At 35.4% G+C, this 72,089-nt stretch overlaps 1 protein-coding gene and 1 long non-coding RNA gene across 4 annotated transcripts; one reads left to right on the forward strand and one right to left on the reverse strand.

Annotated features, from left to right (window-relative positions):
• The first annotated feature begins 28,883 nt into the window (after positions 1–28,883).
• On the forward strand, positions 28,884–35,603 carry LOC105233149 (chitinase-like protein Idgf4). Its single transcript, XM_011215123.3, has 3 exons — positions 28,884–29,171; positions 34,167–34,727; positions 34,789–35,603. The coding sequence occupies exons 1-3, from the start codon at positions 29,060–29,062 to the stop codon at positions 35,433–35,435; spliced, it is 1,320 nt and encodes a 439-aa protein (XP_011213425.2). The 5' UTR covers positions 28,884–29,059; the 3' UTR covers positions 35,436–35,603.
• Positions 35,604–60,998: 25,395 nt separating this feature from the next.
• Positions 60,999–62,745, reverse strand: LOC125778282 (uncharacterized). Of its 3 annotated transcripts, XR_007422600.1 has the most exons (3): positions 62,020–62,745; positions 61,832–61,925; positions 60,999–61,737 (listed from the first exon to the last, which is right to left on the reverse strand). It is a non-coding gene; the product is annotated as an uncharacterized LOC125778282 (long non-coding RNA). The 3 variants fall into 3 exon arrangements; XR_007422599.1 differs by lacking the exon at positions 61,832–61,925 and having other exon boundaries at positions 61,927–62,745; XR_007422598.1 differs by having other exon boundaries at positions 61,832–62,745.
• Between the last annotated feature and the right edge of the window lie 9,344 nt (positions 62,746–72,089).

Consider the following 72,089-nt stretch of genomic DNA (forward strand, 5'->3'; position numbering starts at 1 on the left):
TAACATTAGCTTATCATTCACGACTGCTACGCACCATTATAAAATAAAACAACAACAAAAATATCGGAACACATACTGCCTGGACGATTTCCCTCTAAATATAATCAAAATCGGACCAAAACTTTTCAATGGCCTCGAAATTCGAATATGACAACCTCATATCCTATTGCTGACTTTGACATTGCTTTCCAACAAGCCCCTGACTGGCCCCATAATGAATTGCAGTATTAGACAACAACTTGTGGTCCTTACGCCCAATTATAAATTCATAAATTTTATTACATGCAAGCCTCATGTGAGTATATGTACCAAAATCTGAAAAGTTCATCAAACCAAATTTATTTAATTAACTTTGTTTTGTTTTTAATACCGCTTTGTCGGCGGTTGGAATTTTTGTTTGGCGCCAGCACTTAAATGGGGGAAAATAAACGAGTGAATGGGAGTGAAGCTCTACATTATTCGCACTTGTGCGCTTTGACAAGCAACAATAACACAATCATGAGTGTCATAAATGTGGGCGAAAATTAATGAAGAGCATAATAGTTATAAACTCCTTCGTGTGTCCGTATGTGCATATGTTATGAATGTGGAATCATTTATGTGGGTATTAGTCTGTGCACAACTCATTACTTCATTATGCTGGCTTTTGTGCAATTTTCATTTGTGTATTATGAGCAATTTAAGTTGAAACATAATGTCAATTACGCACAAATGACTTTATTAGATATTCCAAAGAATTATTAAACTAAACATATGGGAAGAGCATGAAAAATATTCACCACAAACGGTTGTGTAGACATATAAATTTTTGTTTATTATGAATTGCAAAGTCTGTTGCCAGTTTAATACTTTATATAAATATGGGCTTAAGCAGAAAAACGAGCATGCACATATAATGAGGCATTTATATAGTAACAGTAAAGCATTAGGAGAAAACTCGTAGTATATAACTCTACTTTGATGACTTATGGTAAATTAATTTTAATTTGCTTTAATTTATATTTCTATGAAATGGTAGAAGTATTTTATTTGACGTATATATGTGTATATTCTTCACGTGGTGTACTGGTTAGAGGTATGCTTTAGTAGCGTAGCATAGATGTATAGCATCTAAAACCATAAAATGCGGTCTACAATAGCAAACCTTCGAGCATTTGAGGCATAAAAAACGAATTTTAAGCTTAACACTAATTCGATTCTAGGTTTATCAAGTCACACCAATGCATGAATGTACGCTATAAATAGGAAAAGTGACTGCAAGAAGCGGCAAGCATTAGCTTTTTATAGTATGTTGAAGTATCGAAAACCGCAGTGTGGAACTTTAATCCGCTAAACCTAATATACTCCCAACTCATGGCTCTCACATGCATCTACCTTAATACGGTATTACTTAATACGAGAGAACAAGACATTTAAGTCTCCTTTATGAAGCAGATTGACTGATTCCTAATCTGTTGTAAGTAGTTTAGTTCCATCATAATAAAAGCTGACGCTTCGCTGTCACCTTTCCACTGTAAAGCTACTACCGAGTGTAGACTTTTACTTTTTTTTTAAACTCAGCGCACTGATAAACCAAACATGCTACTTATTGACCCTATATACGTCGGACAGTATGTGCTAAAGCCATGATGAAATTGAACAGATACCTTTTAAAGCATACATTCCCATTCAGTGTTTGGGTAAGGTGAAAATGCAGGTGGTGCCCACGAATACATACATACGTGGTATCTGTTTTTGGGTTCGTCGTCCTTTAAGGGAAGAGCCTGATTTAGAAGCTTCAAAAAATCGATAATTCTCTTTAAAAATTATCTAAGAATATGTCCCCAAAGTTATTGATTGGATTTTGAAATATTTTCGAAGCTAGAAGGGAAGTATGTAGGGACAGAGCTTCTAGCAGATATATGAGCGCTTGGTCAGAAAGCAAAAATTTGACGCGCGATTTCTCGGTTATTCATTTTTACGATTTTTCTTAATTGGCGGGCAGGATAGAAAAAAACTAAACCTCGTATGTAATTGGAGCAAAGTTTATTATCTTTGGCATTAAATTAACTTCCATTTAAACTAAAAAAAAACTAAGAAAAGTCAAGTTTGAACATATTTTCAAACAACATAAATTAAAATTTGTTTGGTCAAAAACCACTTATTTTTTCAATTTTTAAAAAATTTGTAAAATTTTACACTTTTTTTTAAATTTTCTTAGTTTAAGCAGAAGATAAATTATTAAAAAGTATGAATCTCTTTGAATTTTTTGATTCCGATAGAAATTGTGACTTGCATCCTGTCCGCCGGCCGACAAATGCACAACCTAGATGCATCAGGCAATTGCTTCCCAATGTTTAAATATATAACTATAAACCCTAGAAAGTTAATCAATTATTTCTTTCCCTCCCAAAAAAATTCTCAAAAAAATCGATTTTTTGAAGGCTTGAAAGCAGGTTACCCCCTATTGGAAGACATTTGGTTCTGTCCTCACTTTTCCTGTAGACGACTCGGATAGTATAATCGAGCGAATTCGTCTCTTAGATGTCAATGGGCAGCATGCTGGCTAATCTTCAGCAGCATCGTTTGATATCGGCCGAAAAGCACTTATGACTCGCATTGCAGAGAGCATATGTGCTGCAGTTAATTGGTCTAGAGTATTATTTTATATCTTTCGCCTATATCCCTTATTGGGATCGCACATAATATAACCGAATTAATGAAGGTTGCGATTAAGAATCGATAGCTGGAACGTACGCGTCTTTATAAAGCATTATATATTTTATTTGCTTTAACTGACCTGTACGTCAAGAGCTCCTTAAATTTTTAGTTTTGAGTTCAATATTGCTTCTAGATATTTCTGATGGGACTATGAAATGATCTCACATTAACCAACCACATTTTGCTCATTTGCATACCCGATTAATTTCAGTGTTTTTTGGTTGTTGCTCTTAGTACATTATTATATATCAATTACTATAGTAGTGGACTTATGAACGGGCTTTGCGGTACACCACTCGAAATAGAGTAGCTCTTAGTGCCTTCGCAGGTGTCGAATAACAATTTCTTGTTTCCGAAGTAGCTCGTTATAATATTAATGAGATATTGGAGACCGCATATTACGTGCATAACTTTCAATATATTTGACTATTTTGCTGAATTAAACGCATTTCTCCCTTTCAAAGTGATTATGGTGCAAAATATTTTTGTAGAATTTTTCCACCATTTGCCACTTACTGTATATTTCGCAGTATCGACGACTTCTATTAATACGTTAGAGTGGACCTACTTTTCATAAAGTCATATTGTCTTTCTCATATTCCACCAATAATGAACCTCTTTTTCATATTGTCTTTCTGATAATCCGCAGGAATCATTAGCTGACAATAATATATGTAAGGACTGCTTGGAAACTCTTTCAACCACAAGAATTTACAATTGGTTTCTGCTGAAAAATATTACTTTTCGGTTCGGCCGGTTCGCTCTAGTTCACAATAGACAATTCCGATATATATTTTGGAGATTTCAATTATTTTCTGTTTTGGAAGTATCTTTTACTAATCTCTTTTTCATGCATTGTTTTCTAAACATTTCACAGTTTATAGTGACTGCAGTCCCCAAGTAAACGTTTTCTGACACCACGAGAAAGTTCTTTGCTAAACCATATCTTCAGATGAGTATTAATTCTTAGCCTTACTCCCCTCAGTTATGATTTTAATTTATTGCCTTGAATTGTTAAATTTTATCTTTAAATATAGTATGTTTCATTACCCTCTAAAATACAATACAAATTTGTTGCGATTCCATCGAAAGTTTTTTAAATTCCATGGCTGATTGTGCATTAAGAAATTTAAAATACATTACCTAAACCAATCTATGTTGGAGCTTTGCAGCCTAGCGATGATACTCAAACAAAAGCACAACAAATAAACCACAACCACTATGTTGCTATGCAAGTCATTAAACAATAACGCTACTTTTCAAGCCAAATTACCAACCAGCAAACAAAGTGAAGTATCCACACCAGACAATCAAAAAACTTTGGCCTCCAATCAAACTACAAATGGTCAAACGCTCACAACTCAAAATGTGTTGATTACTAAAATAAGAACCAAAAACTTTTACTTAAGCAAATGGACCACAAAAAACATAGCACAGTGAAACAATGAGCGCTTTCATACAGCAATTTGCACCTCGCGTTAGAGTAGCATTCGAAGCGCGCGGGCGGTGGCTATTGTCGCACAAGTGCACGAACTTTAAACTTTGTCCACTGGTAGACCGTCGGTAATTTTTTTTTTGCACCCACTTTCGTTGGCGCTAATAAACAATAGAAAGTTTGCTTTTAGTTATTTGCCGACTAATGAAGAAATATACACTTTAGAGAGTTGAATTCAGTTGAATGAGTTGCTTTCAAAATACACAGCAATTTCGAGGGAAATTTATTAAAGCCGCAGCTAGTGGAAATTTATTAAATTTTCGGCAGTTAAGTGGTAGAACGTTTCTTAACTGTATGTATGTGGTGTTGGCTTTACGTACGTAAGCATTAGAAACGTACGTTACTCATACGTCATGCATGCCCACATATGTGCTGCTGCTATGGACAGTTCCATAAGTTCATATTTAGCGGCGAAGGAAACTAGTATTTCATGCACGTTCGATGTGCAAACAAATGCATACAAACATACACTACGTTGTGTGCATGTGTGTGTGTGTATGCGTAATGGTATTTTTATGTTGCATCACGTAGTGGTCATAAGTCATGTTCAGTTGTCTGCTGCAAGAGTCACACTGGCCAAAGAGGAGAAAAAAAAACGACAGTTTCCTCACTTAAGACAACTAGTCAGAAGTAAAGTAAAGAAAAAACTTGTGAGTAGTTCAATCAAAATAAATATAAAAACTGAAATCAGTGTGACGGTGTTGCCACAGGTTGAGTTATTGAAGGAGCGCCAGATTTTAACGATAATTTATTAACTATAATTTCGGGATCATAATGTCTAACAATAATAAGAATTTGTACTACGAGGTTACCTATTGGTCCAAATATTAGGTAATCGAAAAAGTCTTTTCGTATTTTGTCTATGGATTACGTTGGAAGTCGTATATCTCCAGTAAAAATGCCAAAAAGTGGTTGACCAAAATGATACATATTTGTTTATTTATTTATTAGTATAAATATAAAAAATAAATTAAAATTTGACTAGAAATACGAAAAGACTTATTCGACTACCCGATATATCGGTTAGCCAGCCAACACAAGTTCTGTTGAAGCATTTGACTACTTTGTCAAATAAAACTGGATTAGACTATATTCTGACTGATAAAGTGACTTTGATATATGGCTTGCTATACTCGCACATTCCTAACCAGACTTAAAACCGGGTATTCATTTCGTCTAGATATTATCTTGTCTTGCCAAGTTGTTTTAAAGGTGGAACTAGAAGCCTCAAATGATTAAAAATCAAATACATACTTCATCCAATCTCCAATACTAATGTGTCCAATATCCAATCCTAATGTAAATGTAACCAACATAATCAAAACACTTTTGAAAAGCTGAACACATCATATGTCTACAAACCTTCAATAATACTAGCACCTTGAGAGAGATCTCACATAAATTAAGCCGATATATAAACTCTTTTTTCTGATACTATTGCTTGAAGTATTGTTTTAAGCCGCATAATCCAGCCACAATATATAATTTCACCATGTGGCAGCACTATCTTCACGAAAGCAAAGCAAAAGCAAATAGTCAGTGCCATCACTTCAACTTGCAACGGATATTACAAGGTGTTGTATAAACATTGACTGTACATGTCCTTAAAGCGAAATTAGATTCACAACAATAAAAGAGGCGGAAGGCTAAATAATGCCATACAAAAAAACAATTGAATGAGTGAGCGGAAAGCTGAAGTAAATTTAGGGAAGTAAACTCAATGTTCGCCCGTCAGAGACAAGACAACAATGAGTATGGTTAAACTACCAGGCAAGAATGGCAAATAAAAACGATATTTCATCAGCATTGAAACTGTAGTTAAAGCATTATTTTCATTTTCTTTCTACAACTGCTGTTGGTTGATGATGCTGCTTTCACCGCCCACAACCCAATATAATTTTGATTTATTTACCACGTTTGAGTCGGTCACGCTCAAACCGTTCGGTTAATCAATGTTTAAGCAGAAACGAAGACAAGCAAACGGTCAAGTCAATAACGTAGAAAGGAAGTGAAGTATGTGCGTAAGTTAGAGAAAAATGGTGAAGTTGATACCTATGAGAACTGAGGCTTAGCCACTTAGCATGGCCGAATACTAAACGACAGCTTGGGCGTAACGCGTTGCTTTCTCTTGGAGATTAATAACCAGCACTTCTGTTACAACTACTACTACCACTAACCATGGTGTGGCAATTTTTGTATGTCCCTACAAACATTTAAGTGTCATATAGTTTTCTTAAAGATTTTCATACACTAGTTTTCCTTGCGATCTGATAACGCACACATATTTTTTGAGGTATACTTAAAATAAAGCCGGCAAAGACTTGGCACATTTTATGGTATATATGCATACGCGTATTTTATTAACATATACATATGTACATATGTGGGCATGTACTAAGGCATCTCTCTATAATTATTTTTTTTTATTTCCCTAACCTTATTGCCGTTAACATTTTTATACCATTCAGAACATGAAGTGAACAGGAGATACAACTATTTTTCTAATGACCAGAACCAGAATATATATAAATATATAAGTATATATGCATGTATCTACGGGATAGTCGAAAAAGTCTTTTCGTATATCTCCAGTGCTACCAATCACATTGTATCATACCATATAGTGTTGGAAAGGTGAGATTTTAAGCTTCATTAAACAAAAAAAATTTAGTTTGGGGAAGTTCAAAAAAACTTAAAGCTGTTCAGAAATGAGTGAAAACAATGAAGAAAACCGCTATGTTTTGAAATTTTTGTATAAAAAGAGAAGAATGAACCGAATTAACATTTGCGATTCTTTGCTTAAACGAAATGAAATCGGACCATTCCTGAAGCGGATGGTAACAGGAGACGAAAACTGGATCAAAAACGACAATAATGTCCGAAAAAGATCATGGTCCAAGCGTGGTGAAGCTCAATAAATGGTCACAAAGCCAGGATTGACGCCTCGAAAGTTTATGCTGAATTTTTGGTGGGATTGGAAAGGAATCATCCACTTTAAGCTGCTCCGACCTGGTCAAACGATTGATTCTACATATATTTTACTGTCAAAAACTGATGAACTTGAAGCAAGCAACCGAAAAAATAGTCAGAACTGATCAAAAGAAAGGGCTTCGTCTTCCATCAGGATAACGCTAGACCACCCACATTTTTGATGACTCGTCAAAAACTAGGAGAACTTGTCTTGGAAGTTTTGATGCATCTACCATATAGCGCTGACCTTGCACCATCTGTTTCGGTCCATGCAGAACTCCTTTAATGGAGTAAACTGGCTTCAAGACAAGCCTGTGTAAATTACTTGTCGCAGTTTTTCGTCGAGAAACCAGAAAAGTTTTGCACTGATGCATCAATGTCTCTAGCGATCGACCAAAATAACGGGTGATTTTTTTGAGGTTAGGATTTTCATGCATTAGTATTTGACAGATCACGTGGGATTTCAGACATGGTGTCAAAGAGAAAGATGCTCAGTATGCTTTGACATTTCATCATGAATAGACTTACTAACGAGCAACGCTTGCAAATCATTGAATTTTATTACCAAAATCAGTGTTCGGTTCGAAATGTGTTTCGCGCTTTAATTTTGTTCAGCGATGAGGCTCATTTCTGGTTGAATGGCTACGTAAATAAGCAAAATTGCCGCATTTGGGGTGAAGAGCAACCAGAAGCCGTTCAAGAACTGCCCATGCATCCCGAAAAATGCACTGTTTGGTGTGGTTTGTACGCTGGTGGAATCATTGGACCGTATTTTTTCAAAGATGCTGTTGGACGCAACGTTACGGTGAATGGCGATCGCTATCGTTCGATGCTAACAAACTTTTTGTTGCCAAAAATGGAAGGACTGAACTTGGTTGACATGTGGTTTCAACAAGATGGCGCTACATGCCACACAGCTCGCGATTCTATGGCCATTTTGAGGGAAAACTTCGGACAACAATTCATCTCAAGAAATGGACCCGTAAGTTGGCCACCAAGATCATGCGATTTAACGCCTTTAGACTATTTTTTGTGGGGCTACGTCAAGTCTAAAGTCTACAGAAATAAGCCAGCAACTATTCCAGCTTTGGAAGACAACATTTCCGAAGAAATTCGGGCTATTCCGGCCGAAATGCTCGAAAAAGTTGCCCAAAATTGGACTTTCCGAATGGACCACCTAAGACGCAGCCGCGGTCAACATTTAAATGAAATTATCTTCAAAAAGTAAATGTCATGAACCAATCTAACGTTTCAAATAAAGAACCGATGAGATTTTGCAAATTTTATGCGTTTTTTTTTAAAAAAAGTTATCAAGCTCTTAAAAAATCACCCTTTACTACATATTTCGTTCATTTCATTAATTAAAGTTCATTATAAATATAAAAAATAAATTGAAGTTTGATTAGAAATACGAAAAAACTTTTTCGACTACCCTAAATATGCATGTTCTTCGTCTCTCTGTTTGTTGAAAACTTAGAATTGTGGTTGGATGGTATTATAGCCTAAATTTCGGGCATTAATTTTTGCACAATCAGAATAAATTAATATTTTTATGATACTATTTTTATGAGTTTTTTGTTAATATTTCAAGAAGGAGAGAATTTTCAGAGGTAAAAGAAAAGTCACGATTTCAACTCGTCTAAACATCTCCATCAGTACAAATACTTAAAAACTGAAAAAACTCACAGAAAAAGAAATGTTTTTTTAATACTTAGCTCTTAAAATCTTATATTCGATATTTACTAAATTTTGTATAAATCTATAAAAAGTTCTAACAATCCTAAATTGCCATTACTATTTTATTTCATAGACGGTATAAAGCCAACAGCATAGTCGAAAACTACGATTTTCAAGGTTACACATCAATTCTGTGCAAACATAAGGCCTCAGGCATTAACGCGTACTGCGATTATTTTTGTCAGGCATATGCATTAGACCGCCGCCAACATCACACGAACACACTTCCGCATGCTGTCAATTACATTTCGTCACAAAACCGCCTTGCCCATTCCAAAGAGGAACTATGTCACCTCCATCCATTCTTATCTCGCCCATAAAATCCATAAAAACATGGGCGTGTAAAAACGAAACAAAATTCTCCACCAGCAAATCCAGCCGTACTTCACCAAAGCTTTAGCTTTATATCCTGCCAACCATTTGAATGGCAGTAGATGTCTTAGCCATCCATTTGTGGATGAATGAATTGATAAGATCTCGCGTTCAATTCCATTTGCACAACTTAGCATGGAAGTAAGATTGCCGGGAATTCATTTCTTAATTAACATTATACATTAATATTCATTTTGACCTTTGACACACCACACAATTTTGTGCTTCTTTTAACATTTAGCTTTGATGGCTGGGCTTGATGATTTGATATATGTACGAGTGTATCTAAGTGTCAAATATCAGTGTAATCAGAAAGCTTTTATGCCATATTACTTAAGCTTTTAAGGCAATTTAATATCACAAATAGGACACAGATTTTTCCTAAGCTGTTATCTGCTATAAAATTTTTAGTTTTTTTTTAATAAAATAAACAAAACAAAGAAGAGGGCGCTAAATTAGAAGATTAGTATTTGAAATAAGGCAAAGGTGAGAGCGATTGCCGTCCATATTCGATGTCTAGTTGCCCTATGCTAATGACAAAATGCCTTTTGCGATCACCTGCTTTGTTCTCTAAAGATAAGTAGTACATAATACCAAAATTGAGGCAAAAAGTGTTTGCTAGTAACTCTTGCGCTTCGACAGGCGCACCAAATTTCTGAGGGTAGTTTCAAACAAAACTCTACAATAAAATTCATTAGTTCCTCGAAGTGTACTAGAGTTAATTTCTCCAAGCATTTAGAGTTGATGTAAGCAGTCACTAAGCTCATTTAATTAAGATATCTCACAGATTTAAATCGATCTGTTGCTGTTGTTGTAACGGTGGTTACCTAAACCCCGTTTGGTCGAAAGGTCATCTAACCGTAGAAGCTGTTTCGAGGGGACCTGATCATACGGTTAAAGGAGTTAGAGAGTTGGCTCCAGTATACATGCAAAAATATGGGTTGTAATATATGGAGACTCTATGTCAGAGTTTTGACAGATGTGCGTGTTCCATTTATCTGATCCGAGTAATATAATAAGTTCCTGTAAATTTTTGTTACGAATACCTTAAAAAATAAAGCCTTTGCTCACACAAGTAAGCGACAAAGTGCTGCCCATACACACATCAAATCACCAAATCAGCTAGAGAAATTACAAAAGAGCTTAATGATGCTCATGTGAAAATATCGCAAAAACAGTTAAACGCATCTCTTCAGAAAAAAACCTAAAATGCTGCCGTCTTGCAAAGAGACCACAATTGGCCTATTGAACGAAAAATCAACCGGTAATATGTGCCAGTCTACATCAGAACTACAGACAGATGGATTGGAACATAGTAAAGATGAAAAGTTATGAACGACCCCCGAAAGTCACCCATTCAAAGTTACCCTGCTATTTAACACGATTTTCTCCTTAACGAAGATTATCTTTAGCGACGAATACCAGCTAAAAGCAGTGAAAGAAGTCATTCAGTTTGTGCGATGTAGAACGTTGTGAACGTTATGTTAAGAACTGCATTTAAAAAACGGTAAAACATCCCATCAGTGTAAAGATTCGGGACTGCATATCGGTGGAAAGTCCTGGACCAATTTATTTTGTTAAGGGAACGATTCGCGGGCAATACATCAATGTACTTCAACATGTTTTTGTACCATATGTATTTGGCAACATTGAACCCTCCAGCAGCTCAATATATATTTATGCACGATGCGTCGGCCTGTCACAACTACCGACTAGCGACTGGGTCCTTCACACCTTGGATGAGCATTTTACCCGATTTAAACCCCATCGAAAACTGTTGGGCGTCCCTTAAATCGAAGATGTATTCACCAAGATATCCCACAGTAGACGCCCAAATAATAAAAAAATGTAAATTTTTATAAATTTTATGAAGGAAGGATATTTTATAATAAATAAACATTCTTCAAAAAAAATTTCACTTTCTTATCCTAATAATTTTTGGTTTATTTGACTCAATGCAAGACTATATGCAAAATTTTCCTTGTTAGGTTGTGGGTTAGCGTAGCCAAAGATATGTATCGAGATTACAGTGATCACAGAGAAGGAAACCATTCTGTTCGATACACTAGGGCGAAGGGTGTAATCTGGTTTCATTGATTCATAGTATCGCATAATTTTTCTTAGGAGAATATTATTCCTCAATTTTGCTAAAACCTCTTATATACGGATCGATACATATACATTTTCTTTTAGCCTCCTGGTATCCAATTAAAGCCTTTTAATTTAATTGTTAATATAATAACCTATGATTATTCTCATTCAAGAAGTAAATTTTATTATTTTCGAATTTATTCAAGGTATCTAAATTTTATAAGAATTACGCAATAAATTTCAACATTTAGCCGAGTTTCTTGAAATGGTTCCCGGTTATTTTGAAATGTTGCAAAACCTTCTACATTAAATATTACTTTTATAAAACATGTTGCAAGAGTGTAAAAATATATGTTAGTTGCGAGTATATGTATACAAGCGCATGCGTTTGTTGGTGTAAGGCGTGAAGCTATTTTTAAACAAAAAGCTATATGACAATGCTCATGTATGTGTTTAATAGTTGAAGCAGTTAGTAGCTGATCTCACGCAAATTACTTAGCTTTTTTTGCAAACGCTCTGACGCTTTAGAACACTCATCTTTTATACTCACATACTTGTGCATATTCATATTTATTACAGCCCGCAATACTTGTACCCATGCAAATGAAATTCAATAACTATGAGTACCTGAGCGTGCAACTAGAAAAGTGAGACTCATGTACCACTATTGCAGAAGACGAGTACGAACTATTTCAGTTTATTGCCTTCGTGCGCTACCAAAGCCAACTACTACATATGGCAGCAGCCACAGTTAAAAACAAAGGTGGCAGCACGTTTGCAAGCTAGCAGGATATGTTTACGACACTTATGGGAGTACTCAAACGGAAAGAGTTACTGGGGACTTGCTGCTTGCCAACTACACACATGCAAACCGATATTCATGTAGTGGCTGCGTAAACGCATGCTTGCACTATTCACTGCCATTTGCTCGAAGTAATTGCTGTTGCTGCAAATGTGGCTTTTATCGTATAGCTCTGTTGTATACACTTGTTAGTAGTGTTTAGTAGTTAGTGCTACGTCATTGGGCACTTGTGGTAAAATACAAACAATGACACTAGCAATTGCTGAATCTACGCACCGGAGTCATTTATCTAATGGCATTGCTAACATGACTTTTCGAGTGTTCTAGTTTAATCATTTTAATTTTTACTTTTCATTTCTTTTATCCAAATGTCTTGCTTTCTGCTAACCTTTGGCTGGTGAATTTTATTAGAGGAGTTCTTTATAAAAATAATATAATTCGCAAAATTCAAATTAAATTGTTTAGTAGTGAAAAGGGAGAGTAGAAGATTAAGAATTTGAGAATTTTGAGAGCTCTCTATCAACTATAGCCACAGACTACCAGATAACTGTGGCGTCTTTTAAGTGGAAGTGTACTGCTTCAAAGTGCAGCCTCCTTCAGAGAGTTGAGCATTCACACCAAGCGACTATACTGGCTTTGAGTACGCTAACTGAGCATTCAGAACTAATCAAGGAGAGTATGACCTCATTAGCAAAAGGTTTGGTGTGGTTTGTGGACCAGTAGAATCATCGGTCTATATTTATTTAAAAATGCTGTTGGTGAAAACATAATCGTCAATGGCGAACGTTATCGCGCCACGATAACCGACTATTTAATGCCTGAAATTGAAGCTCATGATTTCGGCGATATTTGGTTTCGACAAGACAGCGCCACTTCCCACATATCGCATCAATCAATGGATTTATTGAGAGAACACTTTGGTAAGCAGATAATTTAACGTTTTGGACCGGTCGATTGGCCACCAAGATAGTGTGATCACACAGTGTTAGACCTTTTCCTGTGGGGATATGTAAAGTCTAAAGTCGATTCAGGCCTTGGAGTAAAACATCACTCGTGTCATTCACCAGTTACCAGTCTAAATATTCGAACGAGTTATCGAAAATTGGACTCTGAGTCGTAGCCGTGGTAAACATTTGAAAGAGATAATCTTCATAAAATAAATGCCAAAGAATGTTCTTTCCAATGAAAATAAACATTCTCCATCTCTTGAAATTTCAGTGTTTTTATAAAAAAAAAAGTATTTTATTAATTGACATAGTGTCTTAATTGAATTTATTTTTTAGAAAAAATGTAATAAATGATGAACAAAAACCATCAGTTAGGTTACTTTCCGTTCTCTTCACTATCTCCGTGCTCTTCACTGTCACGGTACTCTTCACTAATTTCCCAGTTTTTTAGAAACTTCAAGAAGTTCACATACTCTAAAACAGTTTTCTCCCAAAAATCCCTTTCTATACTGGTTAAACAATCCTCTGTCTGCACCTCTTCGTGAGAGTTAGTTTCTGTAACATCTTCGTTCTCTTCACCGTCTTCGTACACTTCACTCTCTTCCGAGTTTTTTATGAACTCCACGAGGTTCAAATTCTCTGAAAAAGTTTTCTCGAAATAATCCTTTTCGTTACTGCTTAAACCATCCTCTGTCTGCACTTCTTCTTGAGAGTTAGTTTCTGTAACTTCTCCGTACTCTTCACTGTCTCCGTGCTCTTCACTGCTTCCATAATTTGACTGTAAGCGGTATATTTCGCGACCGTCAACGATTGAGGCTAGAATGGTAAATACCAAAGCCACGACTATGATTTTCATGTTGATTAAAAGACGTGTTTGTGTTCTGAAATATGATTATCCACCCTTAAGATAAGGCCGCAAGTGCTGGGACTGGTAACAAGTTCAATACTGACTATGCAAATGCATTAGCTTTGCTTTTATAGAGCTTCTCGCACAATTACTTTCCATAAAACCACAGAATTCCGTGGAATTCTATTTCAAGATTTAAAACCCGAACAGCAAAATCCATATCTGAATCAACGTTTTTAATAATCGCACCGTTACTAACCTCACCAAACGAGTAAACGGAAATGCATAAAGTACTGTATCTCAGTCACCAAATATACCATTAAACTCAAAAATGGTTAATGGATCTCATAAGATATCAAAGTTATCTCAACCAAATAATTGAGACTATTTCTTTCAGATATTTTATTCAGCGTGTAAAATAGATAAGAAAATAAGTAAACTCTTTAAAGTATAGTGATAGAAGCCGCTGGAAAGTCTTTAATACGAATACAATATTTTTCCAGAAATATTGGCCAAGCGTTTTAAATATTTGGATGCAAACGATAGCTTCAATAATAATAGACATATTGATTAAGCTTTGTGTTCTTTGACACTCTGGATTGAAAAAGATCATATGCAAGCCCCGCCACAATTGATTTCATTCAACAAAACGTAAAGCTCTTGTATTCTCAAGCTTTTTAGGCTTAATCCAATACTGTTAATAGAGCTTTACGTCTCGAACGAACAAAACCAGAAATATTAACTTCAATTTAAATGAAGATACAGTAAACAAATTTTGCATGTAACAATTCCTAACCAATAAAAAAAAACCAAAAGTCTTACTATGTCTTGCCCACAAGGTGCTTAAAATCAGGGGCAACACGATTCTTTAATTTATTTACATATATATGTACTTATATTGTGTGCGCATTCCCACATATAATGCTATATAATGTAGAGCGGGATATGAATAAAACGAGAAATGAGCAAACAATTGAGCGTAAATTAATTTGATTGCATTCATTACCTTATGATAATCACTTGAAAGTAAAAAGTCAGTGAAAATTTAATAAAGTGAGAAATTATAGTATAATTGACCTTAATCTATCTGACTTGATTTTACTTGTATTATAAGTTATGGCACCAAAAAGTTCATATGTGATATACCAGGTGGGTTCCAAAGTAAACAGGACTTAAAAAAAAGCAGAACAAATGTTTTTTAGGCAAAATCAATTTATTTTATTCAAAATACTCTCATTCTGCTTCAATACAGTTTTATGCACGGCTCGTTGGCCGGTATGGCCGAACACGTCGAACACGGCGCACCAAACTCTTCAAAACTCCAAGGTTAAATACCGCATTAACGTTTTGGTCGAGTGGAACAAATTCTTTGTGGACAATACTCGGTGACCAACATTACTCTCAAACAGTTAAAATATACAATTATTATTTGCATAAATTTTTGGATTAATAAATTTAGAAGTTTTCTCAGAAAAAAATTTGGAAAATACGCTTTTTTTGGCCTTTGACCTGGGGTTAAGGTAATATCAACTGTCAGGTTTCCATTACGTTATGGTCAAAAAAATTAAGTTTAAAGTAGTTTGAAACTTCGAGCTCTGAAATTACTAAATTTTCGTAAGCGGTCCAATAAGTACACCGTGTGTTAGTCCGAGGATATTAGAACAATTTAAAATGATTAATAAAGCTCGGGGATCCAATGCTTGAATCGCGCTGTAGCATTTGGAAAGGTCTTATTCACCATATCCGGCAAGAGAAAACTCGCGAAGTGAAGAGGACCGAATTTGTCCACTCCTGAAATGCAGAAGAACCATGAAATAATGATATTTTTAATAAACTCAATTTCGAAATAAATACTCAAATAATCGATTTCCCAGACTATCTTTGAAAGACATAGAATACTCAATATCTCGAAAAATTGTTTTGGTCCAATCAACAACCTGTGCTGTACGGTATAAATGCAATATTGTTTTGAGTAGTACCTGTCCAAATGATTGCTCAACTTCTGCCTCATTTGAGCTCTTTACAACAAAATTGCACTTTAGAGCAATCCTGACTTTTCGATGACATAATTAAGTGTGTGTGTACGAATGTTGTTATGCTTTTCAGCTGTCAAATGTTTTCACGCTGATGACAAATGTAAATAATGGTGATTGCGGATATACCAAGCAAACAATCAGCAAACAATCATGGCAAACACAGCCAATCATATAATCAGTCTGCAGAAAAAAAACCTGATTTTATGTATGTGCGTACAGATGTTAGCACGTATGCATGTGTAATCGTTAAATAAACTGAAAAAAGCTCTTTAAAATGCAAATTAACGTATACAGTGGCATGCCACGCAAAATTGAAGAATGGTTTGATAAAGTAGAATTAAACTATTTGCACATAATTTGAAGCAATTATCCGCGTGCACACAATTATCACAAACGATTCGCTGAGCCCCCACACAAGCCTATGCATATAGCGGAGCGCGAGGATATTAAGTAGAAGCCCATTAGATATACTTATAAGGTGTGGTATATACACTAGGGCTGTAAGTCCCGGTAATTCGTACTCATATAATTGTTATAAAAATATAATAATTATTATTAGTAATTAGGAGATGGTGAACCCGATTGACCAACCGATGACTATGGAGCGAACTTTCCATTTCTTGACCATGAAGATGTTCAAATAGCTATTACCCGTCTGAAGAGCAACATTGGGCATGGCCCAATGGATTGCCGTTCAAGCTATTCAAATACGCAGGCGAAGAACTGATAAGGAGCATGCATAAGCTTCTTTGTCGAACATGGTCGCACGAAAGCATTCCCGACGATTGGAATTTAAGTGTGCTCTGCCCAATCGACAAAAAGGGAGTATCCACAATGTACGCCAGCTACCGTTGGACAAGCCTCCTCAACATCGCTTATAAGGTTATATCGGGCTTACTGTGTGAAAGATTAAAGATTACCGTCAACAAACTGATTGGACCTTATCAGTGTAGCTTTAGGCCTGGAAGATCAATAACTGACCAGATATTCACCATCTGGCAAATCTTGGAAGAGAGTCAACACACACCACCACTTCGTCGATTTCAAAGCTGCTTTTCACAGCACCAAAAGGAACTGGCTCTATGCCGCGATGTCTGAATTTGGTATCCCCGCAAAGCTAATACGTCTGTGTAAGCTTACTATGAACAACACCAAAAGCTCCGTCAGATCGGAAAGGACCTCTCCGAGCCGTTCGATACCAAACGAGGTTTCAGACAAGGCGATTCCCTAACGTGCGGTTTCTTCAATCTACTCCTGGATAAAATAATTCGAACTGCAGAGCTGAATAGAGAAGGTAAGATCTTCTACAAGAGTGTCCGACAGATGACGTCCGCTAATGATATTGATATTATTGGGCTCAACAACCGCGTTTTTAGTTCTGCCTTCTCTAGAATGGATAATGAAGTGAAGCAAATTGGTCTGGTAGTGAACAAGGGCAGGACGAAATATCTACTGACATCAAACAGTCGTGGCAATTGAGAAGTAAAGTCCTCCTGATGAACAAAGACCATATTATACATACAAGTTACTCATCATCCCTGTCCTGCTTTATAATGCAGAGACATGGACCATGACAACATCCGAAGAGTCAACGTTACGAGTTTTCGAGAGAAAGGTTTTGTGGAAGATTTATGGTCTTATGCGTATTCATTTCTGAGAGCATTCGATGCAGTACCCACAGAGAGAAGAGAGGAAGAGGATGACATCCACTCCGTTGGAAAGACCGGGTGGAGAAGGACTTGGCTACACTTGGAATCTGCAATTGGCGCAAAACAGACAAGAGAAAGAACAATTTAGTGGATATTATTCCTTCTTAAATCCCGAAATTGTTCAGCCATCGTAAATATCGAAAAAATTGGTATCTCTCAAATCTCTGAAAGCTGTGAAACTTCGCAACTAACAAAATCCAATTGTAAATCCAGTGCGACTTTGGTGCGTTAACCAGCCAATTGAGCTTTCTACACAGTAATTTGAGGTAACTAAAAACTCATTCACATACCATACATATACATCGCAGATATATAGTGTATCGATTCTCTAGCAATCGGTGTGTAAAATGATTGCGGAAACGAAACTATACAAAGGTAAGTATGTATGCAATTCGAGCGGCATTCGCCCCCAGTTTTGCCATTTATTGACTGCCGTATTGCGTGTTCGATATGGGCAGGTATCAATGCACCGCACACAAGCGAATAAATACAATCAAATATAGTATTATCTACGTACATACACACATACTACGTGTATGTATTGGTTGTGGCATGCCACATGCAAATAAAATTCACGCATATTTGCACTGATGCACGCAATATCGAATGCGCCTTGCTAACGCTTCAATGCGTTTTGGTTACGCTGTAGCATATGGAGGCGAAAAAACGGATTTTTTCAAAAGGAATTTGCCATTCAGTTAATAAAACGCAATGTTATGGTATATACATATATATATGTGGATATTCGTGCAATGCACGGATAATAAAGAATTCCCCTTTCACTTGCCATTCCATGAACTTGTAAGTTACCACCAAAACTATTTCTGTGTTGCTGCTGCTTTTGGTTTGCGCAAATTCCAGGAAATCCATATCTCCCTTTGTGCATACATGCATACTTATAAGGGTGCATGTGAATTCGATAATACTCGAGTATATTACTAAGGCGAAACACCATTATCTTAACTATTAGTTCATAAAGTAGCCATGATTCTTGGAAAATATTTTGTTGCGCATACCATTTCTGTAATGCATCGCTTTTTCCCACTCAAGGGCATTGCAAGCTTAGAAAAATGCAGCAAATATGCATTAAATTACGCAAGAAGGTAGAATTTTTTATAATACAGTACTTCCTATATATTAAAAATGCGTCTCCTGCATGACTAGAGGTCCTGGTGGAGAAATTGTTATGAAATAACTTGCGTAAATGCAGCGGCAGAATGAACTGCAAAGGATTGATTACGTGTCATAATACCATTGTAGTGTCATTGAATGTAGTGCTTAGGTCATATTCCCATTAACAAAAATATACACACACGGTGCATATTAAGATAATATTTCCTGTCGATCTAAATGACTAACAATATTAAAAGCTTTGCATTTGTTTAAAGTATTGTATTATACTATATACGAAATATCGAATTGGATATCTAAATATTAAGCATATTGGGGGCTAGGTGATCGTATGAAGAAACTAACGCTTTCCCACTAACTGATAGAGCCATCTCACTTCATCTTACATAACAAACGATAACAGTCATCCGAAGTGGTGTTCACGTGTTCTTACAACAGCATAATAACACTAGTTTAAAGTCATTTTTCGACCATGATGGTAGAGGCTATTGCCGGCTAGTTTTGGGTTGCTAAAACCGAAAATTATGGTAAAACCTTTCCAGCACGAATCATTTTTGATTATTTACTAAAATCACAAAAATAGCTGTACGTGAATGGAAATTTTTTAACTCAAATTCATAATCAGGACACCTCAAATACCCTATAGACCTCATGCATCATCATCATACATCAGTCATAAATTTTTCGTACAGATTTTTGTGAGTAGTGTAACTGAGGTGTTTCCTAACGAAATTACTTTTAGTTTATTTTTATATTTTTCTTAAATGGTAACCTTTAATACAGTGCATTTACAACTTTTTTGAACAGTTGTTTGTGTTCAGTCAAACTCATAAGCCCATGTCTAATCGGCAGCATTAAATCTAATGTTCTCCATGAATTTGGCATTAGAATTCGCACGATCAAGCAATAGATCTGCTTGAGGTATTTTATTTGAAAAGAACTCAGCTTTATCGGGACGAGTCGAGCAGAATGAGTTTCATACCCAAAATATCAACCAAAATCATTCGAACAGATCGCGAGGCATGTCGTGTTCTCTTGCCATCTCTCTAACATTTGTCTGACGATTTTCAAGCAACATATCCTTCACTTTTTTAATATTTTCATCACACCGCATCCAAAATTTAGTTAAATACATAAAATTTGTGAAAGTTCTGTATGTATTTTTATTCATTGTAAAAAATCGCAACGCGCTACTGAGGTGTTAAGTCGGCACGTCGTCAGCTGCTGTATGGTAGACAAGCTGGTTGGCATATCGCGCTCATAATTGGCATAGTAACAAATGACAGTTCTATTAACTTAGCAAAATATCTTTATCCTTTAGCTGGGGAATTTTATAATTTCCGGGTGCTTTTTGTCACAATATATATCATTTAGATACTAAAATACATAAGATTGAGTCGTGAAATTTCGTTTTATCTACAAAACTGTAACTTTTGTAGCAAATTTTTTATAAAAGGTAAAATTTTTCTAGAAACTGTTTCACAAATGGATATTTTGGAGGGAACAGTACCCAATAAATATAAAAATGCAACAGATCGACCAAGTAGTAATAAGACGGTAGAAAAAATGTACTATCTTTTAATTAATATTTTGAGAGATTTCAACAATTTAAACTATGAAAATGCAGTTCAAATGCGTAGGTCTTTAATTGAAAATAGTGATATTCACGTTTCTGTAGAAACCGTACGTAATACTTTAAAATTTGCCGACTTTCTATAAAAGGAAGGACAAAAGTAGGCATAAAGACTGGGCAACATGCGAATCTGACCGAAGCAGAGACGGTTGAACAAAAATCGTCGTGGCTGTAGCGCTTTCAGATAAAATTATTGAAACACAATTAAATGGTATAATTAGCGGGGATATAAAAGGCTTTTCGACGAAAAAATAAATGATTTCTTTATATATCCTGAACAGGGTATATTAAGTTTGCCACAAAGTTTGTAACACCCATAAGGAAGCGTCAAAGACCCTATAAAGTATATATAAAAATGATCATTATGTTGAGCTGAGTCGATTTAGCCATGTCCGTCTGTCTGTAAAAATACGAACTAGTCCCTCAGTTTTTAAGATATCGTTTTGAAATTTTGCAAACTTCATTTTCTCTTCACGAAGCTGCTCATTTGTCCTAACTGCCGATATCGGACCACTATAACATATAGCTGCCATACAAACTAAACATATAGTTACTAAAAGAAATGCACCTGTGAAGGGTATATTCACTTCGGTGCAGCCGAAGTTAACGTTTTTTTATACCCTGAATATGATATATTAAGTTTACAGCTATCGGAGGAAAACGTCAGAGACCTTGTGTTATATATCAGAGTATAAAGGTTTAACGTAACGAGCTGAGCCGAGTTAGCCTTGTCCTTTTTACCAGCTTCTTGCTTTCAAACTAGTTTGTTTTCAACCTAGTTTTCGGATGTAGTTATACATATAAATCCTATATGTCCTAGTGAAGACTTTACCTAGCTAAACAGTATATTATCTATTACTAGAAAGGACACTTTGGCCAAAATGAAATTGGTAATAGGGGCATATACACAGCTAGATACGTAAAATCTGAAATTCAATGCAAATAACCTTCGAAACAAAAATCAGGCTATTTAAGTTCAATGCTGTCTCTGTACTGTTTTATGGATATGAAACCTGGTTTGTACTTGTAACCGTCCACCTAGCAAATGCAATCTGGAACCCTTGGGCAACTATATAAAATTACAAAAAATGGAGATGGTTGGGTCATAAAATACAGACGCTACAGAAGTTTACCGACAAACTCTAGATTGGAACAAAAAAGTCGCATTGAACTCACGTGGAGGAGTTCCCTACAAAAAGAAAACGACAAGTGCGGAAAATCGTGGAGCAAACTAGAGATACTTGCAGAAAATAGGAACATATGGCTTTATTGAGGTCCTATGCAGCAGTGGGAGATACAGTAAATGATCATGATAAATAGTCACTATAAAAAATGTCCAGTAAACAGGAAAACAGAAGAAAACGTATTTTCTCCTTTAATTCCAATAATTTTAAGATATTATAATTATACATAAACAATTATATTATCTATTTGCGAGTATAATCGACGATTGCGACCTAAGTAATTCAATAAATTTTTCATGATTGTGAAAATGTTAAATTTGATTTATAGAACCTCTTTAATTAGCAAAATGTTAAACAAAACTGTTTTGCTCATTTTATTCGTATTTGAAATATTACCTTGGGTATAAAAAACATCCATACAAATATAACTGTGCAATTGAGCTTATCAATATTCCAATTATAATGAGCCTAAAATTATGCAAAACATATAATCAAAGACATTGCAGACAGCAATTCTCACGCATCGATGGAGTTATATGCGCCAACACATTCGTATAATATATGGTACATATGTATATATCTATATTTCAACCAGATTTTGCCTTTACCAATATATTTATTTTAACCACTTTAAGAATCAAAACTTAAAATTAAATTTTTCACAAACAAACCTTTTATCGAATTAGCAAAAATTTAGTCAAGTAAGTCCGGACGAAAGTTCTCAGCTTTCTATAAGACAAGCAAACATAAACCACTTTACATCTAGTCAATACTACAAACAAAACTAGTCTGAGGCATTTGTTACGAGTTGTTATCCTTCGAGGTACCAATTACCAGACAATATATATAGTAAGCAACATATGGTTCAATTACAGAGAAAAATCAGTAACCGATTAATAATCCCTTAAAATATGGTTCAATAATTGGTATTAATGTGGTGTTTTTCAATTTGCAGTTCAGCTATGAAAAAGTATGCTTAATTGTTAGCTTTTTCCTTCACCATTTCTTATTTGGCTATTTTGCGAAATACAATACATTTTTATGCACCACAATTAAATCTAATTGACTCTAATCATTAAACAATGTTTATTAAATATTTTTTATGCATATTCGAAACAGATTTATCATTATCAAGTTCATTAAATGATTTTCTATATTAAATAATTTTTAATGATATAAAACAGATTTTCCATTTTCCGCCATAAGCTAACTGTGCTGTGTGGCATAATTATATTATAAATGTATTTAATGCCAAATGCAAAGCCAATAATACCAATACAAGCATTTTTACACAAATTGTGGTTGTTTTAATTAATCCCATAAACCATTTATAGATAATTTTATTTCTCTATTACTATTTACATACAAATGCGCATACCTATACATACATATACATACATATATACACATATAATTATCATCACTTGTGTACCTGAAAGCAGTGTATTCCACAGGGCTTAATTACTTTGTTCGCGACTGTTTATAAATCAAAAGCTAAACTCCCTTTGGAATATAAAGTTTACTCGACGTATACTGTATAAGGTCACTTTTCTCATAACACGATTTATTCGTATTCAGATAAAATTTCGAAAAATTAGCTGAGTTGTATTTATTCACAATTTCTTTAGACTAATCCAATTCAATAAACTTTTTCTGGCTTGATTTGTTCATTACTTTATAACTTCAAATTTAGGGTCATCAGATAATGATATATCTTACATAATGAAAAACTGATATGAAAGCAATAGCATCATTATCGATCTCCCTCAATAGTCTTTCTTACCGTTATTTACATATTTTCACTATTGTTGCTACACAATAAGCTCTAAACACATAAAAAATGCTTTGGAAACACAAAACCCAAAAATTAGTTCGCTATATTCTGACAGGACATTAGATTTTCTTCAAAAAAAGCTCTTAAAATATTTTAATCAGGTAGCATTTTTAATCCCTATTAAAAATATTTGTGGTAATAATTATAAATATACGTTATTGTTTAAAAGAATAGAATAACACATAAGTATAAGTATTTACTATAAACACCTGCAACAAATTTACCGTAATAAAAAAATTATCGCGTTTTAATTACAATAAGTATGTACATACTTTTTTTTTAGCATATTCCATATCTATACTTTACTCGGAACAGACTATATTTAAATATAGCTTTCCATTCGTCCTTCATCTTGCTTGCCCTTAAAATAACAGATAGCTGTCTTCTCTCTCAGCGCCTAAATATGAAACATCACGAATATAACGGACAATAAAAGGGCTACAAAAGTATTGTGACATTCTTTATTCCTGTGAAAACACATTCGATGGCATTATGTATGACTACCACGGGCTCGCTTGCAGAAGTCCAGACGCTGAACCCAATTTTCGACGGTTTTCAAGCATAAATCGGCCGATATTGCTACAATTTCACGTTCGATATTCGTACGAAGTTCATCAATCGTCGCTGGCTTGTTGGCACAGACCACAGACTCGACGTAGCCCCTCAGGGAATAGTTTAACGGCGCCAAATCGCACGACCAAAGCGGCCAGTGGACTGAGCCATTTCGTGAGATAACAGTTCACCAAACTTGGTTTGCAATAATTCGTTTGTGACATTCGCTGTGTGGCTTGTGGCGCCGTCCTGTTGGATCCACATATTGTCCAAGTCTGTATCATCCAATTCGAGTCAAAAATATTCGATTATCATTGGGCGATAGCGATTCCCATTCACAGTAACGCACCGATCTTGATCATCACGGAAGAAGTATGGTCCAATGGCGCCGCCAGCCCATAAACCGCACCAAAACGTAATTTTTTGGGTATGAAATGGTGACTCGTGGAGTGTGGATTGCTGCCTGACCAATTATGCATATTTTACTTATTGATGAAACTATTCAGTCAGAAACGTGCCTCATAGCTGAAAATGATTTCCGGATTCATTTCAAGTTGTTGCTCAGCCCAATTCACGAAAATTTGACGATTCTGGTGGTCAAGCATTTCGTAATGTGCCTGTGGATTCAAATTTTCCTACTAGACATTTGTTGATCTAACAAGACGATTATGACGACCATAAACAGGGCGTAGCGCTCTTAATTCCGAATTTCGTTATTTTCATATCTTCGACTCGCTGTTGGATCGTATAGCTTTCCATGATGAAATGGCGAACCTTACTGAAGAAAAATGTCAAAAAAGAGAAAAAAATGGCGTCCCTATTGAAAAATCTGATATTTTGATCCTGATTAGAAGTGGTTAGTTAATGTCGCACGGAATTCTGAACTATTAAAAAACTAGCTTTCTAATACTCTACATCGATTCTCCAATGGTTAAGGTTATTAAATGTCAACATGAGTTCAGAAGTCTTTGGTCTAGCAATGGAAGATTTTTAAAAATGAAAATATGTTTTTTATCTTCACCTAGTGTTATATAATTGTTATTACCGTGTGATAAATTAATCATAACCAAAAAATGAAAAACAAAAAAGAAGAACACAAGAAACGCTTTGCCCTCTTAAGATCGCCGAGAGTCGCTATGGTACTCGTTCTCACTTTGACAATTTTGAGCGATTAGCATAAGAAGACACATAAAGCGATTTGTGAGAGGAAGTAGCGCCGTCTTTTTGCATTTCTTCTCGCTAGCACTTTGACAATTTTGAGCGATTAGCATAAGAAGACACATTAACCGATTTATGGATAGAAGACGCTATCTTATAGCAACACTTCTCGCTCCAACTTGGACATTAGCCTAAAACAAGTTAGAGATTTCAGTTTACGATGCGGCCTCTTCGTGTGTTCATAGGCTTTTCAGTCCATGTATTGAATTTATTAATTTATTGAAATACTTAATTTTAATTAACAAAATCACGTCTTTTAATTATTTCTACATATTGTAGACTTATGTTTATGGAATCGAAACTTTTTCCCTAAAACTTCTTCGAAATTTGTGCATAAAAATCAACCCTGCTCAATATATATAGTCAAATACATACGTAGAGTATCTATTAAAATATGTATAAATGTATGTGTAAATCTAATATAGAAATTTATGACAATTATTGAAAAATAACCTCATGAATATAGATATTCCTGAATTCAAATTATTGATCATTCGCTTCATAACACACACGTTTGCACTTTTGTTTGGAAAATTATGTATATAACGATGATAACTGTGTGCAATTTAAATATAAAACCACCATATACAGCTGAACTATACGAATGTAAAATTATATCAAAACAAATTGAAACTGAGATACTTACATACATATGTATGTATGTGCATACCTACATTCTTTGCGGTAGCCTCGGTATTTACATATTTGTTAATTACTACAATATACATATGTACACATGTAATAACTTTTTACAAGTAAATGATGACTCATTTACTCTATAAAGAACAGATCGAATACATTATAATTGAATCAAATTAAAAAAACTGAACCCACACCCATTTAATACTGATCCAAAGTCGACGTTTTATTAATTAAGTTATGAATATTGACACATAAGCTACCTAAGATGTACACAAAAACAAACGAGCCTAAATTCCAAAAAGAGAAAATCACAGTGGATATATTTGTACGCAGAAGATACTGCTAATCACTAAACGAATATTTTCTTACCTCTTGCTCTGGATAAGCAATCATAAATCAAGTCAGTGAAATATACATATTGTTTATAACAAGAAAGTGACTAACTGTATTAGTATAAACATTCATACCAACAAAAGCAAAGCAATCATGATAAATACTCTCGTTTTAGGGTAGTGCAAACTAAGTGACTTGGGAGAGCACCAGCTCATTGTCAGCTGATCGTTAAAAGGTAAACATATAAAAAAAAACGCTAAATTGAAAATCTCATACCCCTCACAAAGTCGCATACGTGAAATTAATTAAAGATTAAAAGGTTAGGTTATCGTCATCTAAAATACAAAATAATATAACATCACTTTCATAAGTTTACAGGAGAAGGAAAAACAATATAATAGAAACCACTCATAATGAAACAAAATTTCAGTTTTGGTTAAATAATGATTATATATTATTTATATCTGACACCGGAAGCTGAACTTATACTATGTAATATGGCGTAGTGAATCGTAAGCAATAAAAACTCAATTTTGGCATTTTAGGTGACGATTTGTATATTCACCTTTAAACACCCAGTTCAACAACTGAAATCGAAATAAATCGCTAGTCAGTCCTTATTCTGGTCTATTCTTATCCAGCTAACATTATCTTTGCCAGTGAGAAACAACATTAATTTTTACCGACCGTTATTGTTAATGGTATTAACATAGTCTGAAAGTAAAGTATGTATATTCATATTAATAAATTAAATATACGTACAAAGGTATGAACGTTCACGTAAATAAGCGTTTACCGGAAAAATATCGGCACAAATAAAAGCAAAATAATATCACTTTACGTGCTTGAAAATCAGTGTGCGAAATGATGACATCAACAATGAGACATCAGCTGTGAGAAACAATTGCTTTAACAGTCACTGTCATATAATTAGCTGCACCCAGCTAATAAACAGCAAACAAACTATCACAAAGGATTTCTTTTAAGGTTTCGCCGGGTTAAATATTGGATAAAAAATCGAAAAACAATGTTGCATTAAATAAAAAAAAAAAATATTTTTTAAATATTACAATTTTATTCAAATTTCAGATATATGTATATCTAGTACTTAGTTATTCCGGATAATTTTTGTTTTCGGAAGACCAAATTCGGAAGCTTTAGTTATTAAAAGGAAAACGTAATTGAAGTGGTATGTAAACTATATGTAATTGGTGGACTAATTCTTGCCGTCCAAATTATACACCTGAAATATAAAAAGTGACGTTAGGGTGAGAGTTGGCCCGAACCGAACATTATTCTCATTACTTTCCACATATTTTGAATTCGAACAGTATTTCAGTTGACTAAATAAATCCCTTTACTTCCTAAAGAAATGAACTGGAGTTCATTAAACGAAAAAAATTCGGAAAATTTACAAGAAGTCTTTAAATTGAATATTATCATCGATTATAGCGAGTCAATTATTTTCATTAAGGGGTTAGATAGGTTTGCGGTTTCAAAATATCGATTTATTTATTATCCTATTAAATTCTACAACATTTTTAGAATATTATCCTTAATTTTCAAGTTGATCCGAGTAATAGTTTCGGAGGTACAGCCTAGAGAACTTGTACGCTCTAGGCTAGCTAGCTTAGAACGTCGTCTTTAAACGCGTTTTTCTCAAAACTGTGTTTTTGAAGTCGGTTGGCAAGATTACTCGCGAACTACTCAACCGATCTTTATGAACTTTTACTCAAGTCTTTGAGATACAATTCTTAAAGACTTACAGCTATTTGAAAAACAAAAAACTGTCGCGAAACTTTCACTGAAATGTTCATGTTTTTGTAAAAATGTCTGCCAAAAATCCAAATTACCGTTTTTTTCCTTCGTCCAAGTTCTAAGTTGATATTTCAACCTATTCTTCCTTTTAGATGATCTTGTAAGAAGTTATCCTGCCAACGCGGGCAGTTTGTAGCAATAAATAAATCTATTAGAATATTTTTTTTTTTATGTGAGAAAAAATTGTTGAAAAAATGCTGTTTTTTACCCGAGGAAACCCATGTAACCCCTTAAGTCGTAAGTAAATAAGGTACTTATAGTAACTTAAATTCAAAATACATACCAAACAGTACCGGAAACACTTATTTATTTATATATTCGTTCTATGAAGACTACCTATAATTTCTGATTTCGACCGAACATTTTGATCTATTTCAAAACATATGAAACCGATATACATTATCATCTCTCTAGCAGAAAATAGGCTTGTCGTCGGTACAGCAAATAAACTTTCTAAAGCAATTATCCGATAGTTAAAATATTTATAATCACTCAGCGCTGAGTTCATGCTTAAGTGCTCTGACCACAAATAAAAAAAAATTGTATATACTTGTATGTAAAGCAAATAAATAAATAATATAGCTGTGTGATCGATTTTCGATCTCGTTTTCAACACAAGTTGACTCAACTGATGCTCCAAGTCACATCTTATCTCGTTACTTATTTAGACACATGTACATAAGTATGTTTGTATGCTGTATATTTGTGTATAATCACTTGCGTACTTATCTGGTTTTGTTATTGTTTTCGGCGTTTGATTTGCTGTGACGCCTAAGTCGGCTACCGCTCGCCACTGAAGCAATCGGCCGAACCGCGAATCGAGTGGCAGTTCGCGACGGCGCGCCGGCTTTAACTTAAACCAACTTCTCGAATCAGTTGGCAGTTTAAGTTTTACTTTGGAGGCGAGTAGTTCATAACATTTGAGTTGTTTTAAAGGCATAAAAAAAAAAAATTTTTTTCACACTTTATTAATTGTATTTTGTGTAAGTTTCGTAAATTTTTGACAAAATGAAATTTGTCATTTTGCTAGCGCTATCGCTGGCTGTGTTGGCTAGTGCTCAGCATGCGAGCAACTCACATCTTGTTTGCTACTACGATGGCAGCAGTTATGTGCGCGAAGGTAAGGCAATAAAAAATCGGTAACACAATTTGTTACAAACATACATACACTTGTATTTATATGGAAAAATATATAAAAAAAATCGTATCAAACTGGATAGTAAATGAAGTGCAGGCGATTTTGAATATATTTGGGGATATTAGGTGGAACTGTCAGTGAAATTTGCATACTTCAAATAATAACAAATGAAACTGAAAGTGCACAGCCTTCAAATTTCTCTAGATTGGAATATTCTAGAAATTCGCTTACACATAAAAAATACACGATTAACAACAATTGAAATAGGACTCAACAAAACTCAACGTTTCTCTGCCCAAGCATATTTATACATACCATACAGTTACTCAAACTTGTATTTATAAAATATGTACATATAGCATAATACTGAAGCTAAAGGTTATCAAGCGTCGTTTCAAACCGAAATAGCACACATTATAAATAGAAGCCGGTGATTGTGGTTAGTTTAGAATATAAGACATCTAAATGAAACTGAAGCCGTATTATATTTATTTTTGTTAATAGCATAAAGTTTGGTTTTTGATTGATAAAATAACACTCGAGTCTGAAAACAGTTGTGAGAGGCATCATGCCTTAAAATTTTGTAACGGAAATTAACTCCAATACAGAATAAACCAAGAATCACTAAGCTTTTCAAGCGATAACAAATAAAAATAAATAACTTCACATTCGTTTGCAACGAAGCCATAATACCCTTTCTAAATACAAAATCCTTACAAGAATTCATGATCCATTAGACAACAGCAATCCAACCCAAATTTAGTGAAGATATGTTGTCAAATGATAAATTTTTCATGCAAACATTGGAGTCTGATAGTTCAGTCAACTATATGTTATAGTGATACATATCGGCGGTTCCGATACTTAAGCAGCTTCGAGGGAAAAAAGAACGTATGGAAATTTCTTATCGATATCTCAAACACTTAGGAACTAGTTCGAGTATATACAGACAGACAGATGGACATGGCTTAATCGACTCAGCTAATCATGCTGATCATTTATACATATATTTTTATATTAGGCTGCCAAATATCTCCCATCCGCTTTTTTGATATTTACTCAATGCTTACAAAAAGTGTTACAGTGATCGGATTTAGTTCAAATATGTGCCGTTTCGTTCGATAATCTGTTTCCATCTAGACGGCAACTTCATAATACCACCCTCGTATAAGCCCTCCTACTTATTTGCGAAGAACTCGGACAGCCTCTTTTGAGTTCAATTTTACACCAACAAGGGCATTCGCCATGGATAAGAACAGGTGGTAATCACTTGGCGGCGATGTCCCGGCTATACGGTGGATGCTTAAAACCTCCCATCCGAGCTCCATCCATCAACGAAGTGTGTGGTTTGGCGTTTCCCTAGTGGAACACTACACCCTTCCTGTGGGCCAATTCTGGACGCATTTGGTCGTCCGCCTGCTTCAAGCGGTCCAGTTGTTCGCAGTAGATGGTAGAATTAAGCGTCTGGGCATATGGGAGCAGCTCATAGTGGATGACTCCCTTCTAATACCACCAAATACACAGCAAAACCTTCATGAGCGTCAATCCCGGTTTGGCCACTGTTTGAGACGATTCACCGGCCTTCGACCAGGAAGATTTTCGCTTGATTTTGTCGTATGTGATCTATTTTTCGTCGCCTGTCACCATCCGCTTCAGATCGCAGGCGTTGATTCGGTCCCGAAGGTTTTTTTGCATCAAATCACGCGGCACCCAAAAATCTTCTTCTGCAGATGGTTTAAAATGGTTTGGTGACTAACTCCCATCTTCTGGGCGATGTCACGAGGTGCCACATGCCGGTGTAACTCGATGTTTTTCATGATTTGATCAGTATTTATGAAGATCGGCTGAGGAGCTCTCGAGAAATTTTGCCAAACAACACATTTTCGAGAAAAACGCATTTAAAGACGACGCACTTAGCCTAGCTAGCCTTGAGCGCACAAGCTCTGAAGGCTGTATCTCCGAAACTGTTAATCGTTTCAACTTGAAAATTTAGGACAATATTCTAGAGATTCTGTAGAATTTAATAACACAATAACAACAAAGCGACTTTTGAGACCCGTAAACCCATGTAACAGCTTAATGCCTTTTAGTCGATAAATCGTTATTATATTCTTAGCTTATCTTTCATAACGTTTTGGCCCCATGCCATCGAGTCCTCTCGACTGTATGGAAATGAACTCGTTCAGTTATATCAATCTTTTCACGATAAGCTGAAAAAAATTCCTCTTCTAATTACTTCCTATCGATATCGCACTCAACTCACTTACATTTTCTTTATGCCTACGAAAAAATTAATGATAATGTTAGCAATAATACGAAAAATATTAACACAAAAATTATTATTTTTTAAGTTGATTATCGTATTATATTATCTTGTTTTTAGAAAACAAGCGAATCTCCATAATTATGAAGCCGATTTATACTTCTATAGAGGCCAATATACCTCTCATAGCATACATCATGAGAGTACGTGACCGCACTGATTAAGAAGTAGGCAGCAATTAAAACCGCATAAATACATTTATATATGATTTTGGTATTTTTGTATAAAAACCAAAGTCAGACTAAGCCTTCATACACACAATTATGTGTTATTTCTGATATTTCTATATGTCTGTATGTGATTCCCACGTAAGTAGAACAAGTCTTAATTGCCTATGAAAATGAAAATGTGCCACAAGAACAAAGTGATAACCTCTCTGACCAATTTGTTTTGTAGAGTGTTTTGTAAATTTTTACGATCTGCAATTATATACTTATGTATGTATTCTTAATTCTCCATAGTTGTATTTATTAAACTAATGGCGGAAAGAAATCTGGAGTAATTATGAGTGACAAGTTGTTTACACGAGCTAGCTGCAAAGAGTTTATATTAATAATACGCCCAAAAACATACAAATTGATGTACATATGTATGTATAGTAGCGTGAAAAGCGGTGATTCACTTACAGACTCGTTAATTAATTATGAATTGATCACACATAAAGATATGCTAACGAATTATGAATTTTAATGGAAAATATATAAAAAAAAATTATTACTCAAAACATTTTAGGCACGACTGCATATAGCTTTCTATTTCTCACATTTAAGTGCTATGTAGAATTCCCTTTCTAAAGGAAAATCTTATTTTCATAGAAAAAAACTAACAAAAAATTTCTCAAAACACTACGCAACTCTATTAAAGTGGCAATTACTTTGAAAAGTAGTGATTTATATTTTCTTTTATATCATGGATATATGTATGTATAACTAACCTAATTTAATATGCATTCGAGTTCATTTCATAAGTGTTGGCAGTCATAAGATCAATTACTTTCAATTGAAAAGTTTCCGAGAAAAAATTAAGTTGTTTTTTTTCTGTCATTGTACGTGGGTGGCTGTAAACAAATCAATTTTTTTCCGTTGACAGTTGGCTACAAAAACAACACCAACAACAACAGCGGGCAGTTAGTTTTCAAAGCCATGTGTGTAAGCCACACAGACAATTGGAGAATGATTTATAGCGACTTTGGCATAAATGAATAAAAAGCAACAAATTCAATACGTGTTCCGTTTCTCGTTTAGATTGAAGCATTTTCTACGAATTTCAGATTTATGTTTGCTATTGTTCGAAGGGCATTTATGTGCGGATAAGCGCGAGTAATAATAATTAGCTTGTGATCTGCTGAACCCGCTATGTCAATGACATAAAATATCAGTAAGTGCCGAGTGCCAATATTTACAAGCAAAGCAATAAAGGTCTTGGAAATACAATTATTTTATTATTTATGCCAAAAGTTTCATATACAAACATGCTGGGGCTACCAATTAAAAGTCTACCTGAAAATGAAAAATTTACTTGGTTTATACCTCCACATATCTATATATTTTTATATATAAATATAAATATGTATATGTATGTTGTCTGACCCCAGCATTGATTGCTTCTGAGAAAAAAAGTAAGTCCCCTGCTAAAAGCCCCTAATCCACTGCCTTCAGCTTGAATTGGCTGGCTGTCACATGCGACACTGAGCTCAAGTCTACTTAATTCGTATTCAGCGAGCATATAAGATGATGCTAATTGTTTAAGCAACAAACCAGCAATATACAAAGCAACGCAGAATTGAAAATATAAAGCAATTCAAGTACATACATACATACATACGTGCAAATATAGTATGTTTGTAAATAAGTAATTCAGTTTTTTGCTGTTTACACCTTTTTCGCAATAGCAAATTATTTGGATTTGCTTTCGCATATTTTCGCTAAAAGTTCAGAAAACAACAAAAAACGTTAACTTCGGCTGCACCAAAGCTAATATACCCTTCACAGGTGCATTTCTTTTAGTAGCTATGTGTTCAGTTTGTATGGAAGCCATATGTTATAGTGGTCCGATATTTGCAATTCCGACAAATAAGCAGCTTTTTGAAGAGAAAATGACGTCAGCAAAATTTCAAAACGATATCTTAAAAATTCAGGGACTAGTTCGTATATACAATATGTATACAGACAGACGGTCACGGCTAAATCGACTCAGCTCAACATACGAGTACTGATCATTTATATATAGTATATACTTTATAGAGTCAGTCACCGATGCTTCCTTCTGGGTGTTACAAACTTCGTGGCAAACTTAATATACCCTGTTCAGGGTATAAAAATATACAATAAATAAATGTACATATCTACAAATTACAAAAAAAAATAGATAGTTTACACAGAAATTTATAATTGCAATAGAAAATTACTCATACATTGCTTTACATAAGCACATTGCGAGCACAATAAATTAAACCAGGTGGCGACAAAACCTTGCGATTTGCGCCCCACAACGTCAATAATCGATATTAATAACTGTATACAATTATTTATTCAAACGAAAGCTTGAAACACTTGCATTAATTATCAAAATATAAATTCAGTATATACATAAACCTGCTTCCTGATTAGTCACACATTTAACGAGCCTTTCGCTTTCATTTCACACTCACACAGGTCTCTCCAAATTGCACACAAATGATTTGGAACCAGCTTTACAATTCTGCACGCACCTCGTTTACGGTTATGCCAGCATCAGTCCGACATCAAATAAACTTGTCAGCAGCAATGATAAGCTCGATCTGGACATCGGTTCGGGACTGTACCGCACAGTGACTGGTTATAAGAAGAAGTACCCACACTTGAAGGTGTTGTTGAGCGTTGGCGGCGACAGAGACGAAGTCGATCCAGATAACAACAAGTATTTGACTTTGTTGGAGAGCACCAATGCGCGCATACCGTTCATAAATAGTGCGCACTCTTTGGTGAAGACTTACGGTTTCGATGGTCTCGATTTGGCTTGGCAATTCCCCAAGAACAAGGCCAAAAAGGTGCATAGCGGCATCGGTAAATTGTGGAAGGGTTTCAAGAAAATTTTCTCTGGCGACTTTGTGGTCGATGAGAAGGCCGAGGAACATAAAGAAGAATTCACCGCTTTGGTGCGCGAACTGAAGAACGCTTTCCGTCCCGATGGTTACTTGTTGGGACTCTCCGTCTTACCCAACGTGAACTCTTCACGTAAGTTTTATATGAGTTTCGTTATATTTCATATAAACAATTTATTTTTTTTTTCTCACAGTATTCTACGATGTGCCCGCGATTGTTAACAATTTGGACTACGTCAACTTGCATGCTTACGATTTCCAAACACCTGAGCGCAACCCTGAAGTTGCTGATTTCCCAGCGCCCATTTACGAGCTAAATGAACGTAACCCTGAAGCTAACATTAATTTCCAAACACAGTATTGGTTAAACAACCACTGCCCTGCAACTAAAATCAATGTCGCTGTTGCCGCCTACGGACGTGCCTGGAAAATGACTAAGGATTCCGGTCTCACTGGTGTGCCACCAGTTGTGGAAACAGATGGCGTTGCACCAGCTGGTACGCAAACTCAAAAACCTGGTCTGTTGAGCTGGCCTGAGGTGTGCGGCAAATTGCCAAATCCCGCCAATCAGCATTTGAAGGGCGCAGATGGTCCACTCCGTAAGGTTGGTGATCCTACCAAACGTTTCGGCAACTATGCTTACCGCTCGGCTGATGACAGCGGCGAAAATGGCATTTGGGTGGGCTATGATGATCCCGATACCGCAGCGAATAAAGCAGCCTTTGTTAAGGCCAGAGGTTTGGGCGGTATAGCTTTGGTTGACTTGTCTTTCGATGACTTCCGCGGTGCTTGCACTGGTGATAAGTATCCCATCTTACGTGCCATCAAGTATAAGTTGTAAACGCACTTAGTTAAGCAAGCTGGTTTATACTATGCAGTTGTTAAAAGCCTTAACGCATTTTAAGTTTCTTGCTCATTTAAGTTTCATTGTTCGGAGCTTGTAATATTGTCACATTTACCAAAAAAGAAAAACACAAAATACACAACCAAAATATATATACTCATAAATTATGTCTTTTGTTTAAAGATTTTCAGCTGGATCGGCTATTATGAAGATTTAACTATGGTATATCCATAAATTCTGTCAGAATAAATTTTCATAATACGGTTGTTCTTAGCACATAGAGTAGGTTAGTATTTCACATATGCGAGGTTGAGGTATCGATTTAAAATGCCCACATACAAAAAGCTATTAATCAAAACACACTTTAAGAACAATAAGTCAGCCTTCCATTGGACAATAAAACTCGAATTTTCACATAAAAATAATCGAGTTAGATATGGAATTATTATATATATAAATGATCAGGACGAGATGAGTTGAAATCTGAGACGATATGAGATCCGATGTCTGTCTGTCCGCCCGCCAGTCTCTATCTTCAGTTGTCGAAAAGCGTTGACTTTTTAGTTGATTTTTTCAATACGCGAATAAAAGGAAGACATTTGGTGCCAAGTCAAGTGTTTATGGTGGATTGCTCATTAAATCAATATTGAAATTCGGCAAAAATGTAGTTATTTCAGTCGATGTGTGAGAGCTCGCATTGTCGTGGTGAAAAGTGATCTGTCTTCCGTGCTTGCTGTTCTAAGTTTTTGAAAGACCAATGATAAACCAATGGTCCACCACTCAGAATTTACTATTCTATGTTGTTCTAGTGGTATGCTTGCGTTATGTTCAGTTTTCTCAAAAAACATGCAACCATTGCTTGTAATATATGCTGAGGGGGACTAGGTCACATGTGGATCTTGTAATATCAAATTGCCCACAGCATCAATAAAATTCGAAACAAGAACTGACTTTGGACGACCTTCATGAAATTTGTCATGGAGTGATCTACGACCTCGATTGGACTCACCATACCACTCACAAACTCTGCTCCTTGATGAAGCTCCATCGGCAGTATTTGAATAAATTCCCATTTCTGGCAGAGATGATTATTTTGAGTAACTATAAACAACACAAGAAGCGCTCATATGTCAAAACGTTTTGAGTATGTATACCATCTGTCAAAACTTATGATAAAATTGGGAGTTGCCAGCTTACCATAATAGGATTGTCAAATCCCGAAATATAAAAGGAAACCAACGTATGCAAAAGTGATCTGTTCTAAACAAACATTCTTCGGAGACTATACTATTTTCTTAGACAACAATATATGACAAATTTAACGTAAACATCTTCCTAAAAAGGCCTTTTTGGAGGGCCGGGAAGAGGTCGCTGATAAAGACCGCGTTGGGAAACCTGCGACTTCGATAAACAGGGACAATGTGACTCGTGTGCGCAAAGTTTTGAACTCAGACCGTCGACAAGTATTCGTCCCCTTAAGTTCCCCCCGGACTTTTTTTATTCCTCGGAAAAAAATTGGGAACTCTTCTCAAATTAGGAGTATAAAGTAAGTATAAAATGTTATTACAGAGGTTGTTCTAAAGCAATGAATGGATCAACTATTTCCATTGCCCACTATGATAGTGTACAATGGCTGCAAACGGTACTTCCGGCTGTGAGTGTAAATGAGTAAGTAAGAGACGATTTCAATGTGTATTGTCTCATGACAACAATGCATAAATTACACAGTGATTTACCAACGCCTATAGCATGAAATGAATGGACCACAGAGGAGACGAATGTGATATTTGTCCATAGCGTTACATAAATGTACACAAACACTTCTATATGTATATATGTATGTGTCCATCAACTCGCAAACTCGGCACAAACAAACACGCTTACGTATTTACGCCGAATGCATTTGCATTCATCAACATCAATTTCATCGAAGGAAGAACATAAATCGTTACTGCCCGACTGCCACAATTGACAACTTTATTTTCATTTCCATCGAGGAATCGCAGCTTGCAGTTGCTGAAATTCAAAGGCCAAGCACAATTGCGAGGGCGACAGTAAAAAATTCGACTAAAGAGATGTATGCTTGTGTGTGTGTGAGGATTTGGATTTGCGGTCTGGACTTGCTCGCCCGTGTCCGCATACTTTGAATGACTGTCACCCATTCGTCTTTGCCACTTCTTTCACACGGCCACATACCTACATGTCAGTGTTGCCACATCACAAAATTATCCAAAATTGAATGAATGCCAGAACTTTAGCAAATTTGTTTTGAAACCTCCAAATATTTTTTAAGGCATTTCAAGCTCGTTATGTACGGCTGCAAAAGAAACCATTGGTTTCCGGAAAAAGCAACAGAAGAGCATGTACGATGAGGAGAGCCGTGTCGCAGTTGAGAGAAACCAGACTGGCAACCTCGCATTATTACAATCGACCACAACATGTGAGGGATGAGAGAGATACCCAGAGTTTAGGAGGGAAGCGAAACGTATTTGCAGATGGATACGGAAGCGAAGCAAATGGGTCTGGTAGTGAACGAGAGCAAGACGAAATATCTGCAGTCATCAAACAAACAGTTGTCGCACTCGTCACTGTTGACTGTTATTCATCTATCTTGGAAGCAGTATTAACAGCAGCAACAATGTCAGCTTCGGAAGCCTACGAAGAATAACTCTTACCAACTGGTGCTACTTCGGACTGAGAAGACAATTGAGAAGTGAAATCATCTCTTGATGAACAATTCCCGTCCTGCTATATGGTGCAGAGGCATGGACGATGATATTGTAATATCTGATAAGTCGACGTGACGTATTTTCGAGAGAGAGAGAGAGAGACCACCGCAGATCCTTTGCGAATTGGACCAGTGGAACGATGAGCTGTATAAAATATATGATGACATTGACATACCGCAGCGCATTAAAAAAAGAGGCTACGCTGGCTAAGTCATTTTGTCCGAGTGGACGAAAACAATCTAGTCAGGGGAAGCACAGGAAGAGGAAGACATCCACTCCGTTGGAAAGACCAGGTGGAGAAATACCTGACTTGGTTGGAGTCTCCAATTGGCTATATAACCAGTATTCCAAGTGATACTTAGGTTAAAGAGCAAGTTTAAAAACTCGACAGTTTCTGCAGATTTTAGACTGAATAAGATGGAATAAATTCATTACATATCATTATATGAATATTCAGTGTGGTACTAGCTAAGAAATACATGGACAGAGACTCTTTAGAGCTAAAAGGTTCTAATGGGACAATAAATTAAAAGAAACCTCGCGAAGCGAAAATTCGGAAAATTTTTGACGTGGTCATAGAACTAATTGGGAATATCTTATTTACATTTGTATTGAAATTTAATTCTCTTTTTTGTGGTTATTATAATAATATGTGTTAAACAACTTATACACCAAAACTGATTTTTGTGAAATAACACTTCAACTTTCAACCTAAATGGCAACGCCGTTGCATGCTCCTTGCTAGACGTCCGTGATCTGTTAGTGATTGTTTTATGTGTTGCGGTTCACAATTCAATTCATCTTTCTTCCGGCATTATGCAAGTGTTCGCTTCTACATACAAGTACATTTGTTTGTCACTGACTGGGCTTCCCTGGACAGAATTGAGTTGCCATATGCAGCGTATTCTTGTGTCCAGACAGTCTTCCTATGCGCTTATGATGGGAAACACCTACATCTATGCTCACATACATTATTGACATATCAAAATAAACGCAAAACCAAAATTACAATGTCAGGAATAACACCACATTTTGCGTGTATCTTCTGCACTTGCCATTTAAGAAATTATTGGATGTGTACTTATGACAGAAATGTTCTGTGACAAATATGTCATGGTTTTGAAAGTTTAGGTGGGTCTCTGTAAATTTGGATATAGGAAAAAAAATATTATCGAATTAGGCGTACATTTGAGGAAAGTATATCAAGAAGTATGAGACTCATTGAACACACATATAATTCATAAGGTGAAGCTCACTGTTTCCTACTGTTTCTTGCTCTCTGGTGTGTGCCAGCAGATTCATGCTTCGTTGAGGGTCTCGTAACGATGAAAAATCTAATTCAGATTGCGCTTAAATTGCGTAAATTTTAATGTGGTCTCACAGTTGCGCTTGTTGTCTAGAATGACAAACGAGACGCCAAACCCGTTAACAACTTTTTCCGCCCAATATATCATGGGATCTTTTAAGATGCCCATCGTTACAGGTGCCTCAATAGATTGTTACGTTGTTGTTGTTGTTGTGGCAGAAAACATTCCTAAACTGCTGAGTTGACAGTCATTGGCTGAAAAAAATCCGGGCACACACTGGTTACTTAGACTTACTGTCTTGGGAGCGACCATATCCTTCATGGTAGCCGGTTTACCAAGATTCCGATTGGACTGAAATTTGACAGAAGCCCTTTACGAACCGTTACGTTTATCTCGCGATAAAGATACACTGCTTTACTCTTTCGTTAAGAAGCTTCATTTCATAAAGTATATATTCAATTAAAAACTATTGCAACTTTAGAGGGACTTAGCGACAGTTTTTAACGTTTACTACATAATAATTGCAATTGAAATGAGTACTTTGGGCATGGCCCATTCTCTAATTGAAATATTAAGTCCCATAGTGTGATTTGCCCGCAAAGATATACAAATGGCAGAAGGTATTTAAAGGGAAACTTTAATACCTTTCCTTGCCTTACTTAAGTTCATGCTATTATCCTCCTTATTTTGCTGCAACAATTGCATCATTAATTAATTATCATAAACTTGGCAAACGGCCAAGCAATCAAGAAGCAGAATAACTTCCGTTTTGCTGGAGGTAAAAATGTAGGAAGAAAGTGGAATGCACTACGCCGTCTCACTGTTGATTTTCATAAATAAATAAAGCAATAACAAAAAGGACGACACACATAAATACGGTATAATAAGAGTGAGTTTGCAAGAAAATGAGTAAGAAACCGCAAATATAAAATGTTGATGGTCGACCGTTGATAGCAATGGCTACCACAGCAGGTGTTCGTAGCAAGGTGTGAGGTTAGGGGTAAAACGGAAGTATAGAGTACGTGGCTAACCGCAGTTTTGCGATTACTTTGTAAATTAATTTTGCATGCACAAAAGCGCAACAATTTCGTTTCAAACATACATATGTATATGTACATTATACTTATTTTGCAACAACAATACTTTCTGTTAAAACTTCTTGAAAGAATTATTATGAAAATATCAAACTTTTGCTTAATTATAACAGTAACATTTGGAAGGATAATTTAAAATTCGATGACATTAAAGAATTAGATATGAAGTTTGAGGAGTTTCCGAAAAATTGCAATTAATTTTTTAAATTATAACTGATAAAAACAGTATTAAAATGAACTTTAGCCTAAAATCTAATTTTAACAATTTAATAAGGATCCGCATCTACTCTTAGTCCAGCTTATTTGGAATTGCTTATTATTGAAAGTATTGTGATCATCATATGGGTAGTATCCTCGTCATTCTAGTTGGCCTTGTATTCTATAAATATTGTGAAAAAAAACAGCCTGAAGCTGTTGGGCCTATCCTTAATTACTATGACAAATATGAGCGCGATCTCAACCAGGTTGTTTACAGCAGATGCTTAAGTCGGTACACCTGAGTAGTACGATGCCATTTTTCCAATGGATAAAAACACAGAACAAAGAATTTACCTCAAATTTTGTATTTCTAACAAAATTTGCTGTGCAAAATCATTGCAAATGTTGGAAAGGGCTTGCGGTGATTCAGTTTTATCTAAAACAAAAGCCTACGAGTGGTACAAAGTCTTTAAAGACGATCGAAAGATCGTTGAAGACACGCTTCGTTCTGGAATCTCAGGCTAGTGTTAGAGGGTGAATATTTTGGGTATGAAACGCGTTAATTTTTCACAAAGAGTACGATTGTGACTAAATTTTTAATCAAAAACGCAGTGAAGACCATTAATCAACCATGGTATTCATCAGAGTTGGCTTCGTGTGATTTTTTCTTCTTCCCCAAACTATCTCAGTCTATCAAAGAGATAAAACAAAATTCGCTGAAAGAGCTGAAGGTCATCCCAAAAAGTGTTTATAAAAAGTTTTTCGAGGACTGGAAAAATCATTGACATAAGCGTATTACATCTGGTGGGGATTACTTTAAATCATTTTGAATTTTCTAATGGTATCGTTTCTCTTTGCAAAAATCTAATATGATCGATATTCACAATACTCTCTTGGCGAGCTTTTAACTAGCAAATCATTCATCATATAACAGCTAGTAAGCTGGTAGTTGCAAGGTCCGGACTATAAGGTTGATGCATAAAAACATCCGTTCCAAGCTCACGGATCATCTAGCGAGTCACTTCCTCCGGGCGTTTGTATCCTTCATGCGGTCCAATTGTTGACAATACAGTTCAAATCAAGAGCTTGGTGGCGAAGAATCACAGTAAATGACTCCCTGTCAATCCCACCAAACACAAAGCAAAACTATTCTGACTGTCAATATTGACTTCGCCTCCGTTTGAATCGACTCACCGCGATTCTACCACAAACGTTTTCACTTGACGTTGTCATAAGTGACCCAGTGACCCACTTTTTTTATCTGTAACCATGTGCTTGAGAAATGGCTTAATTTTTTGAAATTCAGCAGCGATTAGCTATGGAATTTTGGTATTTTCGCTTTAACTGGTTTTACACACAGTCTTTAAATTATTCCAATTGGAGTTTTTGTGCAGTATGTATTTAACTCTTAGGCTATTAAAACAGTGCTTACATGCATTCAGACCCGAAGATTTCCATTTGGCCTTCCGATAAAACGTAAGACACAGGTAACTAAAGCCTATTAGAACAAGTAAGGAAGGACGAAGTTCGGGAACATTTCATGCTCATGCATTGCAAGGATTATAGCCAAGAAAATAACTTCAGGTACATAAGGCTTGTTAGTTATATGAGGTCTAGAGCGAATTTTCACCAGATTTTATTTACTCTAAACACAAAGTTGCACCGTTTTAAGAAAAATGCGCTCTTTCAATTATATTAAGATAACTCACTATTTGGCCGATATATGCGATATAAAGCCATATGGAAGTAGAAGAGGTATTTACACAATTAAATCAATTTTTATCACACGAACATACTACTTTCAGAAAGAATTCTCTCTGAATTTGAAGTATAAATCTCACACATTAACCGATATTTTCTGTAAAAAGTCAAGTCATAAGCACTGGATCCACAAAGTCATAAAGTGGCACAAAGGTTTTTGAATAAATATGAAACGATGATTCCCGATGAAAAACATTTTCATGTGAAAATCGAAACCATTTACCGAACTTGTATAGATATGCCTCTGAATACAGAAAATATCTCAGTATAATTTAAGAATAAAGGCTTAGCACTCATGAGAGATGTGAATAAAACTGTCTACCAATTTATAATTGCTTTTCGCCTATTATGGGGACATAATTTATAAACAAAAGTTTTCTGGTATAAAGCTATGGAAACATAAATAAAAGAAGAATGACAGCAAATAGAACACAAGCAAATGAAATTTTCTACCAAAGAATATGAAAAACTACAAATGGAGCATTTCACAATCACTACCAAAAATTTCAAAAATTACAGGTAAATACTGTTAATGTTTATGCAACAACACCAAGCGCTGCTTAGAAGCCCAAGAAATAAGTTCAAAATACGATAAACAGCATTGGCATTAGATAGCCTGCAATGCAACAGTTTTTTACGCATCGATTATTGTTGTTGCATACAACAGTAGTTGTTGCTGCTGCCCTCAATGAGCCCGATTTTGATTGGATTTTTGTGACGCAAACAGCAAAATTTGCATTCGTAAGTGCAATTCATTGCTAGTAATCGCTCACAAATCCCTGGTTGCAGCATTGCCACAACAAACAAATACATACATATGTATCTACTAAGCATATGAAATGCAATCTTTGTACTGCCTGCAAGACAAAACACCGATCTCTCGATACCTTAAATGAGATAAATACACAAAGTGAGCTATAAACAGTCAGACATGCCAAACAAACTTATATTCCAACCAATGTTTATGTGTAACTGAGCATGAGCTGCTGCCACTTCTCAATTTTCAACTTTATACCGCCGCAAACCGAGTGTCAGCTTCTGCATATATATGTATGACGGGGTTGTAGGTCTATCAATTGACCACTGTGCCTACTATAATCTCTGGCCGCAATCAACTGCATTGCATTGCATTTGAATTGAGTGCATATTTCCCATCTGTCTACTTTATGTCTTGTTATTATTCCCTTCCAGCACTTTCGCACAAATACACAAGTTCATTTCTGTGTTCCGAAATAGATTACAACAATTCTGCTGCTGCTGCTTCTAAGCGCTCCCTCTAAACTTTGTAGTTCAGCATAGTTCTACGATGATAATCGCATTTCCTCTTTTCAGCCATATTTGTTGAAACTTTTACAATTTATTTTGTTATGCGTTGTTTTGTGTGTAGCATTTGAAATTCATCCTAATCCTTTAAAGTATGCTTGCGTTGCCTGCCTGCCTACGTTCGGGCCCTTAGACACCACTTCAATCGGCAAAAAGTTCGATTTATGGAATCTCAATTGGAAGTTTATAATTCATTTTCAAGTTCATTGCAGCGGCAAACGGAAATTCTATAAAGGAGCAGGAAGAGGCATAGTGTGCATTCGGAAAGAGCGACTAGGTGTAACGTAGTCATACTGAGTTTGCTTGGATTAAGGGATAAATTTACATGCATACGTATATAATACATTCATGTATAACTCCTGCTGAATTTTCAAATAATAAGGAAAAGTCGTTTGATTCGGATAAAAGTATTACTTTTGGAGCTTTTGGAGCAGCCTGAAGAGATTCAAGAGCTGCAATTTCACCCAGAAAATACAACGGTTTGTAGGCGGTGGAATCATCGATCCATATTTCTTCAAAAATGATGCCGGTGAGAACGTAACGCTCGCCGTCAACCCTTATAGCGCCATGATAACCGACCATTTGATGCCTGAAATTGAACTCGTCATCTCGGCAACATTTGGTTTCAACAAGACGGCGCCGCTTCCCACACATCGCATCAATCATTAAGATTTATTGAGAAAACATTTCGGTGAGCAGATAATTTAACGTTTTGGACCAATCGATTGGCCATAAAGATAGTATGATGTCACATCGTTAGCCATTTTTCTGTGAGAATACTTTAAGTCTAAATTCTACGCGGACAATACCGCTTTGATTCAGTCCTTGGAGCAAAACAAGACGCGTGTCATTCGCCAGTTATCAGTCGAAGAGCTCGAACGAGTCATCGAAAATTGGAATACTAAAAACTACTACTAAACCTACTCGCGATAGATATAAGGTTCTAGGAGTATAAGTGATCAGGAAGACGAGACGTTGAAGCCCAAATATCCGGAATGTCCGAATGCCTACAGTAAGATTTAAACTTGTTATTTGGTACAGGGGATTGCTGTAGCAAATAACCATATTCGATCAGGATAGATTACTCCGTTCTCACAACAGTCAGGTCTACGTAGTCGGAATGGATTCGGTTTTTCCCGGCCCATAACTGTCAACTCTGCTGAATTCTATCGCTACAACAACAAAAACAGGAAAAATCGTTTAACCACTCACCATATAACTGTTCGGTTAAAAACCACTAGAAGCGTGATAAGTCAATAAATATTAATAGCAATATAACCTATGTTCCAGTGCAAACGCAAACGAAATCGAACTACAACTACACCTACTTCCCAATTTTAAATTCCATCTGATTCTTTAATATTCCAGAACTCAAATCAAGTATCAATGAATGTTTGGGGATAATACACTTAAAAAAGGCCATCTTATGACCAAAAATTGTTCGAATCCGACCAAACCTATTCAAGCCCCATAAATCGCATAAGTGGATCAAAGTTCCAACTGCGAACTTTTTTATCGAAAATAAAGATCAATCTATACATTGTGACAAAAAAGTACTCGGAAATTCGTAGAGAGTCCTTTTCTAATAATACCTAAGCTTCACAAATTTCATTGGTGGCTTGCGTGGCATTCTTCCCTTTTTCATACAAAAGTGTCAAAATATCTCGAATTTCTTCATTATTTTCACAAATTTTTGAACAATTGCAATTTTTACCAACTTCCCTGAATTTATTTTTCTTTAGATAAATGAAGCTTAAAATCTCACCTTTCCAACACTATATGGTATGACACAATGTGGTTGGTAGACCTGGAGATACGAAAAAACTTTTTCGATTACCAACCAATGGCTCGTCGAAATATTTGTAAAAATATTCTTGGATCAACTACTGTAGTATCAAACATTAAATGATCTATTTCTTCAAAAAGCCTTTTGTACTCGCCGTACAAAATTAAGTCAAAGGATATACAATTTTATGGGATATTCTCATCCGGCACAGACCATACACACATATTTGCTATAAATGTTACCTTAAAAGACATGGTTAATTTCTGTGTTTTTGCTTCGATATTTTTTCTGGATATTTTTACATCCTGCATATTCGACGCAAAATACGTTCATTATGGTATATTTTTTTGGCCACATTCGCACATGCACACACACCGTTATGGCCAGCACTTGTCATTGTGGTGGCCCATAATTTACATGTTTGCAGCGCCACTCGGCTACAAATATTTGTGCTTTTGTTATAAACAAATAAAAGCACATAGAAGTGTGGTCGTAGCTATGCATATGGCGCTATGAAAGAGCGTCGTGTTCTCGCTGGCCCATTAATGAAGCCCATTATAGTGCATTTTTTGCACATTGGTTGAATTCACGAATGCAAGGGGTAAAAGGCGCACGTTGGCTTCACGTTTACCAAATTAATATTTTCATTTGCATGTGTGTTAGTTGGTTGGTGTGTGTAAGTTCATTCATATGCGTAAATGCACTGCAATATTTCACTTTATTACAAATTTACAACATGAATAATTTCACTTTATTATTACTTTCCAAATTGCAGTAGTCGCCGCTTGTCTGGTTGGCGAACAAGCCGAAATGGGGAAGTTTATTACAATTTCACGCGTAAGTGCCGACATTCATAAAAGTTGGCAATCGCAATTTGCATGTTTGTTTGTGCGCGTTTTTATGGGGAGGCAGGCTGTGCGCCCATCGGGCGGTGCCTAATATATGTACTTTATGTACTTAATTTGCGGGAAAATGCTTTAAACAATTATACCGAACTAAACATATATATTTTAAGCATTTTTCGAAAATATTTTTGAGAAGTATTTATCACTTATTCGCTAATTGTACCTCAAACTGCAATCATTTGAAAATCTTATAGTTGGAAATATTTTTCCCAAAGAAGTACACGTTTTTTAAGAGAATTATTTTGAAAGATTTAAGCAGAATCAGATAAAGAGGTTTATATATATAGCTATGGACACATAAATAGCACACTTGGTCATCAAATAAGAAAACATTTATTTATTCCTTAGGTTTATCACTTACGGATTTAAAGAGGAATGCGTTTTATTTTAAAAATTATTCACTTTAATATAACTATAACACTGAAACAATAAATATTTTATTATCGCCAAAAAAAGACGAAAACATCAATATCCTATATGACAGCTTGGACACATAAATAGCACAATCTGAAAAGGGGTTAAAAAAAAGGTACAAAAATGTATAAAAATTATTAAAAAATTGCAAAAGATTGTTCATTTCGTTAGTATTTTGTACTATATCCATCATTTTTAAGCACCCGCTCACATCTTTTCTGCATGCTGTCCACCAGTTCTTGATATCCTTCTTTTGGGATTAAATACGAAGGCTACTCAATTCCAGCCCATAAATCATCAAATTTTTTGAATTTTTTGCTTGCTATTTTGAACTTTATATCATTCCATAAATTTCCTATTGGTTTCAGATCTGGGTTTTGCACAGGCCACTCATATATTCTAAATTTTTTATTGCCGAGACCATACTTTACTACCTTTGCGGTGTACTTCGGATCATTGTCTTGCATAAATGTCCAGTTTATGGGCATGCATTGAAATACATTTTATTTTTCAGTATATCCAAATACTAAAACTGGTATATTTTACCATTTATTCGAACAATTGGCACGATGCCATGCCATGAAAACACGCCCCAGACCATGATACTTCCACCGCCATACTTAATGGTTTTTTTGGTATACCTAGGTTTAAGGGATTGACCTTGTGGACAACGTAAAAATGATTTTCCAACTGGAACCTTCCTATTTATCTTGGTTTTGTCGCTCAAAAACACGTTCTTCCAAAATTGTGTTGGTTTGTCTCTGTGGGCCTTTCCAAATGCCAGTCGAATTTTGATGTGGCGTTTTGACAGGAGTGGTTTCTTGCTGGTAATTTGTCCAAAAAGTTGAGATAAGTTGAGTCGTCTTCCTACAAGCTTTCTGGACACGTCCACACCATATTCGTCATTAATTTCGATCATAATTTCTCTGGTTGACTTAAAAGGATCCGCTTTGCTCTTCCGTACTATGTATTTGTCAACACTAATATCGGTTTTACGTGGTCCTGGTTTTCTTGGTATCTTTTTATTGACACAAGGTGGGTCTGTTTTGTTGCATAAAGAGCATTTTATGACATTTTTGGAGAGCAATGTATTATTTTAGCAATTTTGGCAGGATCTTTTCCTTTTTTGCTCATATTGGATATAAGGACTCCCTTTTCTGGCGTGGAATGTTTTTTTCCTTCTCATTTTAACGAAATATCGATGAAATAATTATATATTCGCAGAATTAAATAAAAAATATGCGAGAACCTCACACAAATTTCAAAAAAAACTACGAACTTAAAAATGTGCTATTTATGTGTCCACCTCAAATCAACACTATACGCAATAAAATTGTCGCGTACAAAATTTAATAGAAAATAAACAGTATTTTTTTGCAGGGAAATGAGCCTCATAACAGTGACAAGTAGATACATACCAAACTTTTAATGTTCAGCTACTTTGGGATTAAAAAAAATTAGAATTAATATGGGATTCAGATGTGTGCTATTTATATGTCCATGGCTGTATATATATGTATAATATAATGATTTCCGATTCTCTTGTTGAACCTTTTCTCATATATCCAATATATGAAATTAAACCACTTTCATTGAGTTTATGTCACATATGTCTCATCTATGTTAATTAGGTAATACTATTAAACTGACGTTGAGTAATACCAACAGCTCCGTTAAGGTCGGGAAGGACCTATTCGATACGACTCCCTATCGTACGACTTCTCCAATCTACTGCTGGAGGAATAATTCGCACCGAATAGAGAAGGTACAACCGATGATACGCCGATATTATCGATATCATTGACCTCAGCAACCGTTAGACTGGATAAGGCAGAAAAGCAAATGAGTCTGGTGGTGAACGAGGGCAAAATGAAATATCTCCTGTCATCAAACAAACAGTCGTGGCACTCTTGACTTGGCTCCCTCGTCATTATTGGCAGCCATAACTTCGAAGTCGTAGATAATTTCGTCTACATTGGAACCATTCATTAACAGCAAAAACAATGCTGCCTTGAAATTCGCCGCATAATAACTCCTGCCAACAGTTGCAATTTCGGACTAGCTAGGCAATTGAAAAGTAAGGTCGTCCTCTTTCCATAAGTCACTCATTATTCCCTTCCTGCTATATAGTGCAGAGGCATGGACGATGACAACATCTGATGACTCGACATTATGATTTTTCGAATTAAAAGACAGCGGCTACGCCGGCTAGGTCATGTCGTCCGAATGAATGAAAACACTTCAACTTTGAAAGTATTCGACTCAGTTCCTGCCGGGGGAAGCAAAGGAAGAAGAAGACCAATAATAAATTGGAAAGACCAGGTGGAGCCACTGTCCTTGTACATCTGTTTTAGTACTTGTTATTTATTTGAAGTATAACAACCTTTTTCCCCTTAAATGTGTCGAAATTTGTGACTGAAAATGTGGTGAAATCCTCAGCCGAAAATCATAGTTTACTGTGAATTTGCTCTAGCCGAGTGAATTTTTCAACATTATTTTACATGATTTAACAGTGGGGATTTTAGCTTTGAAAGGGAAGAATGTCGTAGCCGCCAAAAAGTTTGAAACAAAGGTTCTGGAGGCATTACTCGATGAAGATTATTGCCTTTCACAAGAAGATCTCGCATAATCTCTAACTTTAATATCAAAACGGTCAGAAGCACACACACGGATACATTTAAAAGCAATTATGACTGGTGATGGATGGATGGATGTATTAAGACAACCCTAAACGTAAAACATCCTATGTGAAACCGAGCCAACCAGTAAATTCAACGACAAAGCCGAATACACACGACGTCAAAGTAATAATCTGTACTTGGTGAGATGAAAAGTGCGCGTTCTATTACTTTAAGCTCGGACGAAAGCCTTAATGGGGAATTCCATCAACAACAAACCATTAAATTGGAACGAGAAATTGGATAAAAATGCCCCAGATTTGCAAATAGACGCGAGGCAATAATTTTGCATGACGACAACGCTGAGGCTCATGTTGCAAGAATGGATGAAAACTGTTTTTAACAGAACGGCTGGAAAGTTTTGCCTCATCCACCTTATAGCCCAGACCTTGCACCTTCTGACTACCATTTATTCCGGTTGATGCAGAACGCCATCACTGAGATAAATATACATAGTAGACCCGAATCAAGTTTTAGTGGGCTAGCAAGAGAGTTCGACATGTCTCGCGATTCCGTTCGAGTGATTTTGGTGAATATTGTAGGTATGACGGGACGGGATCTCACATTCATGGAGAGCATTATAACTGCCGATGAGACATGGGCTTATGAGTTTTGCATGCAAACAAGTCAAAAATCATTGGAATAGAGGAAAATATACGAGCCGAAACCAAAAAACCACACCAAAGCCGCTCAAAAATCAAGGCGATGTTCGTGGTTTGGTGCATCATGAATTTATTTCCGGAGGGACAGACGGTCAATAAGCAGTTCTATTTGGGCATGTTGGGGCGTTTGCGTGAGAATATCCGTCAAAAATTACATCCAAATTCCTTTTTAATTCACTTCCTTCATCACCTTTAATGTGCTTTTTGCATTATTTTTTAAACCTTTAAATATGCGTATTTATGCAAAATCTATTCAAGAACGGATTTATTGTTGTGGTAGATTTATTGTGCCCAGGTCATCAAAAATTTTTAATTAAACCCTTTGCCGATGGACTTTATAAACGCTTGCGCTGTGGAATATATGCTTCAATTTGATGTTTTTGATTAGAAATTTTTTTCCTAACATCGCAATCCAACGCTGCATATGTGAAGGTATGAATACACACATTGGTAAATTTGCAATTTACGGTTTCTCATAAAGATACCACCAACTTCGGTTACAACTCTTTTTTCTCTATTTACCGCTTTATGCACATATATTCACATGATATATACATATATACATACGAATTTTTAATTTTGGATCTACGGACGCATTGTTTTAGTTGCGGCAACATATGTGGGTCAGGTCAACTGGCAACCAACGACGGGCGTAAGCCAAAAGTGTAATTAAGATGTAACCACAGAAATACTTTTTGAATCAGCCAACAGTGATAGTTCAGTTCGCTGCATGCAACAACGACACAAGCAATTTCACATTTACCCGTACATACGACCACAAATATTGTGAATTTTTCCCGAAACAAACGAAAAACGCAAAATAAAAAGCATTTTGATTTTATAGTCCTAAAACGCAGCTGGAATTGCATTTTCCGTTCGCAATACTTGCACATAGTGCACCGAGAGGCAAATCTTGTATCAACTGCTGCTTCAACGTGCTTTCGTCTATTTGCCTCATCATAGATAACTTTGTGTTTGCATACGAAACTAAATATACATACATACATATATATAATATAAATATGCAAACAACTCCAAACTCACACATGTACCATGTCTGCTTGGCCGGAATGTTGAGCCAGAAGCCAATATTATGCTAATATTTATTTGAACCGAAGTATTTATGAGTGCCAACTGAATATCGCCATTTGCTCTCATCTTGCGGCTACACGAGTATGCATCAGGTAAGGCAGCAGGTGTTACTTGGTGTCACGATTGCCAGAGACTTCTAGTAAGAGAAATACGTTTTAAGCGCAGTAACCAGTAGTGGAGTAAGGTTAGATTGGGTTATATTGGCCGGATGTCACGCTATACATAGGCCTACTGAATTCTTAGTAATGGCAGTTGGAAGTGCAGTTTAGTTTGAGCTGAAATATGTGTCATACAGGAACACCGCTTTTAGTGAATTTTAAGAGCGACTTCCTATTTAATTTTGAAAATTTATCTAGTCCCTTAACCTGCGAAGCTCATAGATGTTTAACACGAGTTCTAGATAGAGCTGATTAGAAACACAGAAAGTGTTTCAGCGTCTCTCTCATGTCTGCACTTTCATATAATCGTCACTTATGCTCAACTTGCTCGCATGTTTTGGCAGTAGGTTTCTACCTGTAATTTTCCCAACAACTGACCTGTAGTCCGAGACTATTTGAGGGATTACATTGGTTTACAGGTTTCAAAATATCGAATTTTTTATTGTCTTATTAAGTTCTACAACACCCTTAGAATATTGCATAAAATTTCAAGTTGATCCGAGTTATAGTTTCGAAGATACAGCCTTGAACACTTGTGCGCTCGAGGCTAGTAGGGCTAAGTGCGCGGTCTTTAAACACATTTTTCTCGAAACTGTGTTTTTGAAGTCGATTGGCAAGAGTTCTCGAGAACTACACACCCGATCTTGATAAAATTGTACACAAGTCTTTGAGATAATTCTTAAAGACTTGGACAGATACTACACTTTGATCTTAACCATAAGGGCGAGAAGCGAAAACCGCACCAAGTAGTAGTCTTGGATAGCAACCCCCGGGCATAGCTCGGTGGATAATGGCGGTTGGGCAAACACTCGATAGTGGGCAAACACCCCACTTTTCAACTGGGAAAGAAGATTCAAAGTAAACATAGAAAAAAATTGCTGACGTAATGGTATGTTGGGTACGCGCAACACTCTAAACATCTAAACGGATGGCTCAAAAATGGAGGATTGAGTTGGTGCGGGAATATACTGTCCAGAGTTAGACAAAAAACAACCTTTTAGGTTGCCGGACCACTGCAATATATTTTAGGCTGAGGTTTACTCCTCTTGGACTTAGTAAGTGAACTCTATCTGGTATCGCAAAGAATCAAAACTGGTCTACGCGTGGCTCATTGGCCTACCAGATTATTGGAAAAAATAATTCGCAAATTTTCACTAAAATTTTCAGTTTTTTGTAAAAATGTCTGTAAAAAATTAAATTTTCAGGTTTTTTTCGACTAACTAAAACGCGTATTTTATCCACTTTAGATAATCCTGTAAGGAATTAAGACGGTGTCACCGGAAATGGCGTCCTAATTGCAGAGTTTAAAATATTTGTTTTTTTTTTTAATTCAGAATTTCCTTCTAAATAGTGTATGGATGTAACAAAAAAGTCTAATAAAATATATCAGTTTTTATATGAAAAAAAATTTTAGAAAAAATCTGTTTTTTACCCGAGTAACATCTTAAGTAAAGATTTTGCGTGGTTTTCTTCGGGCCTATTGCTCACGGTCTTGACAATCCCGCATGTCATTAAGTCATTCCATCTCAACCTGATCCGTCTGCCAGTTCTTACGAAAGGTGAATTCAATATGCAAAATAAACTTTATCAACATTTTAATATTTACATATATTCCAAAGTATGTACAAAAAGCTTAAATCGAGTTCCTGAAGTTACCTTCATAGCTACGTTTGTTTTGACTCTTGCCAGGAAATTAGAGATTCACGCTCAACTACAACTTGTAAAATCGAAAGCAGTGAAGCTTTAAACTCAAATGAAGCGGTTTATGATATGGAGAAAGAGATTTTCAGTTACAGATCTACTTTGAGCACAACAACAAAAGTGGTAAGGTAGTATTTTCTTAAAAAAAACGTATTGAAAATTTATATAATCCTTATAAAGATTTAAAACGAAGTGACTTTTTTTTTTACATAAAGATGCAATGAATATTTCTGGAAATGATATAATTTATATTTCGATCACTTTTAAACCATTGTGATCAGAAAAATATGATTTAAAGCAGCAATTTGGTTACTCTAAAATCAGTAACTTCTTATTTTTGCTTAGTTTTCTTTTTACTGAGCTCGAGTCTTTTATATTCGGCCCAAATGCAACTAGCAATAGAAATCCGCTCTTGCTCGCATAGCATACACGCTTAATGTAATGTCTTTTTGCAGTTTATATCATTTTGAATGCTTTTCTAAAACTGTTATTGTTCTTTTTCCTAACTCGCATAGCTGCCTAGACTCGTAATAGCGCCTCATTCAAATCACTTTTACATAATTTGCCAATAAAAATTCATAGAATTATCATTTGATAGGTTTATGCATGAACATAATTCGATTATTGATAGCTCAAGACGACCGCGGCACAAGACGACCGCGGCAATGTTCATCACTTTAAGTATTTTTTTATTATTACTATCAATATTTTCCGCGCGTTCAAAGTGGCAGCGTGTTCACTCGAAGGACATCTGATAAGCATCTGTTATATAAACACTGTGCCACCAAGCCAGAAAATTGCGCTTGTCATTAAATTACTTCCCCAACCCCGCGTACAGTGTCCTTCCTCCTAGCTGTCCCAGCAACTTGGTGAATAGCAGCAGCGGTGTGAGCTCAAAAGTCATATCTTCAACACCAACACTATCTTTTGGCTATCGAGCATTTGTCCCAAAATCAATTCGTACGCTTCATTGGCTTGATAAACAAAAACTTATCACGCGCCTGAGTACACGCACACCTCCACACAAAATAAATATAAAATTTTGGAATATGGTATATGTATCATAAAAGTCAAAACAATGAAAGCGAGCGAAGGCCACGGAGGGGCGCTACATCGCTACGGAAAGGACATCATTTCATTAGTGCAACATAAGTAATCTCGTAAAAGCTATGTTACCGTCAGACTCGCCGCCTGCCCGCCCTATATGGAACATGCCCGTAAGCTGATCGTCCTTGGTATTTTGTATGCGCAATGCGTATGCGTTTACTTCACTTTCATGTCCTGCCATTTCGTTGACAACATTTTATGCGTAATGGCATATGCGTTTATATATGTGTGTGTGTATGTGTGACGCCCTCCTCATACTTATGTGCACATATGTATGTATGTGTGCGCTTTATAAGCATATGCTTGCGCTGGTTTGTCCTTTTCTTATTTATGTCATCAATAAAAATGCGCTCCTTAAAAAAGTGTAAAGGTGCAGCAGAGATGTGTCTGCAGATAACTTAGAGCCACACATGTGCACGTACATATGTATGTACATACATATGTATAATATATTATACTAAAGCACAAATGTTGAAACATATTTGCCTACTTAAGTGTGTAAGTATGTGCCTGAGCTGAGGTGCGGACTATGTCACCTGTATTTTTGGAAAATTATGTCATCTATAAAATAAGATAAGCATCATCAAGGATAACTAAAAGGGCAACCAGTAAATGTCTCGAACCAAAGCAACAAAAATATTTTTATACACATATATGTAGGTAAAAATTACGCAGGAATGAAATACTGTCCTTTAAACATATGTGTGTATGTGCGTCGGTTTTATAGCGGTGGGGTTAGACCGAATGCGATTACAATCTGGTTGACACTTTCACATTTTTTGCGTGTCGGTGATATTCGCTTGATTGGATTGCTCACACAAAGTGTACAGTGTGCTTTTCTCACAACTTTGTGTTATACAAACTTAGGATATTAGAAAAATTTTAATATCCTGAACTAGTGCTGGACTTGAAAAACTTTTTATTGCAAGCAGGTTTTTAAAAATAGTTACCGTTTTAAATTTAGAATCCATTGAATTAAATATACATATTCTTCTTATATTGTACAGAAATAAATTTCAAGAACAAGTTTTACTAAAAACTACCACATCCTTGGCAGAAACACAAAGAAAATCATTAACACAAATCATCAGAAGCAATGCCAAGAGCCGTTCGGGGAGTTATGGCGCCGCTTTTCGCATTTTTCTTCTGCGTCTACTCAGTTTCTGGGCTCCGGGTTTAACCCGCTTTGGTTTGAACTTTCATCTTATCACGTTCAGTACGAAAAATAATCCTATTCTATATATTTTAATTTGGGGATAAGAAAAGTATAAAGCATGTTTTAAGAAATGAGCGATGTATTTTCCTTAAATTTGGCTAATAAAAAAGTTCAGCGAAGGTTTAGGACCATGAGGTGTTCAATTCGTCAAACTATTCTTCTATATAAATCAGATGGATTGGGTACTCTTATCAAGCAAAACCCACCGTACATGGAATGAGTCATTATCTAACGCACTAAAGCTCTACTGGTGGCGAATATCCGAGGTATGGTATTTTAACTAGACCTTCTCTAGATAACTCTTCAATGCATATTAACAGGTGATCCAAGCAGAGGTACTTGTCAAGCTGTCATGTTATTTAATAGGGAAATTTGGAATGGGGTGAAAGGTTGAATTGCAGAGGGCCATATACCTCCTAGTTCCATAGCTGGAAATAGGCTTCTGTGAAAAAATGCTCAGAAGAAAGATACAAAAAATAAAGCTTGTGATAAAATAAATTTATGTACATATATATAATATTAGTCCTCAACGTAATCCTAATGTTACCGGTAGAGCCCTACTTTGTTCAGCAATGAGGCCCACTTCCAGTGAGACGAGTAGCAATCTGAATTCAAAAGCTGCCATTTCATCTGGAAAAAAATACAACTTCGTGTGGTTTATAGGCCGGTCATCGGTCCATATTTCTTCAAAACTTATCATGCCTTGATAAGCGACTATTTGATACCTGAAATTGAAGCTGGTGATGCCGGCAACATTTGGTTTCAACAAAACGGCGCTACTTCCTACACCTCGCATCAATCAATGAATTTATTGAAGGAACACTTCGGTGATCAGATAATTTCACGTTTTGGGCCGGTCGACTGGCCATCAAGGAGGTGTGATATCACATTGTTAGACTCTTTCCTGTGGGGATATGTAAAGTCTAAAGTCTGTGCTGACAATCCCGGTTCGATTCAGGCCTTGAAGAAAAACGTCACGCATATCATTTGCCAGTTAGCAGTCGAAATGCTCGAACGAGTCATCGAAAATAGGACTCAACGGATGGTTTATCCGTGACGTAGCCGAGGCTAATATTTGAAAGAGATAATTTTTAAAAATAAATGCCAAAGAATGTTTTTTCGAAGCAAAAAAATAAGGAACCTCGAAATGGATCACATTTTACAAACACCATTTTAACATGTTTTCTAAGTAAAAACCAAAAATATAATTGGTACTAAAACTCGACGGTACGAGGGTTGCCTTTTATATCTCGGGGTTAGGAAACAAAAACAAACATTAAAAATCAAAAAATGTTTCACAGTTTTTCAAAATATTCTCAATTGCGAACTATTTACTTTTGAATGCGTTTGAACCAATTATCGAAGCACTTTAGCACTCTCATTGAGGTATCTCCAAACCATGCCTTTTGAACTCATTAACCTCCTCGTCATATGTCAAAAAACGTTGATCCCATAGTTAATTTTTTTTACGGAAATAAAAGAAAGTCATTCGGTGCCAAGTCAACACTATATGGAAGAGTCATCATCAAATCGATGTTCTGAATGCTCAAAAATGCAATCGTTTCAGTCGATGTTCTGAGAGCTCGCATTGTCGTGGTGAAAATCATTTACTTGGAAATGCATCGAGGACAAACATTTTTGTTAGATTCGGCTTATCTTGATATATCCAAGCTCTTACTTTCGGGCCCATACGAAATCTACGACTAGTATTTTTTCACGATAGACATATTTTGAAGTACCGATATTGTATTTTTTCAAAATTTCGTAATTTCTTTCGACCAATCGACTACAGCTTTTATCTGAGAGATTGACCAATTGTATTGGGTCCAACGTGAATATTTTTTTTTTGCTGTCAAGTGTTCATGCAATTTTGAAAGTATGCTGGTCCCAATAATGTCTATAGTTGTCTCAATCCCATGATAGGTCAAATGATCAATATCAGTTTGGACGGAAAAACAATACAAGACCTTCAGGAAATTCATATGTAGTGATCTACGACCCCGATGGATTTTGCACCATCCTTGAATCATTAGTTCACTCTTATCCAACCTCGATAACATCAAAAATGTTAAACTTTACGATAAAGTTGTGATTTTCAAGATTTCAACCCTAGGGTTACCAATTCCCTACATATAAAAGGCAGCCTAAAAACTATCGAGATATTGAATATGCACGGTATCACCAAGACGCAACCTACAATTATGGTAAGTAGAGATAAGGTCGAGCTAGAGAATACAGATTGACGAAGAATTCCACTTAAAGAGCTGAGGGTCAATAAAGCGACTCAGTTCAAAAACTAATCGCTCTTGACTACTCTACAAATGCCTCATACGACTTCAACCTAAAATTTGATTCAAATTTCAATATTTGGACTTTTGTTAGCGTCATTCATTTGTTCACAACCCACTGTGCCGCTGTGTCCATTGCAAAAGCTCGTTTGCCCTCAATCACTTAAGTGACCTCACTAACCTCTATTGTCAGCATGAAGTCGAACGAATATCAAATTGACGCGACTTATTACAGACCGTTTGAATGTGTGCCGATACGTGAGGAACACACTTGCAATATTTACTCAGGCCAACGATAAATTGACTCTTAAAATGTTAAATCAGCCACCGCAGAATAAATGTTTGTAGTAAAACGGCCACAACCAAGTATACCTTCGTGTTGAACTAAAGCATACGCTTCGTGCCTATGTTTGTATTATATGCATGGAAAGGTAAGGAAAAAGGAATGGAGGCTAAGAATTTTGACTAGACCAACACATGGCCGAGCAGCTGGAAATCTGTGTGCGGTGTAATATTAATAAAGCAGGAATTGACAGATTTCGGAATGACAAATTTGTCGTCAAGACTGATAAATGATATGCAACGTGAAGAAAAATATTGTTGGCGAATTTCGCCGAGTGAGTACATGTATGTATGCATGTATGTGCTTAGGTGTCAAGTGGAGGCATATAAATGGCGCTTAGATGAATGGAAGATAAATTTCAATGGCAGCAACTGGCGCCCGTCGAGCCCAATAAGCGGGGAGGAGGACGAGGAGTAAGCATTTTGCTAGTGCTAATGCCCACACTGGAAAACTGCTACACATACACACAACTTTCACTGGGTGCAAACAAATATTGCAACTCCCAGAAAATAAAAAGAAATCAAATTATGGACGTTAAGAGAAAAGTCATAGAAAACGAATATTAAAGAAAAGCGAGGTAAACGGTACATGTATAAATAGCTGTATGTACTAGGAATGCCGAAAAGAAGCTACGTGTTGTCGGCCACGGTGTAATTGTGGGTGTCACTTCTCACAGCAGGAGTCTTCAGGGGTACTAAAACTCTTTTCCTCAGCAGAAGGTATGTGCACATGTTTGTAGCTTAGTTTCAGCTCGTCCGCTCAACCGGAAAGCAGGTGCCACTTGCAGCGATTGTAGCGCTAGTGGCGGAAAATTGCCAGGTTTTGCCAGCAGTCATAAGAATCAGAATGTGAAGAGAATAGCGAAAAAATAGAAAAAATTCCAGACCAAATAAGAATGATAAAATGAGATATTGAAACTGTGGAAATATGGCCAAACGTTATTGTGGGCACATTGCGGCTTGTCGCAAAAAAAAGTTACAAATACATACGTATATAGTACATATACGTAAACAGTGTACATATAAAACATTCAATTTTTGAATATATTCAAAACTTTACGCAGTTCGAAAATGTTTTATTACAAAAATAGCACAACATAAAGAATAAAAAAAACGTTACCCTAAACTCGATCCTTAAAGTCAGAGGATGTTTGAAAATCCTGACATTTGTTATACGGGGGCTAGGTCAAGTTTTCACCCAATATCATATCATTTTTATTGATATAAATCAAATATTGACCGAAATATCCAACATAAATTTACCTAGAAGTTCTAAAATTTTCATATTAGGTATATGGAGACTAAGGAAAGTATTGACCCCATTCAACTCATTTTTGATATACAGAATTACTATTGTCAGAAAGTGATTTACTCAGAATTTTAATTGTATATCTCAACACTGATCGATATTTTCGGCCAAAAGTCAGCTATATGTACTGGAGTTGACAAATTCGATACCTAAATGTTTGCAAAGTTTTGGTTGGATTTGAACAGTTATTTTCGGTCAGGGAGCCTAACAGTGTTTGTGGGACTTGTCATTTCGTTTTGAATATCTGCAGATAAAATTTATAAAAGTTAAATTATAAAATTAGTCTTAACCCCTAAAAAAATTATTTTTATTTTTGTTTTTGGTTTTATTTTTGAAAAAATATTGAAATTGGAAATTAAGATATACATATATATAAAACTGTGGTCATACCATGCTGTTCCAGAAAGCTGAGGTTATTGTATATATGTATATGATTGTAAGATATTAAAAATTATTAGATTTTTTGCCCTGTGTTTCATTGTCACTAATAATTCTTAAAAAATGCAATTGAAATGACATACCTATAATATTGTATAATAAAAATTTGTGTGAGGTATGCACATTTTTTGAAGTCTCCAAACTTTAAACATGAAACGGTAGTCTAAGAAAAATCCAAATTCCTTATTCGCCCTTCGGACTTTTTGTCTACCTTTGATATCGCTTTTCTCAATTTTCAAATATAGAAATGCATCATGTTCCGATTGCAGTTACAGAAAGAAAAACGCCGCACAAAGTAACGATCGGCTGAGCTATAGCCAAGCTATGAGGTGTGTTCATGAAATAACGGAAACTAAAATTTCAAATTTCTTGGGTTTGAAGATCCCCATTGCCAACATCTTATTTTATGCTCCGGAAGCATTATACAATTTTAATTTTGTCTATAGCAGCCACTAAGGTGAGACGTGTCTTTATGAGCTTGACAATTTTCGTTTACCAGAAGAAATTAATAATTTGTTCGTGAGATCTTGGTCAAAAACGGATGCCTCAGCCGCCATATTCGCCAGATATGACAACGAGTGATTTTTGCTATTTTCAAAAATAAAGAACACTTTTAAGGGAAAACATTTTAGAAGATACATGAGATTCGCTGCAAAAGCCAATTTCAGAAGTGTTTCGACCTATTGGGATTGTTTTCAATGAAAAACAAAAATTTCAGTTAATTTTTTTAACATTGAACATGAAATCTATATACATATATAAAAATCAAGGGTCGGCTTTAGTATACGATCCCACGATTTCAGGGTTAAAAGTGGTATGGTTGGATAGAGCTGATGCTCCAGATTAAGAAAATATATAATTGTTGCCGCCGCAAACTTATAGTTTTCGAGATATTTGCATTTAAAGTTGAAATTTTTGCAAATTTTATCTTGCAATTTCTCGATTGCTAGTAATTATTTAATTCATATTATGCACTTTTTATGCACTTATACTTCATTACATTGTTTCTACATATTTTTTTTCCAGTAATTATTTAGTTATTTGCTTAAAATAAGCATTTTATATTTTACACAATTTTCATTTCATGCACAATAACAAAAGTATTCCGTGTTGACAGATAATAAGTGTTGCCATAATTACACATTTATCAAACGAATAAAAATGAATAAAAAATAGGACTATACCCCAAATACATAAATCATTGCCCTTTTTCTTGATATATCAAGATTTTTGATACACCCCGGTGTTGGATCGGCCAGGGTTATTTTTTTGAAGCGCGGCCGAAGGCCGCCAACGCGAAAAGGAGTTTTAATTAAAAAAAACTTGATACACCCCGGTGTTGGATCGGCCAGGGTTATTTTTTTGAAGCGCGGCCGAAGGCCGCCAACGCGAAAAGGAGTTTTACTTAAAAAAAAATTTGATACACCCCGGTGTTGGATCGGCCAGGGTTATTTTTTTGAAGCGCGGCCGAAGGCCGCCAACGCGAAAAGGAGTTTTACTTAAAAACAACCTGATACACCCCGGTGTTGGATCGGCCAGGGTTATTTTTTTGAAGCGCGGCCGAAGGCCGCCAACGCGAAAAGGAGTTTTACTTAAAAAAAAACTTGATACACCCCGGTGTTGGATCGGCCAGGGTTATTTTTTTGAAGCGCGGCCGAAGGCCGCCAACGCGAAAAGGAGTTTTACTTAAAAAAAAATTTGATACACCCCGGTGTTGGATCGGCCAGGGTTATTTTTTTGAAGCGCGGCCGAAGGCCGCCAACGCGAAAAGGAGTTTTACTTAAAAACAACCTGATACACCCCGGTGTTGGATCGGCCAGGCTTATTTTTTTGAAGCGCGGCCGAAGGCCGCCAACGCGAAAAGGAGTTTTACTTAAAAAAAAACTTGATACACCCCGGTGTTGGATCGGCCAGGGTTATTTTTTTGAAGCGCGGCCGAAGGCCGCCAACGCGAAAAGGAGTTTTACTTAAAAAAAAAACTTGATACACCCCGGTGTTGGATCGGCCAGGGTTATTTTTTTGAAGCGCGGCCGAAGGCCGCCAACGCGAAAAGGAGTTTTACTTAAAAAAAACTTGATACACCCCGGTGTTGGATCGGCCAGGGTTATTTTTTTGAAGCGCGGCCGAAGGCCGCCAACGCGAAAAGGAGTTTTACTTAAAAAAACTTGATACACCCCGGTGTTGGATCGGCCAGGGTTATTTTTTTGAAGCGCGGCCGAAGGCCGCCAACGCGAAAAGGAGTTTTAATTTAAAAAAAACTTGATACACCCCGGTGTTGGATCGGCCAGGGTTATTTTTTTTGAAGCGCGGCCGAAGGCCGCCAATTAAGCCTTAAAACTTTTCTTATTACAATGGAAAATTTATTTTAGATAGTATTTGTTTTCTGCGTTTGAGTTTTTATATCCATTTTTATTCGTTTGATAAATGTGTAATTATGGCAACACTTATTATCTGTAAACACGGAATACTTTTGTTATTGTGCATGGAATGTAAATTGTGTAAAATATAAAATGCTTGTTTTAAGCAAATAACTAAATAATTACTAAAAAATAAATATGTAGAAACAATGTAATGAAGTATAACGGCATAAGAAACGCATAATATGAATTAAATAATTACTAGCAATCGAGAAATTGCAAGATAAAATTTGCAAAATTTTCAACTTTAAATGCAAATATCTCGGAAACTATAAGTTTGCGGCGGCAACAATTATATATTTTCTTAATCTGGAGCATCAGCCCTATCCAACCATACCATTTTTAACCCTGAAATCGTGGGATCGTATACTAAAGTTTCCCCAAAATCAATGCCACTTTCTTTGTAATTTCATCACTCATAAACGGCTGAACCGATTTGGCTGATTTTTTTTTGTTGTATTTGTTATTATTAGGAGAAGGTTCTTATGTAAGAAAAAATTACGAAAGTTGCCGGAAACCCCTAAAAACAGCCCTTTTCTTTTTCCCATACAAACGTTTTATTTTGTATATACATACATACATACATACATACATATGTAAGTAAAAATGATTGTTCGTTTGTTAGTAACGCTAACGCTCGAGAACGGCGGAACCAATCTTCATGAAATCAGAAGTTGTTCGCTGTGGATCTGGAAAGGGTTAGATATAAAAAAACCATATACTTTTCATAAGGAAAAGTCGAAAAATTGGAAATTTCCAAAAAGTGACTTTTCATACACTTCTTTTTTGTTTTGTTTTTCAATATTTTGATTTGTAAATTATTTGAATCGTTCAATTTCGGTCGCTTACTTTTTTATTCCGGAAAAATTATTGAAAATTATTCAGTGAAAACTTTATGTGTGTTTCAAACGAAGTGATCAATTACAGATTGAAATTTGTTACGAAGCAAAGAAGACATCGCGCTAATATCGGTCGGCGTTCTATTTGCCATCAACGTATGGCAGCTCAAGACACAAGAACTTCATGAGACTCCCTCGATGCGATGACATATGTGTGGAATTATGGATCGCTGTCAATCAGCAAGCGATCATCACGATAATACAGCAAGACTTTTCAAACAGCTACGGTGTTTGATGAACTTTATCTTGAAGCAACGTATGTATATACAAGTATGGTGCAGTCAGATGCTGGATATACTCTGTTGAGATAAAAATTGATGAAATCATTTCTGCCGAAACTCCTCATGCAGAGAAAGATCCATTATTCTACGAAGCGATGAAAACCAATATGGTGCATGGACCTTGCAGACATCCCACTTGCAATAAATGCACGAAGCACTATCCACGTGCTTTTCTTTCGGAAACGCAAACTGGAAATGATGGATATTCACTCTATCGTCGTAGCTCATCAGACGACAATGGCAGGACATTTACCATTCAACTTAGAGTAGTGAATATCGAAGTTGAGAATATATTGATCGTACTATATTCTCCACTGTTGTCTAATTCACATTCAAAACTCATATCAATGTTTAGTATTGCAGTTTGGTGTAATCTATAAAATACGTTTGTAAGTACGTCATCAAAGGAACCAATATGGCGGTTATTGGTCTTGAACGATACGGTCGATACGTGAACTGCAATAAAGCGCTTTGTATGGTATTTACTTCTGCAATTCATGAATGTTTTTTGACTGTTGTGCGTCTCGCAGTTTATTTGAAGAATGGCTAAAGAGTGTTTTTTAACCCAGAGAATACAGTACAGCCAGCGGAAGCACTTCCAATAACATTGACATTTTCCATAATACAATTGCTAAGTATTTGGAATAGAAGAAAAGAACTGCAACCAAATACGCCGTGAAATAGATTATAAATGGTTCAGTAATCAGTCGTTGAGTATGTATTATACCACGTGCATCCCTAAAGACAGATGTCACAACCTTTCCAGCCGCCTTTTTCGTTTTTCCACGCCTGAAAACCATCACCACCAACTTCATCATGTGCAGTCCACTAGAATGACTGTCGATTGGACTCCAGCGGGAAATGATGGAGCTATATTTCTTTATTTATTGCGATTAGAGAGTACTTAAACACTTCTCAGAATTAGTTGTTTTTGTTGGATTATGAACTTGCGAGCACCTACTTTGCAACTCAACGGTGGATTTCCCTGAGCCCAAATTCAACAGTATTTTTCACAAAAAAACAATGCTTTATTGACACATGAAATGCTTTTTGATCGATTTTTTTAAACTAACACAAGTTGTTTCACAAAGATGCTATATCGCATTAACTAATAGTTATAATCCAACTAATAGGATTCATATAGATGGCAGTATTAGTATTATCTATGTATCAGCCACAGTGAAGTGTGGACGGGTCCTCTAGTATTTCATAAAACTAAAAAGGTTCCACACCTTTTCTTTTGGCATATCATTTCTACAACAAAATCGGGTTTCTTTTGTCATTATTCGCTGGTTCATCGCAGAAATTTTTGAAAATTTATATATTTTAACAATCGTTTAAAATCTATGTATATACATATGTATGTCAATATCATGCTCTTAAATATTGTATTTGCAGGAATAATTCTTGCTTATAATAAAAAAATTTAAATTTACGAACCTAAAACTCCTAATGTCTAAAAATTTAAAAAATCGAAATTTTTTGCTTTCATATATCTTATCTTATATATACAAATACATCTCCCCAAATGTATTTTTTAAACTTCAAAATATTTTTAAACTTATGGTCTTTTAGTTATGGCAACTCCTCCGGCTAAGTCTTACCTTAAAACTTTAAGAGGTTAGGTAAGTTTCAATTGTTGACTTCTTTTCGTATTAAATAGCACAATAGTTTGAAATATTCTTGTAAAATTTCGAATAGATCAGAGTAAAGTTCTATGAGATAGAGCCTTCGGAAATGCCGTACATCAGGCCACGGTTTCTCGAAAAGTTATTAAGCTTTTTTTTTACAAAATTTGTGGCCATCTTTGACATAACATAATCTAATTATTGAATGAAGAATGTAGTTTTTTTTTTTGAAATAAAAATAGTAAAAACATTATTCTTTTTGAACCTCTGAAACCCACCTAATCCCTTAAACGGGTTCTTCTCTAGGTATCTCTAGTTCTAATTTAATCTGCGGATCTACTTAAACATTAAAATGGATATTCTTTAAGTATCTCTCTGTCATATGAATGAACATAAACTGATTACTATTAAATAGTATTTTTAAAAATTTCAGCAACTTACCTTTCTTTTTTGAGTAACCGCCGACTTTCCGTTTCTTTGTGTTTTTTCTAAATAAAAATAAAAATGATTATACGTAAATTGATAGTAAATAAATTATTTACCTTTACTTTTACCATCAATTACAAAGACCCCTCAAAATTCGGGCTTCTAGACTAGAATTTACCTTTAAAAAAATAAGTATATCATATTTTATTTTAATACTAAGGAATAACAGCACTAATAAATACTATTAACTAAAATGGCTCCCAAACTGTCATAATAAATCATATGAACTCATATTTTAAACGTATTATTGAACAATTTTGAAACAAAAGTACTTGCAATTGCACACTAAATAGCAACAGTTTGAGAACCACCGCAAATGGAACTTAACTCCAAGAATGATGTGGATTATAAAATGTGGAACGTATAAAAAGATCTACAAACAGGATACTTTCTACAAAAGCTCTTCCGGATTCGCGAAAAAGCTCACCAAAGCAAATCAAGGAGAAACAGCAGCGTTGCCTGCGCAGCTTACAAATTTATGGATACACACCTGAAAGGAGTCTCATATCAAAATTGTTGAGGAAACAATTACCTTATATTAGAAATCACTGCACATCCAATGCTGGCCTTTGCTTTTCCTTTATTTTCCAATTCAATAACACTGATAGCTTTCACACCTTTTCTTATTGCAAAGGCAACGCTTGCACTCACTACACTTAACCTCACTTTTTCCTAACGAGCCTATAATTGCACACTTTGCTAACAAATGTATAAGAAAACACTGCATTCCTATTTATTTCACTTTACTACACACTCCCGATCACTTAACTTTCGATTTTAAAACAAAAACTTTTATATTTTTCACTATTTACCAGAATTGAAAAAATTTCGTCACTCGCGCACGAAATTTTGTACGGAATTGACTAAATGGCGGCGGATCATGGCGGAGCACAGTGTTGCAAAATTTTCCATTCACTATGAGAAGTGATTTATTTCGCAACCTCCAGTAAGAGCTTAATTATAAGAAATAGGTGGCGCTGCTGTTTAATTGTTTCAAAAATGTAATAAACGATTTGTAAAACTCGATTATAATTATTTATATTTTGAAATTAAATTATTTTATATAATATATAAATATAATTTATATTTTGGATCTTTGTACTTTCCGAAATATATACATATATGTCCATTCAATAAAAGCATGCCAATCTCAAAAAAAAATCTCCGCTAGGTGGCGCCAAAGCTTAATAATTATCATAAGTAGTCGCTAGATATGGAGAATTCGACCAGGTTCTTATTACCCAGAGAGTCACGACTACCGAAACTAAAATACGTAGAAAAAATTATCACATACCCACTGTCACTCACAAAAACTTAGTGTAGGAAGGAAAGAACGATCAGACAAATACAAGAGTTTCGATTAGAATTGTGTGGTTTCTGGTAGCGCTATTGGATAATTAAACGGTTACTTAACTAATTGTTTTTCTATAAAAATTTCCAATTGTGGAAACAATTGGAAAAATATATTTCTAAAAGGTGCCAAAATCAAATTAACACATAAAATGTATTTGGGTTTTATTTGGCTCCTTATCGAAATTTATGTAAATTGTAATGAATGGGGAGTTTCGCTAGATGGCGCTAAAATAAAATTATTTACTGTGAATAGCTACGTCAAGCAATTTGACAATTAATACAGCTCTGCGCAATGGAAACTTTCCGGCGCCATTTTTCACTTGCTATTAGTTCCGAAATTGTTTGCCCGACGCGTGCATCGAAATCCGTGAAAATTGCGAAAATCGTAAAGTATATTAGTGAAAAATTAAATTTTGGTGCAAATTTAAGTGTTAGTGCTAGTGTTAGTGTTGTAATGAAGTAAAATTAAAGTAGGTGTGTCAATTTTCACTCGGTTTTTCGAGAATCAAATAAAGTGCGTTCGAGTCGTCGCGGTGAAAAGTATGCGCAAACGGTTAATTCGCGAAAATTACTTAAATAAGTGTTTAAAAGCGTTGTTAACATTTTCATAGAGCAATTTATTCATAACTCACAGTGTGGTAAGTTTTTTAAGAAAATTATTTTATAACATATTACATATTACGAATGAAAGAAATGTAATGTATAAGGAGCCCCAGTTGATATCCATTGCGACAGGCTGCAGTGCTTTATTGTTGCTAAGTACAGCGCAGCACAGTCCTGTGTTTGTTGTTGGTAGTTAAATTAATGGGTTCTATATAAAGCTTTGAAAAGCTTTTGCTCTCAATTTAATTTAATATCCACATCCTACAGGAATATTGTGTTTGAAAGAAATGTCTGCATACTTTTAGGCTGTTGTTCTTGTGGATGTCATTTAGCCCTGCTACAATTGCACTGTCTTCATTATGCCCAGTTAAGTATGCATAAATAGTGGAATTTGAAAGCAACAGTTTGAGAGACAGGGTTTTAATTGAGTTTAAATTGATATAAGCGGTAGATGTACATATGTATGTATATATAGAACGTATTTAGCGGAAAAATGGCAATTTTAAATATTCTTTTTTTTTCAGTATACAAAAGTAAAAATATATATAATTATAATATATATAAGAGATTCTAAAAGTAATAAAACAAAAAATATTTAAGATTAAAAAATTATAACAATTAATTAAGATAAAAACAGTAAACTAACTTTAAATTAATAATTAAAAAAAAAAGAAAAAAATTATAAAAAATAAACAGTTGAAAAAGATAAACGACAGGCACACTATAATAAAAATCAATTAAATAAATATAATATAATAAGAAAAAATTAAAACAAAAAAAAATAAAAATTAAAAATAACTAAAACCACAGAATTATTTAAACTAAAATTAATTAAGTACTCTTAAATTAATTTTTATAAATGGAAAAGTAAAAAAAATGCAGACGAAAAATTTTATAAGAAATAAATAAATAAATAATTTAATATAATTAATTTATTATCAAAAGTGTGATATGAAATAAAAATGAAACTAAAAATAAAATAAATTAAAAAAATTTTAAATAAAAAAAACTTAAACTAGGCTAAATTAATATTAATTCAAAATTAAAATACAATCAAAAAATGCAAAAAAAAGAGAAAAAAATAATATACTAAATAAGTAAAAAAAATATTAAAAAATGCAAGCAAAATTAAGGAAAATTAAAGAAATTAAATTAACTAATATTAACAAAAAATTAAAAAAAAAATTTTAAAAAAGTATTAATAAAATCGTTCGTAACTACATAAGTTTTAACAAAAGAGCTTAAAAAATTCTCCAACATTATTGTGATTAATCAAGTTCTAAACACAAACCTTCCTCAACTCAGCAAAGACTTTCGCCTTTAATTCGCCACATCTCTACGGCTTCCTACATTCTCACTATTTTTTAAAACCCCGAACACTCACATAGCACTTATATATTCGCACTAAATGCAAAACCATGCAACACGACATGTGTCCTTCTCGGTGTAAATAAATAAAATTTAAAAAAATTGAACTAATTTTGAGTGAGTGGCCTATTGAACCGAACGAATATTATTAAATAAATGTCCGATATTATACTTAACTTTGCAAAATATATTAAAAGGCATAATATTAACATAAACAAATATAAATGAATATTTTCCATAATTTTTCCTGAAATGTTGCGAAGGATTTACTACTACTTACATTGCTTGCATTTGTAAATATCAGTCCCGCGCTAATTTTCCTTTATTGTCATCCACAAAAGTTAAAATGGAAACATACATAAATATTTCTGTAAAGGCCGCTATCAACAAGGAATTATGTATGGGATTAATAAGCATAAGAACTACTTACATGATATTTTAGTTAGAGTAAATAAACGCATTTTTCTAAAGACAATTTTTCACAATTCACTTTGTTATAAAGTATTATAATTCCAAGTCTTATTAATACTTTTTTTCGGGTTATTTATTTTATTGCTACTTTTTATTATTCCCATATGCTTAAACTGAAATTTTATTGTCTATAAATCTAGCAAATATGTATGTATCTGCATGAGATTGCGGAGAAGCAAATAAGTATATATGACTAAATGTAAAAGCACCCTTCTGACATTTCGGTAAAGTTACTAAGCACTATAATATGCAACCATTATTCGTTACCGCAAATACTGTGTGTGCGTGTTTCAGCTGCTCTATGACCAATATGCAAGTGGCAAACTGTGCAACTGCAACTGACGTTTGATTTCTTCCTTCAGTTTTGCCTTATCTGCCGATTTGTCACAGTTTTGTGCGTTTTCGTTCAATTTCACTCAAGTTAACCGCAAAGTCAGACCATACCCAGATAGTAAATACAACTTTGCTCTTATCTCCCGCTGGTGCAGTGATGCTGGTCGACAGTCTTGCCAATTTTACAAAATTGTTACGGATTTAAGTTCTTTTCAACCAACAGTTTTAGTATTATATACTACTGCCTTGGTATATATTAATGAAATAGTAAAAGTTAGTTTTTAGAAGCTAGTTTATATATATTTTTAAGAAAACCACTAACCGTTCTTCGATTGATAAATTTTCAATTTATTTTTATTTTATTTTTTTATTAATAAAGATCCATTAGAACATGAGGATGGATGGATATCGCTCTCTTTAACTTTTCTTAAAATTCATACATATGAGAAAAACTATTTAGCTTTACTATCTTAAAATACTTTTCGTTGAAAATTGTGTATGGCAACACTGTGCCGTGTGCTGTGTGCTGTCTTTAAATAGCCTTTGAGGCATTGATGCATGTGCATTGTAAAACTTTGTGCTTTCTGTGATTTCTTAATATACATTGGCAGTTTTCGTATTTGATCAGAAGTTTGCGGTTCCATTGGAAATTCTGTCCTTTTTAACATGACCATAATTTTTCACAATTGTCCATATATGGTACATACCTACATACATACATAAATATACTATTGTGTACTCAATGTGAACTCAGTATCTCACAAATACTGTGCCTGTATATACGAGCTACATTTGGAGAGCAAGATGGTTTTTCTAATTATGCGGGCTGAAAAGGATATGCATTTGATTTTCTCATTTTTTTGTTGTAGTGCTTCTTTTTTAACGAATTTCAAACAAAATAGAAATACCGATATATCAGCATACTCTAGAACTTTCGATCATTATAGTTGTCAATTAAAACAATGTTCCACACAAGGACTTGATTTTAATATATCGCTTTGTAAGGCTGCTTTATCTTTAGTACTGCGTTAACGGCCCTTCGGACAAATAAGCAAACTCTTATAAAGAAAACGGCGTGTACAACATTTAATATCTCAAAAACTGAAGAACTTGTTCGCATATGTTGAGTCAGATAGACAGACGAACAATGCTAAATCGACTGAGCTCCTCACGCTCATCATTTATATACCTTTATAGGATCTCCATCGTTTCCTTCTGGGTGTTACAAAATTCATGACGAACTGAACATACCCGATTTAAAGTATAAAGACATGATTTGTAAATAAACTAGCTCTTAGCAATTAAATAGTAATTAAATTAAAAAATTGTATGAAAAAATAGCGGAAATCCAGTGATCCAACTCGCGAGTTTAACTAAATACCTGGGTTTATTTATAAAAAGGTTAGATCGTTTCACCATAAATTTAAGTACTTGTCGGACCGCCCTTGTACGTAACCTTCATAATCTTTATTTTGGATGTTTGGCGCAAAAAGCTTTAAATTAAAGGATTTTCATCCAATAAAAGACGTAGATCCCATCCATCCCATTCAGTGTATATATAAAAGTTACGACATATAAGGACCACGTTTTTTGCTTAGTTGGAATAAGATACGATTTTAATAGTCGTGGAATCGTCCACAAAGAATTTGTTCCACCGGGGAAAACTGTGAATCAAGTCTACTATTGCCAAGTACTCGAAAGATTGCGAAAACGAGTCAACAGGTTGCGCCCAGACATCGCTCGTAACTAGATCGTTCATCACGACAACGCACCGTGCCACACCGCCCTCAGCGTGTCACAGTATTTGGACTCCAAAGGGATCGCCCAGTTGCAACAGCCGCCTTATTTGCCCGACATGTCACCCTGTGACTTTTTTTGTTTCCTAAAACAAAATCTGTGGTCAAAGGAACCCATTTTGAGTCGATTATGGACATCCAGACGGCCGTGACAAGGATACTCGCGGACATCCCAGTCGAAGCGTTCCAGAAATGTTACGAAGCATGGAAAACGCGCTGGAATCGCTGTATAGCTGCCCAAGGGGACTACTTTGAAGGGGATGACAGAGTTTGTAGAATAATTTTCTAATATACGGTTTTTATGGAATCAGTCTCATTACTTAATTATCAAACCTCGTATATTTAAAACAAAATCCTGTAATTTGGTGGTATGACAATTTTTCGATTCAATGTAAGAAGTAACACATGTATCAACATTTATTACACTGTACAGCACCTCCGTGCACTGGACCAAACCTTTTTTTGATTAAGTCATAACTAAAACGGTAAATTCTCCGTTTTTCGAAGT

The sequence above is a fragment of the Bactrocera dorsalis genome, chromosome 4 (genome assembly GCF_023373825.1).
Source record: "Bactrocera dorsalis isolate Fly_Bdor chromosome 4, ASM2337382v1, whole genome shotgun sequence".
Taxonomy (NCBI): domain Eukaryota; kingdom Metazoa; phylum Arthropoda; class Insecta; order Diptera; family Tephritidae; genus Bactrocera; species Bactrocera dorsalis.

Coding starts and splice junctions, on each gene's coding strand:
- LOC105233149 (XM_011215123.3), top strand. CDS start 29,060: ATGAAATTTGTCATTTTGCTAGCGCTATCGCTGGCTGTGTTGGCTAGT. Junction 29,172..34,166: donor CAGCAGTTATGTGCGCGAAG/GTAAGGCAATAA, acceptor ACACTCACACAG/GTCTCTCCAAATTGCACACA. Junction 34,728..34,788: donor ACCCAACGTGAACTCTTCAC/GTAAGTTTTATA, acceptor TTTTTCTCACAG/TATTCTACGATGTGCCCGCG.